This window comes from Cryptomeria japonica, chromosome 5 (genome assembly GCF_030272615.1).
Source record: "Cryptomeria japonica chromosome 5, Sugi_1.0, whole genome shotgun sequence".
Lineage (NCBI taxonomy): Eukaryota > Viridiplantae > Streptophyta > Pinopsida > Cupressales > Cupressaceae > Cryptomeria > Cryptomeria japonica.
Genome location: NC_081409.1, coordinates 551,853,690 through 551,925,778, shown reverse-complemented (window position 1 = coordinate 551,925,778; position 72,089 = coordinate 551,853,690).

The following is a 72,089-nucleotide window of genomic DNA, read 5'->3' as shown; positions in this document are numbered from 1 at the left end:
ATGAATGTTTTGTTAAGGCTAAAATCTACTATTCTGGTATAACACTGACTCCCCCCCCCCTCTAAGTGTTATTGGTTTCCAACACTATGAGTTCTTTAGAGATTATCTACAAACCTTTATTCATTATTACTCTATCATCCTCTATCATTTTTTAGAATATTTGCATACAAATCACTTAAAATATGTCATGTACCTTCTTAGTGGCGGTCTTCTCCAAGGATTCAAAATTGGTGTTTATATTACTTATCAACTGAAATAGTTTTTCAGAGGGGTTAAAGTTAGGATCTAGTGTTGTATCTAGCACTATTTTCTGCAAAAGATCAATAGACATTTGAATAAGCTTTTTGTCTTGATTTTCTGAATTGACCAGATCTTGATTGGCCTAAGCTTGTACTACTACTGCAAGCATCAACTTCTCAGCTAGTGACATTTGTCCAATATCAAGGGGGTCATCAAGATTGATTGATATTTGAGGTAGGGTCCTTGTCCCTTTGACTGGAGGAGTGTCAATGGCTGGAACACCAACAACTCTCTTCTCTTTATCTATCTCTACACCTTGCACCTTTGTCTTCTTTGGTTCCTTTTCCTCAGCATCGTTCCCTTTATCCTATGCACTAGTGTTACCACTTGGTGCAGTATCATCCTTTGGAATCTTAGGGACTTCTTCAATATTCTCTACCACTAGAGGATTCACACTGATCTCAACATCAAGGAATACATGGCCTTGATCTTTCGGATGTCCCTCTGTCTAAGTTTCATCCTTCTAATCACCAGAGACACCTTCCTTTACTTCTGGATGGGAAGTTTGAACTACATCACTATATAAAGGATTGTTCTTTATGATCCTTCTCCAGATTTCTTCAGTTTCTTTTCTTACTTCTTGAACCTTGCCAATCATTAATCTATTTACCCTATTTGTTCTTCTGAATTCCTTCTTATTTTCTTCTTCAATGAGCCTTTTGGATTCATCTTGGGAGATATAGGTGCTAAAATTGATCAATTCTCTCTCTTTCATTTATTTATCTATTTTACTAGTTGTCAACCTCCTCACATCAATAATATTATATAAATACTTATGGATGCTACGCTCCACTTCAATCAAAGTTTTACTAAAGTTTTGTAAGTACAAAACAATAGCTTCCTCAACTTTTCTTTGATCTTCCCGAACTAAATTTTCATAGTATGATCCAACGTTCTTCAAATTTCTACCAACAATTATCTCATCAATCAATTGATCTATTGTCATTGGAGGAACAAATGTATACTTACCTTGCAAATTACCAATTTCAAGATCATCATCAAGTTGTGTTCTGAGCTTCCTTCTCCTCTTGGGCCTTCCAATAAGGGTATATTCTGACTTAACCTGTGTGCTCTGCTTTGTACCACTAGATTGTGGTTTTGTCACCACCCTTACAAATTCTCCTTTCTTTTTGGCCTTTCCTGCTTCTTCATTTGATCCAGTCTCAAAAGCCACTGGGGATATAACAACATAGGTTCATTTGGGTTTCTCCTTTTTCTTCAAAACTCCCTTTCTGGATGAGCTTTGTCTTGTTGAAGGTATTACCAGAGTAGGGGTAGACTTGGTCTCCTTTGGTTTTTCTTTGGAGGGAACTGGTTCAGCCTTGGGCTTCTTGGATTCCTCCTTAGCTTCCATTTGAGCATGTTTCTCCCTTGCTTGCTTCATTGCCTCTCTAGTGAATCCCATCTACACAACCACTTCTTCAGCCATTTTAGATACTTTTTTCTTTCTTGCAGGCTTGGTGAACTTCTTGTGCGACTCCATGTCTTTCTCCTTAAAGGTACCAAACCTTGGTTCATTTAGATCCACCAGTTTTCTCAAAAGGTGTTGAACATAAAATTCAAGGGTCTGACCATCCACCTCATAACCCATTAGCAAGATCTAGACTGTCCTGGGCTCCACATCTTCCATGTGACATTTGTCTTTGTCCACCATGAAGCAGATAGTGTTCTCATATTTCTCAACAATCTCTTTGGGAATCCTTTTTCTATCTTTCATCCAACCTTGGAAAGTCTTAAATAAACTCCACAAGGTTGTTGTATTATTTTCTTTATTTCCCAATCTTTGCAAACCTTGTTTGATTTGGGTGGCCACCGGTAAATCAAATTCCCATTTCACTCTGCCTGTACTAGGAATTTGGTTAATGAAGTACAGTGCAAGACATACAACTAGAGAACCAAAATTAAATACATTCTTCTTATTAGATTTTATCTTTTCAAATTGCTTAGGAGCTCCTTAAGAAGGACTGAACAAATATCATATAGAATGTCTTCTTTCACCATCTTGTATGCTACATAAATGGTTGTTCCGAAGACTGAGTTCAGTCTACTAGGCTGGCATACCTTGTAGCCAATGATCATGGATGCAAATCTCACATCATGCTCCAAAATATCATCAATTATCGTAGATCTATTATCAAATTTCGCATCGGTTGCCTTTGTGATAATTGTGTTAGATACCTTCCATAGCCTATCTATCTAGATAAATTATTCATGCACATGAATTAGGATGTACCTCACCCATTCATCCTCTTCGAACATGGGGAAATGCAAAAACTATGTGAAACCCTTCTTCTGCAATTAAGCATACTCTAGTTTATGGTTCACATCCTTATCTCTGATATGCCTATTGTATAGTGCAAGGATTTTCTCACTACTAGTTTCTTCAATATTGCAGTGGATATAAACTCTTACATCATCAACATGCAAAACAATGTAGGGCAAGAATGAGAAGGCACCATTTGGATCATCTTCTATAGACTAATGGGTGCTTCTTAAATTGTGCCCTTTCTCTCTCGAAAACCTCTACTACCAATAGAGTATTGACAAAAGAAAAAGATTCCATTCTTAGAAATTTAGGGTTAAGAGCGTTCCTCTGTAAATACCTCTTGTTTCTGACAAATGCACAAGAGATTCTATCAGACCACCTCAAAGCTTTTGATCTCCTTGGAAACTAGTTTGCTTATCTCTACTTCTTCAACTCTTTTCTCGCAATGTGAGAAATGATTCACATCTTCCCTTTTTAACCTCACAAACCCTAATTTTAAGCTGATATAAATTCATTGATAAGGTTCAATTGGATGCCCTGTTCAACATCAATGAACTCACCAGATGATCTAGAGATCCAAATAATCATCTCTAAGCATTTTCAATCTACCATGATCGATCATAGATTTCTCCAAGGGGGTTCCACAAGATTTTGCATGAATATGCCACCCCCTAAGGCCAAATGCCTTAGTTATCAGATGATGATCTTGCACCAGATTCAGGTGCAGATCCACTGTCTGCCTTGGATTCATCTTTTCTGACCCACATCTTCTCATTCTTGTCTCGAATCTCCTCTACCTTTTCCTTGCCTTTATCATCAAATTTGTTCTTGTCTACCGGAGCACTCTTGTTCACATTTTTGTTTCTACAAAATTTTGCAATGTGACCAGGTTTGTTGCATGCACGACAAACAACATTTCTCTGCATAGTTCAAAAGTTCATCTAATTTGGTCTCATCTTGCACTAGTTAGAGATATGTCCAAACATCCCACAAGCATAACATGTCTTGTTTTGAAAATTATTCACTACTTCTCTGCACATATTTGACTTGTGACTAAAATTATTACATATGAAACACTGACCAGTAAAGGTAGTGTAGACACCCAAAATTGTCCAGTCTAATTAAATAAATATTTTATTTATTTAATTATCTAAGCTTAATTCTTCTATTAATTAAATAAATCTTTATTTATTTAATTAATTCATTTATCCTCTTCTAGCCTTATTTCTCATTTAAATAAATACATTGATTTATTTAAATTATCCTTTTCTTAAATTAAATAAATATCTTATTTATTTAATTTGATCCCACTTCTTCTATTAATTAAATAAATATTTATTTATTTAATTAATTCATTAACCTTTTCTACCCATGACACATGTCATTAATCTCTTAATTCATACACTACCTACCTCTTTCATTATTTTATTATTTCTTTTACTTACCCTGTAATCATAGCCGACCTCCTTTTACACCTCTAAATCTTATCCCTCCATTTCATATTGTGTCTTCTATTTAAGGAGATGCTTCCTTCATTATCAAACCCTAATGAATCATCTTAAGGACTTGACTACACTACGATCCTACTTGCAACCACATTTCATTCTTTGTTGAGCTCTTGTGCACATAAAATCTGAGAGCAAATATATCAAGCAAGATCAATGGAGATAGGAAGAATGGAGATCAAAACCCTATTGGACATGTGATGGTATAATCTTTGTGATTTCGTTTGATTTGCATTGTCTTAGGTAATCTTCATATGTTATGGTGGATCTTTGTTGTTGTTAGGCTAGGGTTTTGTGGTTGAATTCATTTAGCCTTTCAATATCGTTATTATTGTTATCCATTTTCACCATATACATTTTGGCATGCCCGGTGGGACTCTTGTCCCTTTTGCATTTAACATCTTTGTTGCAGATTTTGTGTTTTTGAAGTTGCAGATCTGATATTTTCGATAGCATTTTGATATTTTCGCGTCTGCGTACTTTCAGATCACGTTTTTGACTTTCTGGCGCATCTGCGACATCTAGAATCGCGTCTGTGTTATCGACAGTATTTTAATTTGTAGGTTCCAAGAATCGCGTTTGTGTTCTGAAGTTGCGTCTGCAGAGTTTTTAGATGCATCTGTGTCCAGAAACCGCGTCTAAGTTCTGGAGCCACGTCTATGTCGCACAGAACCGTGTCTGCATCAGGAAGTCGCATCTGTGTTGAGGGTAATCGCATCTGTGTGCACTGGTTTCAAATTTTGGGTTTATTGATTCGATTTTGGGTTTTGCATTTAAGGTTTTAGATCTGGTTTATTTTGCGCTAACATTTTCAGATCTAGCTAACGACATTGGTGCAGCTTGTCTTGAAAGAAAAATCGTTTGGTTGAAGGCCCCTATTTTCACAAAGTCTTTTGGGTTTAAAATTTACCTAACTTATGTGCTTGTAGGAAGGGGTGATCATTTGAAACAATCCAAACTACTAACAAATCTTTGTTGCAGGTCCTTGGCAAGGGTTTTTGGATTTTTATTGTGTGCCTTGTTTTCATAGACTAACAAACACTTCAATTGGTGCACTAAAATTGAATCATTGTCTTTTGTGTCTTGAGAAATAGGCTCTTTTTGTTTAATCTTTAGAGGGCCTATCTTCCCGTGTGATCATTAGGACTACTAGTGAGAAGAGAATGACCCAAGTGGTAGCGAGGAAAACCCACCTCTTCCGAACCACTATAAATAACTGTATTCATGGTGAAAACTATGAATTACGTGTGCTGATTAGTTCATACCGACACTTTGTCTGCCCATAAACCTGTTTGATCAAATTTATTTGATCAGTTGTAGGGTGTAACCCCTACCGGCTGGAAGCCTTTTGTATTTACAGAGCTGAAAGTGCCACATGTATGGCCACACGAGTGAATGCCCTTACTAGCACCTTTTTGTTTTAGAAGCCTAAATCCTTCTAGTTGTTGGGGTAGGAGGTCAGACCTCTAGTAGTGGCCCACACACACACGGTTCTCAGCAGAGATACAAAGTTTGCCACAGGGAGTTTTCGTGGGGACTGATGCTTGGCTGACCCGAGAAGTGAGTGCCGAGGGTGGAGCCAGTGAGGTCAAGCATCTAAGTATCCGCTCTGAATAGCGTAGCCTCAGGGGTAAAACCCCATGTGGGATCAACAACTATTGTCTTGGCCAGCCATAAGAATTGTGCTTGACTTATTTTAAACATTCAAAACATTCAAGACCAAACAGCAAAAACATTGTGTCTTTTGTGTCTTCAAGTGTATACAAAATATTTTTACATCAAACAACACACTTTTTATTGGAGTCATTTTGGAGTCTAGACACTTGCAAACATTGGGTCTTCATCAACACTATGTCCTCTTGTCACGACAAATAGTCAAACAATCAAATTTGGTCACAACAAAATGACTTCATAGATTCGAAAAAATCGCACAAATTTTGCAAAAATGCATCTGTGTCTGAGATAATAGCATCTGTGTTGTATAATTGTGTTTGTGAAGGGCAGCAACGCATTTGTGTTTCCAGAATTAACAGTGCACTTTGCAAAAATCTCAGAAATGCATCTGTGTTAAACAGAACCACGTCTGTGTCAGGAAATCGCGTCTGTGAAGTATACAGGCGCGTTTGTGTTCAGAATTAAAAAACTTTTATAGTCCAGCAAACAAACACAGTCAGTTTCAGAATTCTTGAGCTTCCTAGGTCATTTCTCCAGGTTTCATTTAGCATTCAACCTGTCTTTGGGTCTCACACAATCCATCATTGCTTCACATTTGTCTAAACTTGAGTTAAAAGGTCACTTGCTTGTCCTCATCATACTTTGTCAACACACTACATACAACAATATTTTGCTAAGTGGTCCCTCATCAAGGTCTCTTACCTTTGGGTCTCATTTGGTCTTACTTAGAGTTAAGGTCAACTTACCTCATCAAGAGAAACTATCCTCTCTTTGGAAGTCACACCTACTCTACTACATATATACTTGGTCTTACACTTAGGACATTACAAGTACAGTTCAGATTCATTTACATTCCATCCAACTCTTGGTCTTCCATACTTTTTCCATTTTCATCTAATCTTACACATCTTGGTCAATACCTAGTTCATGGTTGAAACCCGTCTTCAAAAATCTAGGAGAGAAACTAAAGAGGCTACCTGACATGGATGCCTATAGAAACATTCCAAATGTTGAGACCATGGACACTACAAACAATAATGATACACACAATGACAATATGGACAACTTTTCCGTACATTCAGTAGATGTGGAAGAATCCATTATGAATCCTCATTTCAATTGATTGGTTGAGGAAATAATGAGGAGGGATAGACAATACTTCTTACAAATGATGGCACAAAGTGGAGCCAAGATAATGGAACATAGACCTTTACCACAAACTCACTCCAACATGGATCAAAGGAGGCCTAATAGTGGAGGAAATAGAGGACCATATATGGTACCTGAATCACCATCATCTTTGCTTCAAAAACCAGAGGTCCCACATACACATGGTCAACCATATGATACTCACCTTCGTAGACCATTATGGAAGTCTTATGCAAAAAGATATGCTCAATCACATACCAATGCTAAGGATCAACCACCAAAGCAATTGGATATTCAAAGGCATGCTCAAAATTTGGACACAAGGAAACCCCGTGTCAAATTTGGGGGCAACACATTAGAACATGACATGCATGTAGAGTATGGTATACATGGACAAAATAGATATGGCATTCCTCAACATGAATCTATACCAAGTGGTCCATATACGCAGCATCACTATAGACCTCCTCCATATGAACATGTGTATGATCAATATCATCCATATATGCAACATGCTCCTCCTCCAATCGGTGCCTCAAGCATAGGTTATGGTCCAAGAAGTCGATCCCCACCTAAGATAAATTTGGAACAACAAATCAGGGACTTACAAAAGAAAATGGAGGACATAAATACACCAAAGCCAACATACACAATGAGAGACATATGTCCCTATCCATTTGACAAGAGCATTCCAATGCCTCCTTTTCCTACATACTTTGTGACACCTAAATTCGATAAGTATAGAGGGAAAGGGGATCCTAAGGCACACATAAGGCAGTTTTTCACAGCTTGCATTGAGGTAGCAGTAGAAGAGACATATTTGATGAGATTATTCCCACAAAGCCTAGGTGATCAAGCTATGGAATGGTTCTCCCAACTTCCACCTGGTATTAAGTCATGGGGTGATCTAGCAGAGGCATTTATTCAACATTTCTCCTACAATATAGAGACAGACATATCAGTCACTACTTTGTGCAACACCAAGCAAAAAGAGGGAGAGTCTTTTACATCATTTCTACAAAGATGGAGGAATCTAGCTAGCAGATGCTCTTGTGAAATTCCACAAAAACAAATGGTAGAGATGTTCACCCAGAATGTTAACAAAGACATTGGCTATGATCTAAGGAAAGCTTGTTTGTCCACCTTTAAGGATGTCATTGAAAAAGGCTTAGCGATAGAAAAGGTCCTAATTGAACAAGGAGTCATTAAGATATTCAAGGAAAACAAAGATGACTTTAAAGGAAAAGACAAGCCAAGATTTTGGAATAAAAACAAGAACACAGTCAATGATGGTGTTGTTGATGACAATACAGTGCGACCCAAATTCATTTTTTTGGGATCAAGCTCTACAAACAATCAAGTGAATACTCAAACAACTTCTAGATCATGAAGGAAGTACACTCCATTGGGAGAACCACTTGAGTCAGTTTTCAAGAAGCTAGTGGCAAACAAGGTAATCACAGTTCCAGATTTTCCTCCATATGAACCAAAGGTTAAACCAAATTGGTGGAATGATGATGAGTATTGTGAATTTCATAAGAGCAAGGGTCATAAGATAGGAAATTTCCATCGACTAAAGAACATCATACAAGATCTCATTGATAGAGGTGACATTGAGATTGAGGGACACTCATCCAATCAAGAACATGAGATGTTTAAGGAACCATTCCCAAAGCATGACAAGGGAAAAGCCAAAGCCACAGATGACCAAACCAACTATACCAAAGCATCTTATAACTATGATTCAACTATCAATCACATCTCAATGGATAATTATGTCTCTACCATTATCATCAAGGACAAAAACCCTGAGAATTCTAGTCGGAGACCCAAGATTGTCCTAAAAGGTGTTGGATCTTCTTCCGAACCTACCTCTGAATGTAATGTCACAACCCACCGAGGTAAATTAACTTTGCAAGGTGCTCTAGCTAAAAACACCACTCCCTCATCAACCAAACCTGAGTATGACCTTGTGGAACAGTTAGGGAAGACACTCGCGCTCATCTCCATCCTTGAGTTATTACGCATATCCCCCACACATAAAGCTATTCTTGACAAAACCTTGAGAGACGCTGTCGTTCCTACTGATCTAAATGTGGACCAATTTCAAGCCATGGTGGGATACCTTTCCATTCCACACTCTCTTACATTCACAGAAGCTGATGATGCCTCCGTAAGTCAGCCACATAATGCACCACTACACATTGAAGCCTTCATACACAAACATCGAATAAAATGAGTCCTGATAGATGGAGGAGCTGGTCTAAACATTTGTGCATTAAGCACAATTAAACAATTGGGATATTTTGATAAAGTTGTGAATTCTACAAATCAAATCACCATCAAGGCATATGATGATGAAGAGTGTTCATCCAAGGGCACAGTCACCTTACCTCTTAGAGTTGGGCCAGTTACGAAGGATGTGGTTTGTCAAGTCTTGGATCTAGATCTCACTTATAACATATTGCTAGGACGTCCTTGGATTCATGAAATGAGGGCAGTCCCATCTACATATCACCAATGCATTAACTTTCCTCACAATGGAGTGGAGGTAATAGTTAACGGTGATCCTAATCCGTTCATATACTGCAATAATCTTAGATCAAAAACTAAGACCATCATTCCCAGTAATCATGAAGCTATTCCTTCCTCGGCATACATTGATCCTGAGTCATTAAAACCTTCAACATCAAAACAAGGTGAGCTTAAAGGCAAATTCCAGGACAAGGGCATGGGGGGATACACTTTAAATCAGACCATGTACTTATGACAAGTCATGAGTTCCCCAAAAGAATATGGAAGACCACATCCTAATAAGCAAGTATCCATCATGGTACTCAAATGGGACCCTACTACCTTTCAAAGATGGGGTGAACTAGAAGAGGAAGATCTATACAAAATTCTTTACAAAGACATTGAAGATGACACACAAGATCACATCAGTCTACCATGTGAGAAATATGGCAAGGGCTTCAAGATTCTACAAAAATTCGGGTATGATGGAAAAAGCCCTCTTGGGTTACGAAAGGAAGGCATCGTGGAACCTTTACAACCTGAATTAACATTCAAAAAGGAACACTCGAAAGGACTTGGTTTCCTCACTTCCAAGGTCCACACTCAAAGGACAGAAGAAGCCTTACAAATCAAAGCTGCCAAAATTTAACAAGAGGATCGCTATTCCATAGACTCCAACGAATGGGAATGGGGTTCAGACAAATCTTCCAGTGACTACGAGCTCACTGAGATATTCAGAGAACTAGATGAACCCACAGAAGAAGAGGAATTTTATAAAAGATTCAAAGTTGGTCAAGAAACAACCCAAGAGGATTCCACATAGTCCTTGTCTCGAGGTTCTAGGTTGAAATCACATAGGATGAGAACACCTATCCCAGAATGCGCTACTAGTGATGATAATTTGGATTCGCTCACGATCAAGACTGATGAGGAGAGTGCCATCAATGACCTCAATAATTACCTTGACATACCCGAATATAACTTCATCTTCACTCTTAGCCCCGCTAACTTCGAAGACATTGGAGGCCTTCCCCTTGTTCACCAATAACTCATTGATTGGGATCATGAAGGACCTGCACAATTCAACACATTCCAAAATGATGAAGCTTTTATTGACTATCTTGGCATATGAGATGACCTTCCCCCGGGGACCATAAAGCAAGATACACTATAGAACTCAATAGCGTGGCATATTTTGGTGAGGGTGTCGGACCTTCCAGTCGCAAAAATGTGAAAATAAGAACAAACCAAGGGTCTTATGGTGAAAACCACATTGTGGTGTTGTCTGACCCCAAAAAAGTAAAAAGAAAGGACGTATCTAAGGATGAAAACCTCTTTGAGGCACCCGAAGATGGAAGGCTCAACATTCTCCCAGCACCATATGAGGAAAATTCATCCATGTTGGTAGAGGAGACTATCAAAACAAACATTGGTACTGGAGAGGTTCCACACAACATATTCCTTGCTCAATTGTTGATGGAGTCAGAAAGGTCAAAATTCATAAGTTTCTTCAAAGATCGACAAATCAACTTTGCATGGTCATATGCTGATATGCCTGGATTGGATCCAGATTTGGTAATGCATCATTTGATAGTTAAACCGGGGGCAAAACCAGTGAAATAGAAATTAAGAAAGATGCATCCACAAGTGGCATTACTAGTCAAAGCAAAGCTTGAGAAATTATTGAATGTCAGATTCATATTCCCAATTGATTATCCTGAATGGATCTCCAACTTAGTGCCTATCAGTAAACCAGATCGCAGCATCAGAATATGTATAGATTTCAGGGACATCAAAAAAGCTTGTCCAAAGGATGACTTCCCATTACCAAATATTCACTTGATTGTTGATCTCACAGTAGGTCATGAAATGTTATCGTTGATGGATGGATTTTCCGGTTATAATCAAATAAGGATCACACTCAAGGATCAACACAAAACATCATTCACTTGTCCTTGGGGAACTTTCTACTGGAATGTCATGCCCTTCGGGCTAAAAAATGCAGGTGCTACATATCAAAGAGCCGTGACTACTATCTTTCATGATCTCATGCACGTAACCATGGAAGATTATGTTGACAACCTCTTGGGCAAATCAATAGATAGAAATACACATTTGGACATACTTTTAGTCATCTTTGATTGGTTGGAAAAATACAAAGTAAGATTAAACCCCAAGAAATATGTCTTTGGAGTAACCTCCGGGAAGCTCCTAGGATTCATTGTATCCAAAAGAGGAATCGAAGCTGATCCAGCAAAAGTCAAGGCCATCTTGGAGATGCAACCACCAAGAAATATTAGTCAACTTCAGTCTTTACAAGGCAGACTCCAGTCCATACGAAGATTCATAGCGCAACTTGCAGATAAGTGTAATCCTTTTCAGCACTTGCTACATAAAAACATCAAATTCAAATGGGATGATAACTATCAACAGGCTTTCCAGACACTCAAAAATTATCTTTTGAATCCACCAGTTTTGATGCCACCAGTTCCAGATCAGCCTCTATTACTATACATATCAGCTACTCCAACAGCACTGGGAGCACTCTTAGCACAACAAATTGCTAAGGGCAAAGAAAAAGCAGTATACTATATCAGTCGCACATTGGTGGGATATGAGCTAAACTACACACCAATTGAGAATGCATGTCTCACTGTGATCTTTGCTTCACAGAAATTATGACATTACATTCTCACTCATAAGACTAAGTTGGTTGCAATGATAGATCCGTTGAAATACCTTCTCAATAAAGCAACACTTACTGGGCGACTAGATCCTGAGTGAATTCGACATCGAATATGTGGACAGAAAAATGATAAAAGGACAAGCCATCATAGATCAATTAGCAGATGCTCCCATGATAGATGATGTTCCTCTAAGTTCAGAATTTCCAGATGAATCCATTTTAACAATGTCACATGCGAAGTCATGGCAACTGTACTTCGATGGCTCATACACACAACATGGGGCAGGAGCTGGCATCCTCTTTACAACCCCTCAAGGAGACTCTATACCAAAATCATACCGCTTATCATTTCCTTGCACTAACAATATCGCAGAATATGAGGCATTAACAACTGGATTACGGATTGCAGTTCAGTGGAAGATCCAAGAAATTCATGTTTTTGGGGACTCTCAACTTGTCATCCATCAAGCAACTGATGATTACCAAACAAAAGATGAAAAATTAATGCCTTACAAACAAATGGTGGATGACCTGAAACAACACTTCACAAAGATAGATTTTGAGTAGATACCAAGAGAGCAAAATCACACCATAGATACCATGGCTACAATTGCTTCACTAATCGATCTACCTCCAAATGAGACCCGCTATGAGTTCTTGGTGGATAACCTTTTGGTTCCATCATATGAGATCATTCCTACTGAGATGATATGTGTCATCGGTCTTGAGTCCCAGTTATATGGTTCCATTTTCACATACCTTCGTGACAATACCCTACCTCCTGATCTATCAAATAACCAACGTCGCACTTTCATTCGCCAATCCTCTTGATATGTCATTTTAGCTGATATCCTATACCAGTGAGGTCTAGATGGCACTCTTCTTAGATGTTTAGAAAGCGACGAAGCTCAGATTGCGTTACGTGAAGTACATGAAGGGATATGTGGTTCACATGCTAGTGGTCCTACCTTGGCCAAGAAACTCATTAGGACTGGATATTACTGGCCCAATATGGAAAAAGACTCATATCAATTTGTCAAGAAATGTAAGCAATGTCAAATTCATGGAGACCTCATACATGCGCCAGCACAAGAACTTCAACCAATTGCATCTCCTTGGCCCTTTTGTCAGTGGGGACTCGATCTCATAGGCAAGATTCACCCTCCTTCTTCCAATGGTCATAAATTCATTATCACTGCCATAGAGTATTTCACAAAATGGATTGAAGTCATGCCTCTCACACAAGTCACTGGAAAACAGATTGCTATGTTCATTCTCAACTATATCATTTGCCGATACGGTATTCCTATTTCCATTATCACTGATAATGGGCGTCCCTTCAAAAATTAGGATGTTTGTGAACTCTGTGACCACTTCCATATTTCCCATCATTTCTCCATGCCATATTACCCCCAAGGTAATGGTCAAGCTGAGGCATCTAATAAGACAATCCTTAAAATCCTAAAAAAGACAGTCGATGATGCTGGCTGTAATTGGCATATCCAACTTAATCCTGCACTTTGGGCATACCGCACAATTGTCTACACCCCTACAGAAGATACACCCTATTCACTTGTTTACGGTGCTAAATCCATCTTGCCTATTGAGGTTGAGCTACCCTCTTTACGGGTCTCTTTGCAAAACATCATCAGTGATGAAGACTATAGGGTCTCCCTCTTACAAGAGCTTGAACTACTGGATGAATGAAGACAAACTGCTTTTAATCATCTCAAGGCTTACCAACAATGAATGAGTCACAGATACAATCACAAGGTTAAGCCTCGCACATTTGAGGTAGGTGACTTGGTTCTCAGAGAAAACCCCAAAACTCAGCAAGACAGAGAGAAGAAGGGCAAATTTGAACCAAATTGGCTTGGTCCTTACATCATTACAACAGCATATGGATTTGGGGCATATCAGCTCTCAACTACAGAAGGTGAACCTTTGGAGGATCCTATCAATAGCATGCACTTACACAGGTTCTACACATAGCTCTTTGGAATATCCTAATTCATAAAATACAAAAAAAATAAAAAATTTCAAAAATACAACAAAAAAATCATAAAACATAAAAATCGTTACTTAGTGAAAACCTGGCAAATAGGCACCTTGCGACACAAAAAACATTAAAAAATCAAAAAAAGTAAAGAGAAATAATTTTGTCCAATGGTGAAAACCACTTCGGTGGTGCCCTGGGAAAGTACCATGGTGAAAACTGGGTCACTAGTGCCATGCATAGAGACATTGCTCCTCCCTCCTTCAGGATTCATTTTCATCCTTCACTTTGCACACACTCACAACCTATTCATTCAAAATAAACTTACCCATTCCCATCATGGCTTGTTATTGATCTACCCAAGATTGGTTAGCCATTCATAATAAACCTCTCTTTTCACCTCCCTTTCCATCCATAATAAATCAGCTCCTATCTGTGGCTAAGGTAGATCTTACGTCTAGTGATGGGTGTGGAACTGAGAACATCACATGTTTTGAGGAGTACAGTTTCTTCCAGCTTTTCAGTCTATCCATGCACAATCTGCAATAAAGCAGCATTTGCATCATAGATCCATAATAAAGTTTCATCTTCTTTGCAATAAAGTATCAGTTTCATGGATTCAGTCAGTTTCAGATGAGACAGTAGCAACAATGGGCTTCAACAAATCAAATCTTTCAACAGACTCAGACAACATTATGGTTCAGTGCTATCTATCCTTTCTGTGAAAGTAAACACTGTGATCACAATCAAATAAGACTTATACAAGTGACAAGAGACACTAAACTTGAGGACTACAGTGGATGTTGGTGTCGAGTCTTGGTTTTCTTTTGATTTCATCTTTTTTGGTGACATGTCTTTTAGCTTTTCCGGGATGTCTCTGACTAGAGATTCTATCTCCAGGATGTCTTTGACTAGAAAGGCGAGGATGGGGTATCATCACCTATTTGTATTTGTTGTCTGAGGATTGTCTCTTAGTAATGCTATGACTTATCCAAGGATATGAGGACACTGTGAGTCTAGTGTGAACTGGGGCATTCCTTGTTTGTGACTGTCTTATCTCCATGCAAACAGGTACAATGACTTTCTAGGTCGAACATATGCCTCGATTGTCATAACCTACTTGCCATAATAAAGCTCAATGATGATAATGCATAAGAAGCTCATTTCATTTTCATATTTTCTATCTTCCATCCCCCTTTCTTGATTGACTTCCATCATCCTTCTAGAGTCCGCATAGCCTGCTATCACATGACTGAGTATAATGAAACACCAAAAATATTTGCATTTCATGTAGTTGCACCTGCATTACCACATATTAAGCATTTCATACATACATATAGATATCACAACTACATCACATCCTGCACACAACACTTGTTAGCACAATTTACATTTGCATTATCATATTCATCTGCATTACATACATTCACATTTGCATCATGCATACACATATAAAACATAAAAGAACAAAAATATTTCATTGCATCATGTACATATTTGCATCCATATCATAAGCATCACATAAGAACATCTCATCACATAGGTACACATGCATATAGCTGCCGCAAAGATGAATCATCTCATATATATATAAAGTGTCATGATACAATGATGTCAAAAATCATATGGCTACAATCACCCGAAGGTGTCTACATCATCATACAAAAAAATGTACAATACTGATACATAGGGAACCCTCTACGGCTATGATGAACTCCCTCCCTCGAAGCCGCCTGGCCTCGATGGAATCTGAGCCCCTGAAGGACCCGCCCCAGGATCATCCCTCTTGTCCCCTCTATCTAGTGGTGGTGGAGGACCCATAACCCCACCACTAGATGTCTATCTCCTCCGGCTCCCTCTCGTAGCTGTCGATGTCCGCGATGGTCTATGGAAGTTCCTTGCCCACTGATCCGCTAGCACTGTACCATAATAGAGATCCCACCAGTAGGCAATCTCCTACCCAGCCCACAGAACATAGGCATATCTAGCCCTTGTGTCCTCTGCTGCCTGCCTCCCAGCCCTCAGTGCTACCTTAGTCTCTGTGTAGCATTGAATGGCCTGATCTCGCTCCTGCTTAGTATCTCTGAGCCACCTCCTGAGCCTATCCCTCTCTCTCTCCAGCTCCTGGATCTCATCTGCCTATCCCTAGAAAATCTCCCTCAGCTCCGTCAGCTCATCCTCCTCTGCCTCAGCCCCCTATGGCTCTCCCTGTATGGGTGCCTGTGCCTATACTAGTGCCTGTACTAGTACCTGTCCCTATATTTGTCCCTGTACCTGCACCTATCTGGGACTCTGTGCTGTTGGCACCTATAGCGGTAATCCACCATGACCTCTCACCACCCGAGCCTTCCTGTCCTCTCCACCCTCCCTCCGTGGTGCAACCCTCCTCCTCCATCGGCCTCTGCCACCATCATCTCCATCATCATCCCCATCCCCACCACCATCTCCATCTAGTAGCTCCCCTGGATCCATCAAGCCTGGGAATGGATGTTCGGCCCAGTATGCTGTGTACTTGGCATCCATGTTGGCGTCCTCAATCTCTGGCCACATGTCCCAGGGTAGGGGCATCATCTCTACAAGCTGTGTAATAGCCTGATCATATGATAATAGGGGCCCAAACTGTGCCTGATCTCTGACAGTCCATGCATACATGCCTGAACCCTGTGGCATCCACTGGATCCTACCGAACTACTTGCCTACCCTATCTACTAGCTGCCTCTCCAGAACATAAGGAATCCGCCCAATCAGGTACCTACTCCGGAAGGTGTAGGGAAGCTCTACTGCATCATCCTCCCACTGCTCGCATCCCAGGTATGGCCTCCATATGACCATATCAATGTCATCAATCACTCGCCACCAGTGCTCTAACCTGCCAATCCATGGCTATGAAGTGATCATGTCATACAAGTGTATGAAACTACATCCATGACCTCTGCCCCTGAAGTGTATCAGTTTCGTCACTAACAGATGCTCATAGGCCCACACCTATAACAATGTGACCCCGCAGCCCAATCCCACTGACCCGTGGTACACGAACTGATGCAGCTCATAATAAAGGTGTGCTAGCACACACAGTCCCCAAGCATATCTGGTGTGCTATGTCACCAGTGTTTCCAATGCTCCTCCCCAGCCCATAGCCAACCCTCATGTCGCTCTATCAAGACACAAGAACCCACTAATCTCTCCTCCTACCACTGCTGGCAGTGCTAATCCTGTAGCTGTCATGGTGTCCCAAGCCACATGTCCAGCTCTCATCTCCAGTCTTGGGTCCTGGAACACTTGTCTTAGGGCCTCCCTGTATCCATCTCGATCATACGGAATTAGCTCCCCATTGATCAGTATCCTTAAGATCCTGTATACATCCTCTAGGGTGACTGTCATCTCACCCATCAACAAATGAAATGTACAAGTCTCAGAGTGCCATCTCTTCACCAGTGCAGTCAGCAGTCCCATGTTCACTCGAAACTTAGGCACATACAAAATATTTCTCAGACCCATAGCCTCGATCACAGCTCAGTCCTCAAATGTCATCTTAGGTCACAACCTCTAAGTCGATGGGAATCTCTCACGTGACTCCAACATAGGCAAATACTCCTGCAGTCAAGCAAATCAATCATGCCAGTCATCGTGGCATTCACTGTTCATCACAAAATGCTACTTTTTATCTAAATGCATATGGCTATCTATCCTAGTGACACTCACTGTTCATCACAAAGTGTTGCTTCTATCCTAGTGGTACTCCCTGTTCATCACAAAGTACTACGTGTTTGGTACTCCCTATTCATCACAAAGTGCTGCTCACATTTGCACTCACTGTTCATCACAAAGTGTTGCTCATATTTTAGTACTCCCTGTTCATCACAAAGTACTATATCTTGGTACTCACTGTTCATCACAAAGTTCCTTGATCTATCTTATCCTAGGGCCTCTGCTTGAGTGAATCCTCTTGAGTAGTTTCCTAATTGGCAGCGTATGTTCTATCATAGAATTGTCAATCTTAGCCCTATTTTCTATTTTAGTCTTCCCTAGAGGACCTTCTTGAGTGTATCTTCTCAGCAACTTATCCAATCGACAGCGTATGTTCATCACAGAACTACCAATTTGGCCTAGAAGACACAAATTCACATTTTTTGGACACAAACACGCTTTCCTAACATAAACACGCTTGAAGACTGCATAAACACGCCTGTTTTACACAGACGTGCCTATGCTCTGCACAGATGCGCCTGGGCGACATAGACGTTCCTTTTTGGCACAAACACACCTATACATCACAGACGCGGTCGCATTCATCACAGACGCGCCTCTTGATCATAGACGCGCCTGGCACTAACACAGACACGCTTGGACATTTTTTGACATTTTTGGACCCTAACCTAAAGTGCATTTATTGCTCTATCTACCATGCATTAATGACAACAATAAATGCATCAAAGTACGAGGTGGTTTTGTGATACTTACCGGCTCTCCTGCCTCTGCTGGCCTCTGGAATTGGCGAACGCGGTCGAATCTGTGAACAAAGGCCATCGCTGCTGACTGCTACTGCTCTTTTCTCTCTCTGCACTCTACTCTTGTGGATGTGTAGATGACAATGAGGATGTATTTCCCCCATGGTCTATCTTATAGACTACCCTAGCCCTGGCCTTCGTCTCCCGAGTCAGTCTTCATTATCTCGTGACTTTGTCACTTTATCTGGTCAACCCATTCTAGCCTTTCTCTCTTATTGAGAGATTGTCTGCAATATTTTCAGACATTTTTTTCATCCAATCTATCGAGGGGGCATATCATTCCCATCTTGGGGCAACTCTGTATCAGTTCATCTTATCTTCTTTGAAACAACGCAACAAGCCACATTGTCTCAAAGAGGGGCAAAATGTAGACACCCAAAATTGTCCAGTCTAATTAAATAAATATTTTATTTATTTAATTATCTAAGCTTAATTCTTCTATTAATTAAATAAATCTTTATTTATTTAATTAATTCATTTATCCTCTTCTAGCCTTATTTCTCATTTAAATAAATACATTGATTTATTTAAATTATCCTTTTCCTAAATTAAATAAATATCTTATTTATTTAATTTGATCCCACTTCTTCTATTAATTAAATAAATATTTATTTATTTAATTAGTTCATTAACCTTTTCTATCCATGACACATGTCATTCATCTCTTAATTCATACACTACCTACCTCTTTTATTATTTTATTATTTCTTTTACCTACCCTCTAATCATAGCCGACCTCCAATTACACCTCTCAATCTTATCCCTCCATTTCATATTTTGTCTTCTATTTAAGGAGATGCTTCCTTCATTATCAAACCCTAATGAATCATCTTAAGGACTTGACTACACTACAATCCTACTTGCAACCACATTCCGTTCTTTGTTGAGCTCTTGTGCACATAAAATCTGAGAAAAAATATATCAAGCAAGATCAATGGAGATAGGAAGAATGGAGATCAAAACCCTATTGGACATGTGATGGTATAATCTTTGTGGTTTTGTTTGATTTGCATTGTCTTAGGTAATCTTCATATGTTATGGTGGATCTTTGTTGTTGTTAGGCTAGGGTTTTGTAGTTGAATTCATTTAGCCTTTCAATATCGTTATTATTGTTATCCATTTTCACCATGTACAGGTAGGACCATTGTTCATATTATTCATTCCACTATTCATCCTACTTCTACATTTATTTGTCATATGACCAAATTTATTGCAAGTAAAACTGCAAGTAAATTTACATTAGAGGATAGTTTTGGGTTGAATGGTTAAGATGATTTATTATTTATCTATATGTTTCATTTGATGCCAACCTGCGAGGATGTGTTAGCATTTGCAGTTCATTAGAATAATTTGGAAAGAATATGTTGTGATATATTTGGGTCCTCTCTATCTCTTGGAGTGGACTAAAATGGATATTTTTGGTCCAGGTGGCCAAATTTATGTAATAATGTATATTTTGTTTGTGACCAACCTAATCAAGGGTTTTAATGAATAATCTTTTATATAAAGGAGTTTGGATGTGTGAGTGGTGGTATGGGATGTGTGTGAATTGACAAGAAGTGGACGTGAATGATTTGCAAGCAAATTTGATGTTGTATATGTGTGAAAGTCAGTTGTAATGAGGTTTGATGATGATATCTTTAGTCTGATAGTATTTTGAGATAGTGTTTGAAGTCAAATGTGTCTGTCATGATTTGGTCGCTTGACACAATGTATAAAGAAAAATTTCATGATTAATAGATCTTGTTCATTTCAATTCAGCTATTCTTTTTACTGCCAAAAGACAATCAGTCTCTTGGCAGCTTTTTGTATGTTGCTCTGCAATAGTGTATCTCAGTCCTGCAAGTCATTTGTATCTTTCCCTAAGGTTGTGCATCTTAGTCTTACAAGTCCTCTTACATGTAGTGAGTTTCAGAGGAAATTTTTTAATAAATTATATTTATATTATGAATATGATTCTCACCATGGTAAATTTCCCTACTTAAGGTTTTCCATGTAAATTTGGCATTCATGTATTTGTTGTACTTTGTGCTTTCATGATTTATTACTGTTGTTATTATATAGTTGTGGTTTAAAGTTTAAATATCATAAATTAAGTATTTTGAGGTCCAAACTAATTAAACCCCCCTCCCAATCCTTTGGTGTGTTCAATACATGGTTCATGACCTCATAGTTGACCAAGAGTAAACTCCATTAAACATATACTCATTAAATTACTTGTTTGTGTTTATTTTAAAACACCAATTGAAGTTTTCCTATGATATCATAATTAAGAATAAAATAGAAAGTGTGCATACTCATAAGTTGTGTATGATTCATACATCGGTCCACTAATATCTGCTCTACATGTATCATTATGCATTCATACATCATTCTCTATTTGGAGTGTTCATAATTTACAATACTCAATAATTATAATGCTTGAATTAAATTACTAATACTTTACAAATTTCAATGACAAGGAAAGAGGAAGATAGAAGTGAAGCTCTCCAAGGTGCTCACGAGCAAGGTCCACTGATCCACAATGATGGTGTCCAATGCCACCTGACCATATGGTACCCTCAGGTCCACCCCTCTATGCTTGTGGAGATAGTCACAAGGCCTAGATATTCAATTAAGGAAACAATAATATAATAGGTTTACACTCATGGTAAACATAGAGCATACATGACATACTCTATCACACAATATGCAAAGCAACAACATTAGAAAATGATACCAACCATGAATCCATGAAGGGTCTCTACTCAAGCTACTCAAATCATTAGGTACTAGAGTACAAGCAAGGGAGTGTCATCATATGTTATCAAAGGTATGGAACCACACAAAACCAAGCATCCTCTCATACAAATGAGGATGATGGTCATGCAAGATCTGACACCACATTTGTGGGCATACCAATCTAGGTAAGATCCAACACCTCATGTATGGGTATGCCTTCTTAATGCATTATTTATCTCATACTAAAACTCAAGAGATGATTGAGGAATCTAATTATCTCATTATGTGTTTACCCCATTGTTTAATTTATTTTATCATTTGTTAAGAGACTCCCCAACATGATTGCCAAGGTGCCACTTATAGGCTGGGGATACGTTGGGAGCCACTTTCTATACTTTTTCTAGGGAGTAATTCTAGGCTTATACATAAATGAAATAAATTCATAGATGCACATGCACTAATCATCAAAATAGCATCTCAATGCATCATATTCACATTGCATAGCATGATCATTACTCAAGGAGAAACCTCATGGTCTCCTAATCATGAAACAAATATCGAATTGATCTCAATACATTGATACACGTGAAATTTTTGTTTGGAATCTTATGGAGGCTTGAACTAATATCATAATTCATCATACCACAAGTCAATTGGACCTGTACACCAAGGCAAATAGGTGAAATGACTCAACAGACTCACAAAAAAGGTCAAAAACCCAAAAGAAAAATTAGAGTAGCCAATTATGTAATCCTAGAAACATGTGAGTAATTTAGATAGAAAATGAAAAAAATTAGTTGTAGATGCCTAATTCTATTGCCGGTTGCAAAAATTTGGAAGCAGTTTAGGGATTCTACTATGAGAAGCTGCCTAGGGCATCAAGTTTGACCAAAATAAAGTATGGGAGGCCAAATTGGGGACCAACCCATTTGAGAACTCCATAAAGACTTCCAAAAACACAAATACATCAACCAAACAAGATGCTGTAGGGAAATTAGGCTACATTTACCCAAGAACACCCCCAATTTACATCAAAATTTTAACACACAAAAAAATTAAATAATCAAACACTCATAGAAGTAAGACATGATCACATCATGATCAAAATACATCTCTTAAAGGATAACATGCATCCATAGAAGATTAAAATAAAAAAAGAAAAGAAAAATATGAAGTGAGAACCTACCTCAAAATAGAAGAACCACTCAAACTCAAATTACAAATCCCACACTCCACTAATGCTCGCAAGATTTAAACAACAAAAAAGCTTCCACTAACTAATTCAAGCAAATCCACACCCACAAATATCCATTCCAAAATCATCCAATCTCAACAATCATCATATGACCATAAAGAGGGTTTTTGAGAGAAAAGCAAGAAAAAATACACTAAGTGTCAAAAATGGGCTCAATTTACAAATTATAAGATCTCTTTTGGAAAAGAGATTAATAAAACAATTTTAAAAACCAAATTAAACTTTTAAAACCAAAAAACTCCCAAAAACCCCAAACTATAAAATCACTCAATAACATTAATTCAAATGCACATATATGATGCATTACTCACTAAGATATTACATTATAATTATAATTTTATACACCACAAATAAGAACATTGATGTGAAAACAATAAATAACTAATAGGGTAAATGCACAAAGTTGAGTCCCACTTAAGGGGAAGTGCATGCATTGGAAAATATGTCACCAAGAATGGGGCCCCATTATGCTTCAACCTCCTGAGTAAAAAAAAAAAGGTCCTATTACGAATGGGTCCCAGACCATAATGGGTCCTTGTTCTGTAAACATAGAAGGGCCCCATTTTCTAAAAGTATTTTTTTTTCATTTTAATTCTCTTCAATTTCATTTTTTCCCTCTCATTGTCAATCTGAAAAGGAAAACTAAAACATGGCCCCATATTTTCTAGCGACTTTCTAGCTCCCAACATCAAATTCCTACCATCCTAGGTATGCCATTTTCTACCTTCTTGATATTTTAAAGTTTTCTTGTGTTTTGTATTCCGTTTTTTCTATTATTTAAGGTTTTTTTTTATAAATTAGGGTTTCATGTTAACACGAAAAATTAGGGTTATCATTCAATAACATACATAACACTAAAATTAGGGTCATCATGATAACATGAATAACATACATAACATTAAAAATTAGGGTTATCACGATAATATACATAACACACATAAAACTAAAAGCATAAAAAATAATCATTTTCTAAATCAAAACCCACCTTGAAACCTTAAAGGATACTAGTTCCATAAGTTCTTGTGTTCTTATTCAAATTTTAATTTTTTTCTTGAATCTCTTAAACATTAATCTTTTCCCTAATAGATTTTAAAATGTAAGCTTGACCTAAAATAGTCTATATAAACACTTGAAAAAAACAATCTTGTATCTCTAGCTCATTGTGTCTTGCAAAATTCTTAGTAAGTTTTATCTTTAAGGTTTAATACTAAGTTTTTAGATATCTACCGTATACTTACCCTGATTCATGTATAAAACTTGAAAAGAATTTATTGTTAAATTAATATTTCAATTTTTATCTTCCTCTCCACTCTTAAATGTATATATTGTTTGAAATCCTCTTCTACAATCACTAGGGCTTTCCTTTTCAATATATCTCATACCAATCCTCTACTATTGTAGAGTTCTATATCCAAAACATCCTCGAAGTAAGTCACTTATCTCACTAGAAATTTTCATCTCCTCACCTCCAATGTACAAGAACAAATCACCATAGTTATAAATTATGCTGGAGTTACTTGGTATCTACAAATCCTTCCCTTTTTTAATTTCCCAAGTTCATTTAGGAAATATTGTAGTTTGATGCCAATCTCTCTATCATCATTATGTACCAAGGGAGTGGTTATTTCTATAATCCTAGAGCTAGAGGCATAAATGATAATGGATGGTAATATTGTAAGATTATTCTTTGTTGATCACCTACCAAATGTGGTATAAATAATATAAAAAAATAGTAGAATTATAATTTATAATGATTCTCATATTTTCAAACTTATATCAATCCATGTAGTAAAAAATAGGACAGTCAAGCCATCTTACAATGGTGTAAATAATTGTCTTGTCTCATCTAGTACTGTTTTTTATTCACATAACTTTTCTTATTCTTCTTTTTGTCTCTCTTCTTGTAGCTTCTATTTAGTCTCATCCATTGTTAGTCAAATGCACCATGCATATCTCTATATAAATTTACTTCTTGTTTTCTCTAATCAAACTTATCCTTGGAGGCCAAATAATCTTATAGAAGTACAACTCACTTTTTCTTGCATCCAATTCAACTTCTTCTCCTCATTATACACCTTAATTAGATTGGGCCCACTATTTCTTTATTTAATGCGACAACCTATCTATGTTCCATAGTAGAGGATAAGGGTTGTGTGGAATGAGAGGACAACCTATATGTTTGAAGTAGATTATGAGCTATGCTTATTAGTGATAGGTAGATTAATAGCTCAAAAAATGGTTGATGTATCTATAGGAGATAGAGGTTGCACTTGTCTATATGCTTTAATGGGGCTATTGGATAATGAGTTGAAACAAAAATTTGGAGGTAGAATAAACTAGTACCATACTTGAAGTATGTTATTTTTAAATTTAGGAAAATGTATAGTAGCAATAGTATATTGGCCATCCTTAAAAGAATCCTTAATTATGAAGGTGATCTTGTAATTTTTCTTTAGTGAAGGCTCTTCTTCCTATATCTCCCTTTCTTCATCCTTTATACTTAAATTTGTGAATGGGGGATATTGAGTTTTCCTCTTTTTACTTTATTTTTTATATTGTATTCTTTGGTTCCCCTTCCTTCTACTTTTCTAATTATTTGGCCTTTTTCTTTTATAGTTCATTGTTCTTTTGCATCCTAACACCTTTTTCATAGGACTACTTGGCTCCCTACCCTTTCTGGATGAGTTATTTGATGATGCACACAAAATAAAGACTAGACATGAATACACACAAACCGTTTTACCATTAAATTTAAAAAATATTTTTATCAATTTATATAGTTCCTATTAGCATTCTATGTAAGCATCATAGCTATCAAAATATCATAACATTTCATCTCTTTACATGGATCCATTTATTTATGAAAAAAACTAAATTATATAATGATGAGAAATAAGTATACTTATGTTATAATTCTTCAAAGATTATATGTATGTTTTTACTTATAAATATATATATTTTTTAAATCTAAATAGATTCTTGTTCATAATTTTGTATATAATTTATGTACATATTTATATATGTGCAGGTGCTATCTTTATCATGGATGTATTTGACATAGACGATTTGTTAGGTCAAAATCTCCCACCTCAAAATCCTCCACCTCCACCTCCACCTCCATCCCCTAGATCAAATGAGGCTCAATTGAGAGAACAAATAAATAAAAACCTTGAGATCATACAACAAAATATTAATGCTATCCTAAATGAGCTTGTTGCGCCCCCTCATCTTCTACAGTTTATAACTTCAATGCAAGTTATTGTAAACTTTGTTCGATTCGTTGATATAGAGTTAGATGAATTCCACCAATAGAGAGAAATTACGTCAATTTTATGCTGATGGATACACTTATAAGAAAATCAATAATCTCAAAATCACCAAAGCACATATAGCCCCATATTTCATTAACCCTCAAACAAAACTACCCATTCTTGCCACCCTAAAAATAATTTTAGTTAGGTGGTGTGAGCATCCACATATGTTTTCACATTTATGGGATAGGTGGTGAATGGTTTTTTATCATCCACCACATTGTATTTATGGGGTCCCTTTTTTATTTTTTGAAGAAATTATGTTGTGAGTTTGTATTGGGTATAAAACCCAATTATTTTGATATGAGGTCATTTCAGGGTGTTGGTCGTGGCATGCCACAACACAGATTAGGGGCACACATTGTTACACCCTTACCTGATCCACCCATTGTTCCTCCTATTTCTCTAGTCATTCTTTCACATGTGCAACATAGAGCATTGGTTTCCACCTTAGGTGCTTTGAGTGCCCTCTCGGGTAACCTTAGTAAGCAAGCTTCTCACATGGCAGCTACTCCATGGTTGATGCCACATATGTGTATGAGTTGCAATCAAATATGTGTAGCTCCTACTCTAGATCCTAAATCCACTTCAGATGTAGCTACAACTGCATTAGAGGATATCACATTATATGCTGATTTTCTTTGCTCGAATGATAAGACTTAAATTTTACTGATGAACTAGCTCTATTTTTACATGTACTAAACTATGCTTTGTACTTATTTATGGACTGTTGACGTGTTATAAAAAATTTTATGGACTATATGTTAGAATCAAGGAACACTAAGAGGGGGGGTGAATCAGTTTTCTATCAGTTTTCAAAAATTTTGACTCAATTTTAAACCACCAAAAGCACAAACATGAAATTGAAATGTAGAAATACAAAACAATCAACCACAAAATCATAACACCGGGATTTTTGCGTGGAAACCCAAATGGGAAAAACCATGGTGGGATTTGAACCCACAATATTATTCCACTATGGCCAGTAGAAAAACAATATTACATGAGGGGGAATTCACAAGCATTTAGGCACACTGCCTAGAACTGACTGCTCAATTACAATAAGGGCTACAACCCAAAAGGCTCACTACCTTACTGATCAATTACAGTGATGAAATACAATGAATGAACTCCAAAATATCATCTAACAATGCTTGGATGAGTTCTAGTTAAGTGGCAATTCTCTTACTGTATCTGTGTTGCAACTCTGCTCTATTCCCCATCTCACTCAGCTACCAGATCAAGAATGTGTATGTGAAACTATGCTACGAAGGATTCTCGATCACCACTCACTCACATACAATCATACCACACACCAAAAATATCTTCTACATCGGTCTTATATATTCACAATCACAAAATAATCATTTATCAAGTCGGCATGTTAATGTAACGTGTAATCATGAGTTGGATTGATCGGATCACCAAAAAAAAAATCAGATCACCAAATCGCTGATAAAATGATGTCTCTATGTCAGCCCAATCATCCCATGCATGATTCATAACACCACAATCACCATAAAGTTTCTGGACCAAAACTACTCTGCTCAACCTAAAATACCAGTTAACTGATTATCGGTTCACATCCACTTCCAGATATCAAGATCCGTGATTACCAGATAGAAATCTCAAGAAGAGTTTCCATCAATGAAAACCCTAAACCCCTAATAAAGCATTGATATCCACTAGATGAGGGTCAATTGTCAAGAATCTCCCCCTTTGGCATTGATGGCAACACTCGTGAAAAATGACTAAGTGTTGAAACCTGTACACCATATCAAAATTGCTAAGGCTCCCCCTTAGACAAAGAATTTTGAAACCTGTATCATGCTCTGTACATTACACTTTTCTGCTGTATATTTTTCACCTTTAATCTCCCCCTTTGACAACAATTCCAAAGATGGGGTGTTGTCCAAAACTTATATACAAAGATATCTACTAAATATTTTACAAGTATTTGAAGATATCGACAAAATGGTCTTCAAAAATCCTAAATGGTTATCCCACCTTGTCTTCAAATTGTCCAAAATTGTGATGAATGCGCTAAAAATATATGCATGAATCTTCACATCCTTCAGTTCAGGGGGAATAGGTTGTCCCATAGCCTTCAAGAAATCAACTTTATTACTCAACATGGTATCCACCTGGGGGGGCAATCAAAATCTAGAGTTCATTAACTCCTCTCAAAATTCTATCCTTATCCATATTAAGGCTCTAGATTTGATCATTGAGAGCCATTATATGTCCTTCTACACTGCTAGTTAGAGATACATTAGAGTCAAAAGACTATGAGATACCAGCAAGTTTACCCTAACAAATACTTATTTGCTTGTCTATATCTACTGTGAACTTTGGCAAAATAAGACATATATTTTACCACCTTGTGTCAATGCATCTGAAATAGTCAGTAGACCTTTATTCAATCTAACTTTGTCATCTTCTATCATTTTCTGGAATGTTGCATTATTACCTCCTTAAATCTATCTAATACTCGCTTAGTTGTAGACTTCTCCAAAGAATCAAAATTGGTATTTACATTATTAATCAATTGTAATAATTTACCGAAGGGGATAGAATTGGGATCTAGTTGCACACCCAGAACCACCTTTTGCAACACATCAACAGACATCAAAATAAGATTTTTGTCTTCGCTCTTTGATTTGACCAAATCCTGATTTGCCTAAGCTTCCACAACTGCTACAAGCATTAGCTTCTCAGCACTAGGAGACATTTGTCCAAGATCTAGAAGACCATCAATATTGATTGAGATTTGGGGTAGGGTCCTTGTGCCTTTGATTGGAGGAGTATCAATTGTCGGATCAACAACTCCCTTCCCTTTATCTACCTCTACATCTTACACTTTTGTCTTCTCAGGCTCCTTCACCTTATCACCATCCCCTTTATCCCGTGCATCGGTGTTACCACTTGGTGTAGTGTCATCCTTTTGAATCTCAAGAACTTCTCCAGTACTATCTACCACCAAAGGATTCACACTGATCTCAGCATCAAGTGATATATGGACTTGGGCTTCCGGATGTCCCTTGGTCTGAGTTTCATCTTTTTGATCAATGGAGACACCTTCCTTAATTTTTGGATGAGAAGTCTGAACTACATCACTGTATAAAGGATTGTTATTCATGATTCTTCTCTAGATAACCTCAATTTCCTTCCTCACTTCCTCAACCCTGCCAATAATTAATCCATTCACCCTATTTCTGCTTCTGAATTCCTTCTTATTTGCTTCCTCAATGAGATTTTTTGCTTCATCTTGGGAGATATAGGTGCAGACATTATTCAATTCCCTCTCTTTCATTTCCTTATCAATTTTACTAGAGGTCAGTCTTCTTGTACCAATAATATTGAATAGATCTTTAGGGATGCTCCACTCCAGCTCAATCAAAGTTTTACTAAAGTTATGCAAATACAAGATAACATCTTCCTCAACTTTTCTTTGATTTTCCTCATCTAGATTTTCATAATATGCTCCAATATTTTTCAAATTTCTATCAACAATTACCTCATCAAACAATTGATTTGTTGTCATTGGAGGAACAAATGTATATTTACCTTGCAGGTTGTCGGATTCAAGATCTTCATCTAGTTGAGTTCTAATCTGCCTTCCCCTCTTGGGTCTTTCGGTAAGGGTAGGTTCAAATTTATCTTTCTTGCTCTGCTCTGCACCACTGGATTGTGGTTTCCTCATAAGTTTGACAAACTATCCTTTCTTCTTAGCCTTTTCTACTTCTTCATCTAATTGAGTCTTAGATGCCACTGGCAATAAAACAACATAGGTTTGTTTAGGCTTCTCCTTTTGCTTCAAAACTCCCTTTTCAGATGAGATCTCTCTTGATGATGGTACTACTAGAGTAGGGGCAGAATTGGTCTCTTTTGGCTTGGATTTAGAGGGAACTTGTTTAGCCTTAGGCTTCTTGGATTCCTCCTTAGCCTCCATTTGAGCATGCTTCTCCCTTGCTTGCTTCATTGCCTCCCAGGTAAATCTCATCTCTACTGCCACTTCCTCAGCCCTCTTAGATACTTTTCTCTTCCTTGTAGGAGTTGTGAACTACTTGTGCAACTCAATTTCCTTTACCTTGAAGGTGCCAAACCTGGGTTCTTTGTGGTTCTTTGGTTTTCTTAGGAGGTATTGAGCATAAACTTCAAGTGTCTAACCATCCACCTCATAACCCATTGGTAAAATTTAGACTTTTCTGGGCTCCACGGCTTCCATATGACATTGGTATTTGTCAACAATGAAGCAAATATTCTTCTCATACTTCTCAACAATCTCTTTAGGGATCCTTCTCTATCTTTCATTTGGCCTTGGAAGGTCTTAAAGAAACTCCACAAGGCTTTTGTTTGATTTTCTCTATTACCTAATCTCTACAAACCCTGTTTGATTTGACTAGCCACTAGTAAATCAAATGCCCGTTGCACTATACCTGTACCAAGAATTTGGTTCATGAAGTACAGTGCCAAACAGAAAACCAGAGAACCAAACTTAAATACATTCTTCTTATCATATTTTATCTTTTTCAAGTTGCTGAGAAGCTCCTCAAGAAGGAATAAGCAAAGATCATAGTGCATGTCTTCCGTCACCATCTGGTATGCTGCATAAATGGCTATACTAGAGATAGAATTAAGTTTGCTAGACTGATAGACCTTATAGCCAATGATCATGGATGCAAATCTTACATCATGCTCCCATATATCATCAATAGTCATGGACCCATTATCAAACTGCACACCAATTTCCTTTGCCACCATTGTGTTTCCTACTTTCCTTAGATTAGGCTTGTCACTAGTTTGATGCAAACATGTGATTGCATGAATGGCCTACTTGGTGATTTCATATAGCTTGTCTAACCAGATGAATTCATCATGCACACAACATAGAATATATATGATCCATCCATCTCATCGATCACAGGGAAATACACGAATTGCATGAAACCCTTCCTCTATAATCGTGCATATTCTGGCTTAAGATTTCCATTCCTGCCCTGGAGTTGGTTGTAAAGTTATAGAAGCACTTCATTTTTGTTTTCCTCAATGTTGCAGTGGATATAAGCTCTTACATCGTCAACATGTAGAACATCGTAGGACATAAACGAGAAGGCACCGTTTGGATTGTCTTCTACAAACTTAAATGGGTGCTTCTTAAATAATGACCTTTCTCTCTCCAAAACCTCAACTACCAAAGGAGTATTAACAAAAGATTATGCCATTTCGAAAGATTTAGAGTTCACAATAAGCTTTTGAAAATACCTCTTGTGTCTGTCGGATGCACAAAAAATCTTGTCAAATTTTCTTTAAGCTCTTGAATCACCTTGATAACTTGTTCGCCTTTCTCTTCAATTTCAATTCTTTGCTCGCAATGTGAGAAATGATTCACATTTTCCCTTTTTAATTTTGTAAACCCTAATTTTAAGCTGACATAAATGCACTGATAAGGTTCAACCAAATGCCCTATTCAGCATCAATCAACTCACCGGATTCAAGGATAGACATGAAGAGTTTTGGATAATCATCTCCAAACATTTGCAATCTACCATGATCGATCACAGATCTCTCCAAGGGGGTTCCATGAGATTTTGCATGAAAATGCCATCCCCTAAGGCCAAATACTTTAATTACCGGATGAAGATCCTACATTGAATTCAGGTACAGATCCATTGTCCACCTTAGATTCATCTTTTCTAAGCCACATCTTCTCATGCTTGTCTCTGGTCTCCTCTACCTTTGCCTTGCCTTTATCATCATCTTTGTTCTTGTCTATCGGAGCACTTTTGTTCACATTTTTTCTTCTACAATATTTTGCAGTGTGACTGGTTTTATTGCATGCATGGAAAACAACATTCTACATAGGTCTAAAGTTAATTTTACTTGGCCTCATTCTGCATTAGTTAGTGTTCACGTGAAATTTGGAATCTACATCTGCAACACACACTCAATAGATCATTACATGCATGGTTAGTTGATCAAAATCAATAAATGTAAAACCATGACAAATAGAACTATTGCCTCCTAAAAGATGCGAGTATAGATATGCTCTCAGATTTGTCTAAGCAATACCAGTGACTTGACTACAACAAGACGAAGGATTTAATCTATATGAATGCAAGATTAACAAATCAAGCTAGATTAATCCAAAATGACATGAGATACATGATTGCATGCATGATTAATCTAAGATACTAATTATGCTAGATGATTCAAATAAAATTGCCTATAGTAATGATGGTAAAACTATGAATACAGGGGATCTTTATTACTCCAAAATGAGGGGTATTTATAGGAATTCCAAAGCCAAAGATGAGGTGGCAGGAATCAATGGTCCATATTTGATTGGAAGATATCAAGGGCTAAGATTGGGGAAGTTGGAGAAGAAGTTGGAGGAAGGGACACTTGTCATCTCTGTGGTGACAAGTGTCAAGGAACCTTTCTCATAAGAGGGCAAGTGTCCAAGGGAGGAGACATGTGGCAAAACTGCCATGTGTCTCAAGGGGAGAATATCCAACCCATAAGAGGTTAGGATAAAAGAGGTTAGGATGTGCAAGAGGATAGGGTTAGTTAAACCCAGGATTAGATAGAATGAGTTAGGTTAGAGGGTGGATAGGTTAAGTGGTTAGAAGTTAGGAGCCATGTGCTCATTTGAATTTAGAAATTCAAATATTAGGAAAAGATAATTAATTTCAACAAATCATGATTTGATTTGTTTTAAATAATTATTGGATTAGAAGAGTGAATTTAAAATGGGGGGAGGATTAATTAATTTAGATTAATTAATCAAAGGGGAATTATTCAAATAAACTTAATGAATAAATCCTTAGATTTATTTATAAGTAGATTGAATGGGATAATTAATCAAATTATTTGCAAATTTAATTAATTGGGAAGGGTTATTAATTAAATAACTACGTATTTAATTAATTATATTCAAACCATTTTTAGGTGTATACTGTATTTAGGGGTAAAATAAGTGTAAATATCATAATCAGATATCAAAGAGTGAATCAAAACTCTAATCTAATTAATATTACTCCTAAATTACAATGGAATAATGCAAAGCCATTTGAAATGAAAGAAACATCTATCTAAAACTCCCTCAATTGACATAGCAAGGCTTCCATTGGTCTTCTCCATTGTTGTTGGTGTAGGTGGCTCTCAGGTATCACACTTGATTTCCTGCATAAGATGGACAACAATTTTGAAGACTACGATTCTAGCTTGAATTGAGAAAATGAGGTTGAATTTATAGATTCTCAACACAAAGGGGGTGAGAAATAGAACTCAAGTGTTGATTGATTGATAACTAATTTAGGTTGATTAGTTAATAGAGTTGATTATTTTGTTAACTCAATAGTTTGAAGAGTGAACTAAATAGATTGGCTAGTAAACTCAATTGATTGATCAGTAGACTGAATTGACTAGCTAGTTGACTAGATTGATTAGGGAGATGACTAATTAGATGGATTAGTCAGAAAAAGGTGATTGAGAGTTAAAAAGGATGATTGATGAGTTAACTAAGTTAATTGATTTGATCAATCAGTTTTGATTTTAGCATGTGCTATAGGATTTTGAAATTGAATTTGATTCTCATTTTCAATTTGGATATGAATTTGGTCTTTCGAATGCTGAAATGCACATGAAGTTAATTGAAATTCAGATTTGGTGAAATGCAAATTTTGAGGAAATGAAATTAGATGAAATTAGGTGAAATTTGAATTTGGGAGAAATGAAATGAAAATAGGTAGAATTAATTGGAATTATAATTTGGGGATTTGGAGGAATTTAATTAATTAATTTAAAAAATTTAAATTAAATTATTTAAACAAGAAATTGAATTAATTAAAATAAAGATTATTTAACTAAGGAGAATGTCGCAATTAATTAAATAATTGAGATAGGGTTAATTAATTAGAATGATGCAGAAGTTTGGACAATTAATAATGATTTGAATTAATTATAATAATAGGTTAGTTTAATTAAAAAATTAAAGAATTACTTAATTAAATGGATGAATAATTAGTGTAAGATCAACGAGACATTTTTAGGTGTCTACATTTGCCCCTCTTTGACACAATGTTGGAATGATGTTGTTTCAAAGAAAACAAAAAAAGTTTGCCCCAGTATGCCCCGATGACACTTAGGGTATAAATATGCCCTCTCAAAAAAAGTTGTCAAAAAATTATGGAATGGAGACCATTTTATCAAAAATATGGTAGTTATCGATAATGTGCAATTTGGTAAGGTTTCGATCTTGTTTGGTATTTCTACAACTACGTTGAACTTGGAGGGGTCCACAACCATTCGGGGGATGAAAAAACCTTCTTTTGAGCTATAAATTGAAAATTGGTATTGATTTGAGCTCATTTGCACTCTTTTGCTTTGTAAGAAGTCCTTAAAGATATTAGTGCTTTCGGCATCCTTGGAGTGAGATGGAGGGTGACAGAGCAAGGCTGCATTTGTCCGAGCGAGTGCGGTTGTATCAGAGACCTCCTAGCACTAGTGGCATGGTGAGTTGTCATGATTTTTTTCTTGTTTTTATCTGGTTTTTCCAATTTTTTCATCAATGTTTGATAGGTCCAATTTTATGCATTTCGCAATTGCATGTCAATTTTTTCGCATTTGATATTAATGATTCACATTTGCTTTTAATGCTTCGCAATTGATTTTTTAGCTCGCACTTGAAGTTATTGATTCACATTTGTTGAAATCAGTTCGCACTTGAAAATTTTGATTCACAATTGACAATACTAATTCACACTTTCTTAATTTAATTCGTACTTGTGAATATTATCTTGCAGTTGTTTTAAGCATTTCGCAATTGAAACTTTAAAGTTATAGTTGATAATGATAGGCATTTATTCATGCATCCTGATGATGCAAATGATGTAAGTAGATCAATTTTCTTTTCAAATACAGGAGTGTTGTCCAGTATTTCTTGCTAGATAGACAAGGTTACATGGTCTTGATTGACATCATGAGTTGGACACAGAGAATATCGCTTTGTTGGGACAGGTTGGATTGTATCACATAGCGCATTTTCCCGAGGTTACGGCTAGCAGAGCCATGATTACTACTTTGATTGAGTGGTGACATTCAGAGACATGTTATTTTCATCTACCAATAGGTGAGGCATCCATCACACTTGAGGATGTGTGGTGTATCTTACACATTTTGATATTTGGTACATGAGTTACTTTCGATTATCATGATGGTGTATCTGCTTTGTGTACATTGTTTGAGTGTTCAGAGGAGGATCTCCATATTCGTGGTCCGTTATGAGATTCATTGGGATGATTTTGATTATGATGATCTCACCATTGTTCTTGCTTGCACTATTGTTGGATTATTGATCCCTGATAGATGTACCCATGGTTTCCCTATTGGATGGGGACAAGTCTGATTATTGATAGATGGGTGTTTTCTTGGGGTCCCTGTCTTCTTGCCACTTTATATCATCAGATGCATGGGATTATTTACTTGCGACATAAATCAATTGGATGTGGCATTACTTTGATCTAGATATGGGCTTGGGAGAACATAGCTATCTTTTGTCCTGTGTTACATGTTGATTTAGAGCTAGATCAACCATATGCTTATGGGTACACTATTGGTGTAAGACAAAGGGCATCGAGCAACATTTTGTATTGGCGTCATCAGATTGATATCTTACAGTATTTCTCATGGAGACCTTATCTCACTTATGCTGGTTGGGCTGATGATGCCCAACATCTTCCTTTTTGTCGACAGTAGAGATATCTTCTTGGTCGAGACGTGGGTGATCATAGGGTTATTGATATGCATCTTCCTAGCCGTGTACTCTGACAATTTGGGGAGATACAGGGTATTCTGGATGTGACAATTTATTTTGCTCTCACTACTTGAGAGGTTGGTGATTGGGGTGCTTGTGTCTAGCCTCATGTTGCTATTATTGAGTTTGATGCTCTTTCTCTTGTTCAGTGGGGATGGCGAGTTGGTGTTGCAGATCCAGGGACCACAACACAATATAGTGTATGGTGGATACAACACATGCCCATACCTTTGATAGATCTGATAGTTCTGATTACTGCTCAGTAGATTAGACATGGTAGGGGTCCTAGGGGGAGAGGGAGAGATGGGGGGAGAGATGGAGGGAGAGATGGAGTTTTGATAGATCTGATAGCAATGGTTGTAGAGTAGGTAGAGAGTGGAGAGGAGGATGTGGATATTAGGGGAGAGACTACATCTATGACCATTTTTTATAGGAGTGATACTGAGGGCGATGAGTCAACATCAGGCTCATTGAGTAGTGATGGGATGAGGGTGGGGACAGTTGACATGATGTTGAGATTCCCTTGGCTACAAAGTTAGGAGGTGCAGATAGAAGAGATGAGGAGGGATTGATATATTGGGTTAGGAGTTTAGAGGACTTGGTCGCTACTTTGTGGCAGTGGTGGATGGAGGATAGAGATCAGTATCGGTGGGTGATGGAGGAGTTGATTATAGAGAGGGATTAGATAGCCACTGAGAGAGATCAATTATAGAGGGAGAGGGATGAGGTAGTTAGGAGAGCTCATATCACCATGGATGCATATGATCAGTTATTTGGGCCAGTGACAGAGGCACAGAGCCAGGCAAATAGATATTTTACTGCTGCACATGAGGCTATTTACTATAGGCAAGCTTATGAGAGAGTCATTCTTGAGGGTCAGAGGGAGCCTAGTTTTAGTGCTTTCATGGGGAGAAGATCGATTTGTTCTACCTCTCGATAGACTAGCAGTGGAGGATTGATGGGTCCACCTAGGGCACTGTCGGGATAGACTGGAGTTAGGAGAGATGCACCTACTAATAGAGGTAGCATAGGTTGAGAGTTTTGTTATTGATGTTGTATCATAGATACGATTTATTTTGACACCTTTCTATTAGATATATGATATGCATTCTTGATGAGCTATTTGATGATGAACTTCATGGTCTGATGTTTCTTTGTTGTTTTTTATGCTTATGTGATGGTGATTGCAATATGAATGTGATACCATGCAGTGATGTGATGTATCTTTATTTTGCGATGTATAATGGTTGATGAAATTCTTATTATAATGCAATGGACTAATATTATGAAGTGACTTATATGAAAATGCAATGCGATGATGTTTTTTTGTTTTTTTTGTGTCAAAATAGGTGTTGAAAATCATGAATTTGGAAGAATTGTTAGTTGCTAGACATAGAATGATATGAAATGATAAATCAATTGAATCAACCTTTATTTATTCAAGATATAGATATGATAAGAACAATTTGAATGATAGGATTTTGATGAGAAAGTCTTCATTTCTTTATTCATAGTGCAATATATTACCATCATTGAGCCTTATTATTTAACAATGGAGCTTATTACACTAGGGTATGAGGAACCAAGATGTATAGATATCTCATTGCAAATAAATAAACACATAGCAAACAAGGAATGAAGCCTCCATTCTGGGAATTACGCTAGGGGTTGAGGTATGTGTGGCATTCACAAGGTGAATGCTCCTATAACAGATACCCACAGGAGCAACTACCCCAAAACTTCATTGGTTCAAACCACAAACAAAAAACAAAGAAAAAGATCATTCCCATCACGACTCCTCTAGTCACTTTTTGGACATCCTTGAATAGCAAAAAGCAATGATCTTTGCCAATTTGATAAAAAGAGTCAACCAAAATAGACAAAACTCAGCAATTGGACTGACTCTACCTTTGCTTTGATATGTTTGATGTGATTTTGATGTCTAGTTTCAGAATTTTTGGACCCCGTTTAAGACTGACCTATCTGGTTTCGAGTGTACTGATTCTATTTAAGACAAGATGTTGATCACGTTGATAGTTTGATAGTGATTCAATAGATTAGACAGTTGATCAACTTGATTACAGACGTGTTGACAAGATAGTTATATCATTTGTTTAACTTCATGTGAAGTGTTTGCTAGATATCTGTTAGGGTATTGGATTCTTACAAGACAATTTATAGCAAGTTTTTGATGTTTTTCAATTTTTAGTTTTTTTTCGAAAAGATTTTCGATGTTTAGGGTTTTTTCAAGACTTTTTCTTAATGTTTTTTTTCTTTTTTCAGGATTGTATTTGAATGTTTTTGTTGTGATTTTGATATTTGAATGTTTTGGATTTTTTCAGGACTTTATCTGATTTTTAGAATTTTTTCAGGACTTTTTCTTAATGTTTAGGGTTTTTTTCAAACTTTATCTGATTTTTAGAATTTTTTTAGGACTTTATCTAATTTTTTAGAATTTTTCCAGGACTTCTTCTGATATTTAGATTTTTTTCAAGACTTTTTCTGATTTTTAGAATTTTCCAGTTATGCCCCTAGGTATGCAACCCTATATGATGATATGCAAATGTAGTATCCAAGATGAAGATGCAGTTCCTATTCGAACAAGGATGATTGTGTGTTTCCTTCAGTTTCACATGTACGAATTGAATTGAAGGTGTGAAAGGTTTCAAAGATAGGAGTTCAATCCATTCTCAAAAAATCTTAGACCATCCAACCTAACACACTATGTAACCAAGATTTATGAATGGAGGTGCAGAAAACTTCTCCATCAATTTTTGAAAATTTGATCTTCGTTTGCCCATGTGTGTGCATTTGGATTCATTATAGCTCTTATAACCATCAAAGACCCTTGGAATCATATGTGGCTATCTATGTGAGTTATTCTGACTTCATAAGCATCCTGGATAGAGTCTCGCTGCCAACAAGTTTTTAGGGCTTTGGCAAGTTTATGCACTGTAATCTCTTAAATATTGCTCCATTGCCAATAGATGTCCATAGCCCTAATGGAGTTACTTTCATGTTCCCATAGTCAAGCTTTTTATTGTCACACTTGTATGCATGATATTTCAGTAATATATGATTTTTTTGTATTTTACCTTGAGATAGATATTTTCATAGTATTTTTTAATTTATTTTCTTGCCTTGAATTGTAAGTAATGAAACCTACTTGAGTATGACAATTGCAGCGGCACTGAAGAAAAATATTGAATTTTTCACTGGCCACATGACCAACTAGGTATCTGGAATGACTTACAAATTGATAGTGAAACCTCTACCCAACCAAGGATAAAGCTTAATAACAAGGTGGCTTTGAAGATGAATGACTAAAGGCCTCTTAAAGAATTCATGAACAAGTATCTAGGAAATGAGACAACCTTTGTTCTTTTCAATGTAGACAGGTGAATGACTTAGACAATCTCCTTGATTTATTGATGCAACTATATGAGAAAGAAATAATGGTATGCAACTATATGTTGTGCAATGGTGATATGCAAGCAACTACGATGTACTCTGAAATGAAGATATGTAATGTAATATAGTAAAGAAATATGCAAATGCAGTACTAAAAATAGAAATGAACCCTCGCTTAGATGTAATATAGTTTTAGGTGCATGCTATTAATAGGATCAGGGAGTGGATCTCCCTCCATTGTTTGCAAATTATAAGCATCGTTTCTAATTAATTTTGTTATGACAAAAGGACCTAACCAATTAGGCTCAAATTTTCCTAGTTTTCATGTTCAACAAGGTTCCTTTGATTTTCTTTAAGAATGATGTCTCCCATTTCGAAGAAATGTGGGTTAAATCTTGTGTTGTATCTTCTTCTCATTATGTTTTGATATCCTTATAAATTATTCAGAGCATTTTGTCATTGTTTGTCTAGGAATTCTAGTTCTTGCAAACGTGCTACTCTATAGTCTTCTTCTGAGATAATGTTTTTCAGAGAGACCCTTAGCGATGGAAATTCTACCTCGATAGGCAAAATAGATTCTGAACCATAAACCAAAGAGAATGGTGTGGTACCTGTTGTTGTATAGACATTAGTTTGATAGACCTTGAGAGACGGATTCAATTGGAGATGCCAATCTCGTCCACTATCATTGACAACTTTCTTTAAAAAATTTAAAAGTTTTGTTTGTTTCTCAGTTTGACCATTGCTTTGGGGATAGTAGGGTGTCTCAAAATGTTGTTGGATAGGAAGTTATTCGCAAAGTTCACTCACTTCTTGGTTTTTGAAGAGTCGTCTGTTATCAGTTACAATGCACATGGGTACTCCATATCTGCAAATAATATAATTCAAAATGAATTTACCTATTTGCTTTCATATTGTGAAGGTCATCGGGATTGCTTCAACCCATTTTGTGAAGTATTCTGTAGCTCTGAGGATAAACTTATTTCCATTGGAGGAGGTAGGGTTTATTTTCCCTACAAGATCTAATCCCCACTATGAAAATGACCATGGTGATGTTATTGGCTAAAGATCTTGAGGAGGTGCATGTATCAAGTTCTCGTGCTTTTGGCATTGCTTGCATCTTTGGACGTACTTGTAAGCGTCCTTTTCCATTATAGGACAATAATAAGTTGTTCACAATAGTGTTTTTGTTAGAGAAGGTCTAGAAGAATGTGCCCCACATATGCCATCATGAACTTCTTTCAGGGTGATTTGCGCCTCCTCAACATTAAGGCATCTAAGTAAGGTTCCATCTACACTTTTTCTGTACAAAGTGTTAGAAATAATTGAATGTTTTGATGATTGTCAAATGAGTTCCTTCCTTTGATTTCATGAAATATTAGGATGCATATATTGATCATGAAGGTATGCATATATATCTATGTACCATGGGGACTCAGGTTCTATTATCATACATACATATTCACTGGATGGTATTTCATAATCTAGAGAAATGAGTTGTTTGAATTGAAATTCAAAGTGAGTTCCATCATTTGGCATATCCAAGAGAGAACCTACCATTGCCATTGCATTTGCTTCCTTGTTTTGTGCCCTTGGTATCTATTCAAATGTTACATTGGTGAAGTGTTGCTTGTATTCTTCCACCAATTGTTTGTACGATGTTATCTTATCATCTTTTTTATTGTAATCATCATTGACTTGATTATTAATAAGTTGTGAGTCTCCAAAGACTTGTAGGTCCATGATCTTCCATGGTAGTGCAGTGCGCAGTCCTGCCATCAAGGCTTCATATTCAAAAATGTTATTGGTGCAAGGGAAGTTGATCCTGAATGATTTGGGAATTGAATCTCCTTGAGGAGTTATGAACAAAATTCCTACTCCTGCTCCATTATTTTTGTGTGAACCATCAAAGAATAATTTCCAGTTTGTTTGTGTCGATAGTGCAAATACTGATTCATCTAGAAAATCTATCAACATTGGATGATTTTCTTGTAGGGGTGCTTTTGCAAGTTGATTTGCTATGATTTGTCCTTTTATGGATTTTCTATTTACATATTCAATGTCGAATTTAGTAGGTATCATAACCCACTTTGCAAGTCTTCTAGTTAGTGCCTCTCTATTCATCAGGTACTTTAGTGGATCAAATTCTGAAATGAGTTGGACTTTATGACTCAACATATAGGGTCTCAGTTTTTGTGATGCAAAAACTACTCCAAGACATGCTCTTTCTATTGGTGTGTAGTTGAGTTCATATCCAATGAGTGTTCTACTGATGTAGTAGACAACTCTTTCATTTCCTTGTTCATCATGTTGTGCTAGGAGAGCACCTAAAGAGGAGTTTGTTGCAGCTATATACAAGAGTAATGGTTTCCCATGCACGGGTGGAACCAAGATTGGTGAGGACAAAAGATATTATTTTAGTTTCTTGAATGCCTCTTGGAATTGTTGTGTCCATTTGAATATGAGACCTTTCTTTAAAAGATGTTGAAATGGTTTACACTTTTCTACCAATTATGGACTGTAATCTACCTTGTAGACTTTTGAGTTGCTTGAGTGTAGTAGGTGATGGCATGTCTAAAATAGCTTTCACTTTCTCTAGATCTATCTCAATGCCGCGATTGGATACAATGAAGCCCAAGAGTTTGCTGAACGTTACTCTAAAGACACATTTTTTTGGATTCAGTCTTACATTGTATTGCTCAAGTCTATCAAAGATCTTAGCCGATATGTCTAGATAACTATCCCTTGTGTTGGATTTTGCTAGCAAGTCATCTACATAGTCCTCCATGATTGTGTGTATCATGTCATAGAATATGGTGGTCATTTTCCTTTGATAAGTGGCACTTGCATTTTTAAGGCTGAACGAAATCATATTCCAACAATATGTTCCCCATGGACAAGTGAATGCTATTTTAGGTTGGTCTTCTAGTGCAATTTTGATTTGATTATAACCAGAAAAACCATCCATGAGTGATAGCATTTCATTTCTAGCTGTCAAGTCCACTATCATGTCTATGTTAGGGAGTGGAAAGTCACCTTTTCGGCAAGCCTTGTTGAGATCTCTGAAGTCAGTGCAGATTCTGATACCTCTAGTATGCTTGGATATTGTGACTAGATTTGAAATCCATTCAACATAGTCTATGGTTCTAATGAAACCCACATCTAACAATTTTTGTAGCTCAATTTTGACTAACAAGGCTATGTGAGGGTGCATCTTCCCGAGCTTCTGCTTATATGGTTTTACTCATGGAAGCAATGAAAAATGATGTAAGACCAATTCGGGATCTAATCTAGACACATCTACATAAGACCATTTAAAATTGATTGGTCTTTGCTTAAAGAATTGGATAAATTTCTCTTTTTCTATTGGATTTAGGGACTTTGCTAGGTGAATGTTATGAACTTTCTCAGCATCACCGATGTTGATTTCCTCAATTTCTTCTACCAATAATGTTGACTATTCTATATCAATAGGTAGAGCATCCATTATGTTATGAGGAATGTGTTCTTCTTCATTATCATTGTCTTGATTAGGAGAGGAGCTTGCTTCTCTGAAATATGCAAATTTATCTAGATCTATTGCAAAGACAACCTTGTGATCATCATAAGGAAGTCCATCCCTTATACCTAATAATTCATCTATGGCTTCATCATTTTGAAACTAGTCTAATTGTGGCTTTCCTTTTTGCCCCCAGTCAGTCAAATATGGATGTATAAGGGGTAAGTCTTCATTCCCTATTGTCGTAGAAGATCTTGATACCATGCATACTTGGTTATGACCTGATATGTCCTCATCATAAATTGGTGGTGGGTTGTCTTCATTATCAAATGAGAATTCATAGTCATGAGAATCTGTGACACTTTACATGTATGTGCCACTTTCTGATTCTATGTCACTCATCTTCTCTTGTTCTTGTAACTAAGTTTATTGCAGATTAGTGGATCTTCTTTGTATTGTGGATACCTTTCTTAAGCCCGGTATTAGTCTTTGTAGTCTTTCTTCATATGACTCAAACGGAGGAGCTGGAGTTGTTTCCATTGGAAAAAGTATTGACAACAACCAAGGATTTGGTTTATTTGTTGGTGTTAAGCCTATATCTGCTATCATATTTGCTTGTGCAGATGTTTAAGGTATTGTACTGCTAGATGACTTTGTGCTAGTTTCTTCTAGACGCTGCCTCATGTCTTCCCCATTTGATTCCATAATAGGAGATGTTGGTGCTCTCCTTTTCTGAGATGAAGAGGAAAATACTCTTGTTGATGATTGATTCTGAGGTATGTATTCTGAGGGTAACCTAGGCTTGTTCAGTGTATCTAATGTATGTTGCCCAAATTTTGGTATTTGTGGTACATGTTTATATCTCAAACCTTGATTCTTTGGGTTTTTATGTTGCAAAACAGGTTCTAATATTCCTTTCTTTTGTAGTCCCAATCTTGTGGTGTCATCATACCCATGTTTTTGTAACATCTTGAAGCCATTGCCATATTGATGTAGAGGTAACATGGGTATTGTCATGTCATCTTCTTCTCTATATATCCAGTGATTGATATCTTCACTTAGACATTCTTCTTGTAAGTCTCCCCACCTAATGAAAGAGCATGAATCTGAGTACTTCACTATCTCTTTTCCCTTATCTTACTTCATTGTTGTGTTCTGAGGCTTCCCAAAAGACCTGGGAGAAAAAAGATGATTGTTTGCCATTTGAGGTACTCGAAATAGAATATTCTCCACAACCAACTTCCTTAGTCTACAAAGAAGATGTGGTTGGTGTATAGTTCTCTATTTCTTTGATTGATAATGATTCCATTTGTAAGTCAAGTGGGGCTTTCTGATTATTTGGTACTTGATTGTCTTTACTTGCCTTGAAATAATTACAGTGTTGAAAAGGGTCTGGTGTTGGCATTTTTGATGATTATGTTGTGATTGTCATTGATGGACTCACACTTGCATTGAGATAACTTTTATATGTATGAGTTATGCTCAACCGGCAATTGTTCCCAATTGGTATGATGCATTATAGTCCTTAGACTATTGGTGTTTTGTAGAAAGTGTTTACCGATCTGAAGCGGTATGTTGACCCAAAGAAATTCGAGGATCTCAAGTTGTACAAAGGATCAAAGTAGAAGAACACATATTTCCCAGTCTTCATTTTGTCAAGCCAACAACCAGTATTTTGCTCAAACCGGTATTTTGTATGAACCAGTAATACTCTGTGATGAGTTACCAACTGGCATTTTGTGATGAGTTACCATCCACTGATTGTTTGATGGTGTCAATACTTTAACGGTGCTTTTTGTGTCATGTTACAGAATATGTCTAGATGCATTGAACCTAGGAAATTGTATTGTAATCCTATTGGACAGACATGAAATAAGATTCCTTTATAAGGACATCATGTCTAGGGTTTTAGGTTGTTGCTAGGGTTCAAGGTGGTTGATGAGTTAGAGAGAGTGTGAATGTGTAGAAGACTAAAGTAATGCTAGAATGCATTAGGAATGAGCTATCAAGGATCTAACCAAGCAATCTGTGCTATTAGCTAGATCACTCACTTGTTGATTACTCACATCTTCGACAAGTTTGAAGCCCTTAACTGGGTAGGCCCAAAATCCTTTTGTAAATCCTCTAACAAGGTGGTTCACATCTATGGATCTAAAATCCTCTAACAAGGTAGTCTTTAATTGGACTTATCTCCTAACAGAGATTGAGATTCCTAACAGGATTTGTTCTGGTAAAGAACATTGTATGACCTTAACTGGTCTAGTTCCTATTCTGCAGATAGTTACTTGTGAGTTCCATCTCACCGTGGTTTTCCTCATTTGGGTTTCCACATCAAAATCTCTTGTGTTATGGTGTTTGTGCTTCTATGGGTGAATACATTATTTTCTATTTGGTTTGCATATGTGCTAACTGGTTTGTCTGCTAAACTATTTTACCACTGTTAGTCTAGAAAAGTGTTTAAGTACATTGATTTTTGGCATACTAATTCACCCCCCCCTCTTAGTATTCATCAATTGGTATCAGATCCTACCTTTCTATAAGTTTAACTACTTGGAAAGAGATATAGGGGAATACACATTGAGGGAACTTACTTATCAGCTCACTCAATCTGGGCAAGCCTATGATGATCTTATGGTCAAATATAAGGCATCTCAAGCAAAAAGGAGAGAACATGCTGAAAAGTTGATGGAGCTATCTGAAAATAGTTCTTTTGATGAAGTGGACATGGAAGCCCTAATCCAAGAAGTAGAAAAGCTGAATGAATCCAATTCCAACCTAAGAAAGGATTTGGAAGGACTAACTATCCGAATGTGCCAAGAGCTTGAGAACTGAAGGACAGCTGAAGATCTGGTAAAAGATAAAGATCATGAAATCTCCAAGTTGAAGCAAAAGCTCAGTGCCCTAATTGCTCAATTCCATGCAAGCAAAGTGGAAAAGGAAGACATGCAAGGAGAACTGAACATGACCATCTCTGAGAATGCAAACCTAATGGAAACAAATGCTACTATTTTCAAAGAACTCTCCGAGTCAAAGGAAATACTTGCTAATTTCAACAAGAGTACTGTTAAGCTAGAGAAAAAGCTTGAATCTACCAAACCTGTCAAGAATACAGATGGACTTGGTTATTTTGGTCATGAGGAAGGTGGGACCTTTGGTACAAATGTTGGAGCATCGAAGAAACAACCGGCATCAAAGGATAAAGGTAAGCAAAAGTTTAAACCTATTTGCTTTAACTATCTTAAAGAAGGACATACTGCCAATGTGTGTAGGAGTAAGGCTTACAATAATTTTTCTTATTTTCTAAATGATAAGCCTAGATCCTATAGATTCAATGGTAATTGTTATGCATGCAACAAGTTTGGGAATAGAGCATCTGAATGCAAGTCTATTATGAACAACGCTAGAAGATATCCTCAAAGGACTTAAGGAGTTGGTATGGAACCTTTTGTGAACCAGAATCACAACTGGTTTAATACCTTTAATCATTAGTCAGGAAGTGGTGGCTATCAAGCAGCAACCGGATGGAGAGCAAACTGTTTGATCTATCATGGTCATGGTCACATTGCTGCAACATGCAGAAGGAAGAATGGTAACATGAATAATGGACCTTGGAGAGCACCTGGAATGGTCTGCTATCATTGCAACAAACCAAGTCACATTGCCAGATTCTGCAGAACAAGAAAGAACATATCGGATGACATACCAGTCACTCCAAAATGAAAGATTGATATTGACATTATTCAAGCGAATATGAACAAAACCTGGAAGAAGAAACCAACAGTGTTGCAAGAAGAACTGGTTTCTGCACCAAGTGTGGAAATAACGGAACCGGTAGACTAAGCATCAGAAAACCTTAGGGGGAGCAAATGGTGAAACACTACGAACCCCCAGTTTACACCAGTAAAAGACCTTAACCGGTATGTGATACCTGTCATTTGGTAGAAGACCAGAAATGGTAATAGGAAAATTAGGGTTTACACCCTAATGGTGGAGCATTTATTACGGTAGGTGAGGAATATGTTTAAAAGAAATTTTCAAATCATTTCTCACTATCATTTTTCGAGCGAAGAAGTTTTTCAAGTGCAGAGCGAAGAAAAAGTGATTTGTGTTGCGATTCAAAGAAATCTTGAAACCCTAAACAAGATTCAGAAGCAAATATCAAATGGTCAAGAGAAGAACTCAAAGTGATGATTCAGCAACTGATGAAGTGGAAGGTGAAGTGGAATTTGCAAGCCCTAAATTCTCAATTTCTGAAAGGTATTTCTCGATTTTTATGTTTTATCACGACTTCCGCATCTCATGATGGTTCTAGTGCAACTGTCGATTCTATGGATTTCATACAATGAAAGTCAAAATATAATGCCTTGTCTCAAGTACCAGCTGGTGTGATAGTGGAAGAAGGCATTTTTGATTATATAGACTAGAAAATCGAAGACCTAGGGTCTCTTGTGATCCATTCTCAGCTAGGTCTATTCTGTGGGAAGGATAAAAAGATCAAACTGGAGTATAGCATTTTGGAGAAGAAGAAACTTCACAATGCGGTTTACTTCCTAGAGGATTTCATAGATGACCACATTAGCATCATTCTAAGCAGAGTTCATGGTGACAAGATGTACCTAGAGCAGATGCATGATATCACACCACAAGCTATTCATGCTGTCACTAGTTTCTACAATATAGGGGAAGTGCTAGCCCTAAGGAAGGTCAGCAAGATGGAAATATCCAAGCCCACCGGTTCAGTGAGTGACTCACATTGCATGATCATCAACTCAATCAAGGATGATTTGGTCAAGTATGCCTACATGGTGATAGCCTACTGGATGTTCTTTGCCAATAGAATTAATTATGTCTCCATGGCAGTGGTAAATGCCGCTTACTGGATGATCAAAGAAGATGCATCATTTGATCTGTGCACCTCTATGCAAAGACAACTTATGTTGAATCTTAAGTCAATCAAATAGGATAATGCACTAAGATTCAAGTTTGGACAACTACTGGTAGGGTTATTCTTCTACTTCCAAAGTTATTTCCCAGGAGTTGGAGATATTTAGTGGTCTGCCGACCAACCGGTTACCAAGCAGATCAAAGAGAGCCTACAAGTAGTTGGAACCGATTACCCTGATCTTCTGAACAAATATTTTGATGAGTTTAGAAGCAAAATCAGCCTAAGGATGATGATATCCAGTGACATTGTCAAGAAATATGAAGAAGATATCTGCTTTATCATCAAAGTGGATGAATGCATAATGGAGGTTGTTGAGCCTAGACAAGAAGAAGTAGAGCCTATGGGCTATGAGGTGATGTATGATATGCTGGATGGGTATGCTTCTACCCTAATCGCCTCACCCCTTGATCCTAAGGCAAAGAGAACTGACACCTATCTAGAAAGGGTTGTGCCGGTTGAAGAACCTCCTGAAAAGAAAGGAAAGGTAATGCCTTTAGCATCGGTACCAGTTACTATAGCCAGTCCCAAAGTGACCAAGCGATCACCTGCAAAGAAGAAACTGGAAGTGACACCTACCAAAGTCTTCGAGAGGAAGAGGAAGACAAGGAATAACTCACCGGACTCGGAAGAAACTGTGTCTGAAGAAAAACCCAAGAAGATAAGACAAAGAATGAACCAACATCATCTGCACTGGTAAATAGTGACATTTCTTCCTACAAACCTTTGACACATTGTCAAAGAACTATCAAAAATATTAGGAGAAAAGTGCTGAATGATTTGATTGATTGTTTTGATGATTTCAATGATGATGAAAAGGAAGCAGTTGAACAAGAAATCATTAATTATTTATGTGCTAATGATCGGTCGCCTTCAGAAATTAGATCTGAGACACTCAATTTTTTGTATAATTCTTTAGACAATAAATGGTGCAATGCCATAGAAAAGGAATAGGAAATGAGAGAGAAAATTTTTGCTCAATATTTTCCTGATGTATCAAATTTAGAACTTTTCAAAGTTATGAATAAATGCAAAGGCCTCTTCTTCATGAGAAGAAGAAGACTCATGTTACTAGAAGGAAAGGATCAAGAAGTGATCAAGAACACACACACTCTTGCTCAAGAAGCTCTTAAGATGCATCAAGTGGCTAAAGCCAATAGGAAGGCTAAGAAAGAACCGACAATAACAAAACCGGATGAAGTGTTTGATAATGAAGGAAACCCGGTTACTAAACCTACAAACACTATTGATGTCGATGCTCTTGATGTAGAGGATGTTGCTCAGGATACACCATTAGAAGCAACAGGACAAGAGAAGCAGGAAGAACAAGTAAATAAGGAGAAGAAAGCAGAGGAGGACAAAGAAGAGGAGAAGAGAAAGGAAGCAGAGAAGGAAAAGAAGAAGGATGAAGAGGAGAAAAGAAAGAAGGAAGAGGAAAAGAATAAGGATGAAGAGGAGAAAATAAAGAAGGAAGAGGAAAAGAAGAAGGATGAAAAGGAGAAAAGAAAGAAGGAAGAGGAAAAGAAGAAGGATGAAGAGGAGAAGAGGAAGAAGGAAGAGGAGAAGAAGAAGAATGAAGAAGAAAATAAGTGGAAAGATGAAGAAAAGAAAAAGGAAGAGGACAAGAAGCAGCAGGAAGAGGAGTAGAGGAAAAAGGATGAAGAAGAAGAGAAGCAGAGGAAAGAAGAGAAAAGGAAAATAGAAGAAGAGGAAAAGAAAAAGACAGAAGAGGAAAAGTTAAGAGCTACAGAGAAAGAAGAAGCGGCAAAAAGCACTTAGATGGAGACTCCAAAGGTAACCAGTAGTCAAGCCAAATCGACTAACCTCGCCAGTCCTATTGACCTCCAATCTACCAATGAAATGGAGCTGCTACAAAGCATTAAGGTTGCTCAAGAATGCCTTGAAGTGTTAAGGAGGAAGAAGGAGCAAGATGTGATCCAAGCCACGGTGGACACTCTTACCAGTTTGTTACCCGACACAAACCTCCCCAATTCATCATTGGCACAATTGAAGCTCCTATGCACTGTAGTGGATGATCAGGTGCAGAGCCTAGAAGAGGCAGCAGAGGCAAATGCCAAGAAAGAGCATCAAAAGGCTCTCAACATTGCCCTAGTAAAGAAGCTAAATGAGCTCCGGTCTAATCTGCAAAAAGCACAAAAAGACATAAGGAGTGCTCTGGATGAGGGGAATCTACTACTGAGTAAAATTTGCCAACCCCATCTCTTCTGTGATAATGTGCTTGTACAGAAGAAAAAGCTACAAACTGACTTGCAATTATATATGAGCATCTTCAAGCCACCGTATGACTCTTTTACAACTTATGGGCAAACCGTTCACCGGTTTCATATCCAGTCTGCCAAAATAGAGTTGGAAATCAGCAACTAGACTTGAGATTTGCAGGAACTCCTATTTCTACTCCCATGCTTGCAGATACTTCAGAAATGTTATCTCAATCTAGATGCCTTAACGGTGACTCAAGAGATGAGCACAATTGATGCCATGGAAGAGCAGGTCTCCCAAATGTAGACAAAGAAAGAAGTGGCTACCTCCCTACTTGAGTCCTGGTCCTTATCTATGAAACAATTTTTCCAAGACTTGAAATCAATTTTTGACAAGCTTTACTCCTTATTGTCATAAACTCTTATTCTTTTAATACTAATGAAACAGGGGTTGGTCTGTAATATTTTGTTGTCATTGTTGGCAAAGGGGGACAAGTATAAATTTTGAATGTTTTGATGTATACTTTCATGTTATTTCTATTAAGAAGTAGTATACACTGTATTTTCTACAAAAGAGATAGTGTATATGCTTAGGGGGAGTAATTTTGATTATGGCATATTTTAGTTGTAAAACACTTAGATTTCAAAATTTCCTAAGTGTTGCCATCAATGCCAAAGGGGGAGATTGTTGGCATTTTTTATGATTATGTTGTGATTGTCATTGATGGACTCACACTTGCATTGAGCTCACTTTTATATGTATGAGTTATGCTCAACCGACAATTATTCCCAACTGGTATGATGCATTATGGTCCTTAGACTTGGTGTTTTGCAAAAAGTGTTTACCGATCAGAAGCGGTATGTTGACCCCAAGAGGTTCGAGGATCTCAAGCAGTATGAAGGATAAAAGCAGTAGAACACATATTTCCTAGTCTTCATTTTGTCAAACCGAAAACCGGTATTTTGCTTAAACCGGTATTTTGTATGAACCGATAATACTCTGTGATGAGTTACCAACTGGAATTTTGTGATGAGTTACCAACCAGAATTTTGTGATGAGTTACCATCCACCGATTGTTTGACGGTGCCGACACTTTAACAATGCTTTTTATGTCTTGTCATAGAATATGTCTAGATGCATTGAACTTAGGAAATTGTATTGTAATCCTATTGGACCGACATGAAATAAGATTCCTTTATAAGGACATCATGTCTAGGGTTTTAGGTTGTTGCTAGGGTTCAAGGTGGTTGATGAGTTAGAGAGAGTGTGAATGTGTAGAAGACTAAAGTAATGCTGGAATGCATTAGGAATGAGCTATCAAGGATCTAACCAAGCAATTTGTGCTATTAGCCAGATCACTCACTTGTTGATTACTCACATCTTCGACAAGTCTGAAGCCCTTAATCGGGTAGGCCCAAAAGCCTTTTGTAAATACTCTAACAAGGTGGTTCACATCTATGGATCTAAAATCCTCTAACAAGGTAGTCTTTAATTGAACTTATCTCCTAACAGAGATTGAGATTCCTAACAGGATCTGTTCTGGTAAAGAACATTGTATGACCTTAACTGGTATGGTTCCTATTCTGCAGATAGTTACTTGTGAGTTCCATCTCACCATGGTTTTTCCCATTTGGGTTTCCACGTCAAAATATCTTGTGTTATGGTGTTTGTGCTTCTGTGGGTGAATGCATTATTTTCTATTTGGTTTGCATATGTGCTAACCGGTTTGTCTGCTAAACTATTTTACTGGTTTACTGTTAGTCTAGCAAAGTGTTTAAGTACATTGATTTTTGGCATACTAATTCACCCCCCCTCTTAGTATTCATCATCTGGGTCACCATGGACAGTGATCGCTATGCCATTGTATGGGAACTTCACACACTGGTGAAAAGTTGATGGTACTTCTTGCATGGTATGTATCCATTGGCGACCTAATAGCATATTGTATCCCAATTCTCTGTCTAGGACTTGAAAGGTGATGTCTATTGTAATTGGTCCCACTTATATTGGTAAAGTCACCACACCCTTAGAAGGGCATTCCTCATCATCATAGGCTTTGATATTGATTCTCTTGGTAGAATCAATATAATGTTTGGAATATCCCAAAGCTTTCATCAAATGTAGTGTGCATATGTTAAGGCCTACACCACCATCTATAAGCACTATTTGAACCTTCTTTCGGTGAACCAAATCTTCTAAGTGCAAGGGATCATTATGCATGGGTCATTTTGTAGGTACATCCTATTCAGTGAATGTGACCTTTGAAGCTACCAAGTTTCCAACCATGGTTTGGAATGTGTTCTCATCAATATCTCTAGAAATAACTAAATCTTGTAAGGCTTTGTCCAAGATCACCTTATGAGCTGGTGAGATGCGTAGTAACTCAAATAGTGAAATTTGGGCTGAAGCTCACTTCAACTGATCCACCATATTGTAGTTGCTATTTGTTGAAGGGGGATTTTAAGGTACCCCTTGTAATGTGACCTTTTATCTTCTAGTGATGAAAGCATAGTCTCTGTTTGTGGGATTTTGTGATTGTAGCCATCACTTCATCTCCTACACTTAGTGTGTTTATGGCATAGTCAAATGCAATATTGGTATAGTTGGCAGTATTGTTTTGTGCATTGGAACTAGAAGCCTTTCCTTTATCATGTTTGACGAAAGGGTCCTAAAAAATGGTATGATCTATCTTTAGTGCCTTACTGGTATGCACAGTAATGTCACCTTGATCAATGAGATCTTGGATGAGGTTTTTCAATTTGTAGCAACTTGTTGTATTGTGATCCTCATTGCGGTGATACTCACAGAAATCATTTTTATTCTATGAAGCGAGCTTGAATGGACCTGGTTCATATGGTCTAGCTTCTAGTAAAGTTATGACATTTCTCTGTATCAATTTTTTTGAGTACTGATTCAATAGGTTCACCAAGAGGTGTAAAGCTTCTTCTAGGTATGTTTTCCCTTGGTGGTCTTGGATTGCTTGAATATAGTGCATTGGTGTTGCTTATCTAAAACTAGTTCTTACTGCCAATATTAGTTGGTCCTTGTAGAGATACTCCTAGTTGAGCTCTGTTTACAACACGTGCATCAACAACTCCATCATTTGTGACATTTCTATTTCTAGGCCAAAATTTTGGCCTTTCATTGTTTTTACTGTGGTCGGTCCACTATCCTTGTGGTGTTTCAATATGCCTTTTTCTAACAGGCCTCTCTCACACTTGATGCCTTTTTATGTTATGTCTTTAAAATTGTTCAGAAAATGCATTTGCAATGGATACTTAATTGGAGGCACAATATTTTCATTGAAAATGTCTACTTGCTCAACTTTAGGGATGTGACTAAGACATCTGCAGTATAGGCAACTCCAGCTTTGCAAGAACATGGTGAAAGTTTCACCTTCTTTTTGCTTTGTTGCACATAAATCCATTAAGGTAATCAAATTATCTATGTTGAATGCAAAGTTGGATATGAATAACTCAGCCAATTCTCCCCATGAAGTAATTTTGGGTGGAAGGTGTGAAAACCATTCCAATTTTGTCCCTCTGAGACTTTTGGAAAATAGCCTCATTAAGTATGTATCATCATGGGCTACTTCAATACATGCTATGAAGAATTCTCCGACATGATCTCAAGGATCACCTTTCCCTCTATACTTGTCGAACCTTCGAGTTTCAAAATGCGAGGGAAATGGTGGCATGCATAACTTTCTATCAAAAGGATATGGATGAAGGTCCTCTATTGTGTGGCTCTTTTTATCATTAACTGCTTGGATACTAGCCATTTGCTTTTGAATATTCTCCATTTGTTGAGTCAGGATCTCTATTTGGGTCAATGGTGCACTGACTTGATAAGTATTTCCCACAAAAGGGATAGTGTTGGAGTATCTTGGAGCTTGCTGAAATATGGACTGACCATGTAATTGTGTACCATGAATCCCATTGGGTGGTGTAAAGTATGCAAATTGTGGACTGACATTTGGCTGAGCTAAGCTAGTTGTCCTTTGATTCATATTTCGGTTACTGTAGGTGGAACCAATTGAAACTGAGGGTTGATTTATATTTGCCAAGGTAGCATTGTGAGCCATTGTATCGTGCATTGTCACGATGGGCGTTGTCAGAGATGTAACATTGGTACTTGTTGATGCTACTATTGACTGTGCTGAGGTTGTAGCCATATGGGTACTTTGAGATATACGTTGTGTTGATGTAGCAAGTGTTGCTTGAGTCTATGTAACAATAGCTACTTGAGGAAAATTTTGATTCAATGTCTCTCATCGCAGCAATATTGCTGAAATGTCTACCCTGGAGGTAACTTGGCCCCATTTTGGACTAATTGTGAAAGATATCTGTCTCTATCATTATTGATGAGAGCGTTGAGAATCATAAGTGCCGCAGGATCTTGTTGGGTTGATTCCAATTCTTCTTTTGTCAAATTATGTTGTATTTCATCAATGGAAGGCATCTTGTTTATTCATAAGGTTGCGGGTCTCCGACCCTATGCCTGTTGTTGTGTGGATAGATCCATTTGGTGTTTTTCCTTTTGAGCATGCGTTAATGGCAAGAATGTTGTTCCAAAGTGATCTTGGCTCTCTAAGATGTAGATGCAAGACTTAATTAAATGTAGCTAAGTATGCTTCTATGACTTCCTAAAGACTAAAGTGCAGATAATGCAATCTATGAATGATGATTTTCTATCAAGGATTCTGAAATTCGAACACAAGATTTTTCAGCATATTGCCGAAAAGCTTCTAATTCTGCCTCTCATTCGATTTGATTTTTGAGGTCTATGTCTATTTGTACTGACTTCTGAATTTCATCATCTATGACAGCATGGACTATGTCATATTGGTCTTGACCAACTATCAATTCCTCAGTAAGGATATTCAAACCGTCAATTATGGGAATTTATCATTTCCTTTTAGACTCATATGTTGAAGACTACAATGTAGACTATGCAGACCCTAGGAATGATTGACACTTTGCCTTTTTGAAGACTATTAACAAGGATTCAAAAATGTTGCTATGGTCTTTTTTACTAATTGTCTAATGGCTTCTTTCTGAGCTTCTCTTTGTATCTTTTTCCTTAATTTCTCATCAAGATGAATAGACTTCCAGATTTCATCATCTATGACGGCCTCAACCGTGTCATACTAGGAATGATTGACTCTTACTTCCCCAGTGAGGTTATCCAAACCATCAATTATTGCTAATTGGTCATTTTTTGGCCCAAGATTGGGTTGTTCGAATGAAAATTCACCATCTCCTCTAATACCCATGGACTTAGGTATGGTTCCTATACTCTAATGTAACACTAAATTTTAAATGAGTGAATGGAAACTTGATGAAATGACTTGTAAAAGGACTTTGTGTGATGATTATAATGGGACTTCTGCATGAATTGAATGCCAAGGACCTAAGACCACTTGAAAGTAACATGTATATCATCTTTGAATTTGTGCAAAGGTTTGGGTCTGATGTCAATGCTGATGTTGACACTTAACTTTTTTGAGGTTTGTTTGATCTTGTTGAACACTAAAACTTTGCTAAGGTTTTGATTGATCTTGTTGAACACTGAAACTTGACTTTATTTGTTTCCTACAATGTTTGAATTTGACAAATTGTAGCAAAGGACACAATAGTCACACCAAAAAAATAAAACCATAAAAAGAACAATTGTTTAACCAATTTTTTGAAATTCTCATGAATGTTGGGATCTTTCTCAAGATCTCATTTTGTTTTTGATATATTTGGGGCAATTCGATATCACATCAAATAGACTCTCCTAAGGTCAAAAGGTCACAAGTATTACCACATCCCACATCTTGATACTCTGTCAGCTCAAATAGCCCTGTCACACCCTAGGGTGCACCCTTTTTTTTGCCTTTTTCCAAAAATTATACCAAAGAAGATTGCTCCTCAATTGGCCCGTTATCCTGGGAGATATATGGTGAGTGTCTTCGGGGCGGATTCTTCCCCACCCTTGCACTGTGATAAAACAAGTGTCTAGTTACTAACTCAATCAAGGTTATAATTTCTATTGTGTTTAGACAAGGTTCCGTTCAAGTGGTCATAATCAACAGCATTTTACACTCCATTGAGGGAGGTCTCCTAGTCTGTAGAGGTTATGCTCTACATATTTTAACGTATCGTATAGGCACTGAGGGAGGCCTAACATCATTGTGATAGCATGTAACACTCATCACATATGATTTTCATCACATACATATTTATTTATAGTGGCTTGGATTACTTGGCTTTAGTCATTGCCACTTAGGTCATTCCCCTCTCATCAGCCTTAATGGCACCCTAAGGGAAACTTGGGAGGGTAGGCCTTCTAAAGGATTTAATTGCAAGAAATAAATGAAAGCATGAAAGAAGAGAGACTGGCTTTTTGATCACCCATTGAAGGGGAGAGCATAATACCTATTCCTTTGAAGACACAAAAAACAAGGGCTCTATTTAACCTTTTATCGCAATGATTTTCTAATCTATTTTGAGATGTTGCTCTAAAAAAGTATGGGGTTCAATTTTAACTTTCATCGCAATTGTAAAAAAGAAGACAAGTTTGTTTGTGGTTTATTTTATTAGCAACAAATAGAAGTGTTTCTAAGCTACCCCTACATAAAATGATGTTAGTAAGAACATGGTGGGCTATCCAGCCTCATTTTCCAATTACAGAGCTCTGTCTTTTTATAGAAAGAAATTTTTTTTGATAAAAATCATAACCGAAAAAAAAAAAATCTAACAATTGCAACTTACCTACTGAGCAACTATGAATTGATGTTAGATCAATTATGAATTGATATACCATCAATTGTGAATTATTGTTTAAGAAATTACAATGTGATGACTGATCAATTGTGAATTGATATAAGATCAATTTCTCATCAATAAAAATAAATAAGAAACAACAGAAAAAGATAGAAGATAGAAGGATTATTCTGCAATGATATTATCCCACACCACTCAAGCCATCACATCAATGTCATCGTAGGATTTGTACTTGGCTAAGAAACAGTGGATATTTCTCTGATATTGAGCAATCTCCTTTTTTTCTTTGATTTAATGAAGCTCCCTTTCTTCCTTTAAGAGCCTTTGATACATCCTTTGTTGTCTCCTATGTTGTTTTGCCTTCCTTGCACCTGAAATTTGGAATCTCACCTTTACTGCCATTGAATTAGATACATTTTATATGCAAAAATTAAAATTTCCAGAATTTAATGAATTTTTTGAGTTAGGTACGTAAGACTAGATAATGACAAAATGACATGAGACAAATTAATTTTGCACATTCCCAAGGCAATTACGAATTGTTTTTGCAATTGCGGTGCATAACTGATCAATTGCAATGTAATATTATCAAAAGCAAATTTCTACTTAAGCAATTGTGGTATCAGGATCTCCTTTTGAGTACGGACCTGCAAAATCAATTTAAATAGAAAATTGAAGTTAGCATGTTTTCACGTTGGGTTCACCAATTGTATTCAGGGGTGAAATAAGTGTAAATAGCATAATCATATATCAAAGAGCGAATCACAACTCTAATCTAATAAATATTACTCCTAAATTACAATGGAATGATGCAAAATCAATTGAAATGAAAGAAAGATCTATCTAAAACTCCCTCAATTGACATAGAAAGGCTTCCATTTTTCTTCTCCATTGTTGTTGGTGTAGGTGGCTCTCACATATTGCACTTGATTTCCTGCATAAGATGGACAACAATTTTGAAGACTATGATTCTAGCTTGAACTGAGAAAATCAAGTTGAATGTATAGATTTTCAACACAAAGGGGGTGAGAAATAGAACTCAAGTGTCGATTGATAGATAACTAATTTAGATTGATCAGTTAATAGAATTGATCGATTTGTTAACTCAATATAATTGGAGAGTGAACTAAATAGATTGGCTAGTAAACTCAATTGATTGATTAGTAGACTAAATTGACTAGATAGTTGACTGGATTGATTAGGGAGATGACTGATTAGATGGATTAGTCAGAAAAAGGTGATTGAGAGTTAAAAAGGATGATTGATGAGTTAAATGATTTAATAACTGATTTGATCATTCAGTTCTGATTTTAGCATCTGCTGTAGGATTTTGAAATTGAATTTGATTCTCATTTTCAATTTAGATTTGAATTTGGTCATTCGAATGTTGAAATGCACATGAAATTAATTGAAATTCAGATTTGGTGAAATGTGAATTTCGAGGAAATGAAATTAGATGAAATTAGGTGAAATTCGAATTTGTGAGAAATGAAATGAAATTAGATGGAATTAATTGGAATTATAATTTGGGGATTTGGAGGAATTTAATTAATTAATTTAAATAATTTAAATGAAATTATTTAAACTTAGGAAATTGAATTAATTAAATAATAAAGATTATTTAACTAAGGAAAATATCACAATTAATTAAATAATTAATATTTAATTAATAATTGAGATAGGGTTAATTAATTAAAATGATGTAGAAGTTTGGACAATTAATAATGATTTGAATTGGTTAGAAGAATAGGTTAGTATAATTAAATAATTACTTAATTAAATAGATGAATAATTAGTGTAAGATCGATGAGACGTTTTTAGGTGTCTACAAATACATTTTGCCCCTCTTTGAAGTGGTGTGTGATGACGCGTTGGTTCAAAGAAAAATCTTGATTTAATGTGGATATGATTTCGATATGATGCCCTAGACGCTGATTGATAGATTACGATACGAGGATGCCCCCTTGGGAGATCAATTGAGAGAATTGACGAATGAATTGTTTGGATTTGGGCAAAATTGATTTCTTAATAAAATTTACTTGATTCCTACAACTTTGGTTGTTGAAAGTGTTAGTTCGTTGATTACTTTGAAGTTTTTCTTGAATTGATAATTGATAGAGTTTGATTGACCTCATGATCAATAAGGGTCAATGATATAAACTCAAGATTTGGTGATATGATAGGATGAGCTTGATTGACTTCATGATTGATGAGCATCAATTATGTAAACTCAAGATTGAAAATACTAGATGTGTGACCTCAAGATGAATAAGAAGCACTGATGGGTGCTCAAAGAGATTGATGGAAATCTCCAGTGATCAGATAGGATAGCAGATCAAATGATCAAAGAGATTGATTGGATAAAGAACTGACATTTTGTTGATATCCCATTGTAGGAAGATTTAGATGTGCTGATGTTGGTGCATTCGGGTGAGTAGCATGAGATTTGTTTAGGCTGACAACATCTAGAGTAATTTTTAGTCATCGTCCTAGTGGACATTGATATGAGAGATTGATCATTGATCTGATTTTGTATACACCATTGATAAGACATTGATGATGCCTACGATATATTCTAACATTTTTGTGAAATCATTGTACATTGGACCTTGATTATTTCTAATGATATGATATGTAGTCGATCCTATTTGCCTTATATGGTCTATGAGATTATGGATGCATTCTACTTGCTATATTATTATGGACCCTAGATGATGGATGCATGCCTCTTATATAATGATACAAGATGATGCTATATGTACTATGCGAATATGCATGGTGATGCATGTGCAATGAAATATTTCCTATTTGTATAATGTTTTTTTTTACTTTTCCCATGCATGTTGATATGAGATGGATGCACCCAAATTTTGCAGCAGAAGGGCAAATTAACTAGCAAGCAAGTTGGAAAGATCAACAGTGATCAAGAAAGATTTGACGGTCGTCACTATACCGCGATAGGAAGATGCCCACTGAATACTCCCCATGACTTGGCGACAAAGCACATGCAGAAAAGGTGAACTGCTCGGAATGAATACACTAGCGATTGGCGAGGTGGCAGACAAGTGGTGCCTAGATGGTGGCCAGCAAGATGCACAAACAAACCAGAGAGTGACCTATCAAACAGACCTTGGCATCAATGGATCTCTAAAAGGATTCACCAAAAGCATTGGTTCCATCGAATTAAGGTACATCAAAGAAATCAGAACCAGTCCCACCAATAAAATAAAAGGGTATCAATGAAACTAAGGTATCAATGAGACATGTGAGTAGTTCGTCGAGGGAGGAAGTTTGGCCGAAAGAATAATATCAAACGAACCAAGGCGGGCCCAATTCCAGTGGCAGGTCCAAGTGGCAAGACAGGCGGATCTCATGAGCGAACCAGTGGCTGACACGCGATGACACTGTGGCATAAGAGAGAGTCGCTCAGAGAGGAAAAAGGTCAAGCTAATCAAGGAAGATCAATGGTGATTAAGAAAGATCTGATGGTTGTCACTATGTCGCAATGGGAAGATGATTGTTGAATACTCATTGTGACTTGGTGACAAAGCACGTGCAGAAAAGGTGAGCAGCTCAAGTGTTAAGGGTCGCGCAAGTCTGAGAAGATCTAACAGTCATCGCTATAACGCGAGATGAAGATGCTCGATCTAGTTATCCCCTATGGCATAGCAACTGATGAGGTGGCAGTTTAGGTGGAGCCCAGGTGGTGGCCATTCTAACATGTGGCAAGGGTCTACAGATGGTTAAAGTAGTTAAAAAGTGAACAGGTTTTTGAAGATCTAGCGGCTATCGTTATACCGCAATGCAAAGGTGCCTGAATGTTAATCCTCGCGACATAGCAACAAGTTGTTTGCAGTCCCAGTGGTTGAATGTTAATCTATCATGTGCTGGCAGTTAATGCAAGCAGTTATTAAGCTTGAGAGAATGTTTGCATGAGTTTTTCCTCATGATTTCGAGGTGATAAGGCTAGATTTTGAGCACCACATGGGTCAACCTTTAGTTGACTAAGAGTTTGAACTAAATTACACACTTTTTTGCATGTTTTGAAGTCTATTTTGGTGGCTTTTATTTCTACTTGAGGATCAATTTTCAGAAAAGATATTTTCAGTAGGAGTTCATCTTCAATCATTCTAGAGTCATCTTTCCTCTACCTTTTTGGAAGGTTTTTGTATAAAGTGAAGAAGTTTTATCTTTTTTCACTAGTTCTTGATCATTCTCTTGCTTGTTTTAGCAAAGAATACATTCTTGTAGCTCATGTGCAGTTTTATGACAAAATACTGAATAAAATTATCAACTTATGCCTTATATTTTTGGAGTTCATTTTCTTATTCATGATTGAGAGCTAGTTTATTGTGTTATTGTCTAGATAACCTTTAATTTTTCTGTCTCATTTGTAATTCACATGTTGTGCATTGTGATAAATTGATTCATTTGGTTGATTGTGAAAATTTTTTCTTTCCTTTCAATTTTTTGAAGTTTAAATCCTTTGCATGAAATATTTATGTGCTATGAACCAGAAGTCTATTTGTGTAGATTGATGTTTTTAGGAGTGTATTTTTGTTATTTTGAGATATCATATTGATGCTTCACCTTAGTTTAGCATTCACAAAGTCATTCTATTTTCATTTTAGTTTTCCTATCCCTTTTCTTGGTAAAGATTTTAGAGTTATTCATAGGGAACCAGCCCTTCATCTGGAGGTTAATTCTCACTATAGGAAACCCATAGGCCTGAGAATTATCCCATGTGTCACAAAGTTGCTTGAGCTTTTAGCTTGTGCATTACGGGTGCAATTTGAGTGACAACAGCTTTTGGCATGCCCAATGGGACCCTGAACTAATCCTCCGTTTAGGAGGAGACTTATTTCCTACTGTTGATTTGGGTATTGAACAATAGTTTTTAGCCTTTCAAAGGTTTTCAGCACAAATACCTAGCGCCTCTATGATCCTATTTCAAGATCAGATATTATCATAATTCAAAAGATGTACCAGTAGCACCAACACTAATTTAGATGGCTCAAAATCCCCAAGGAATCAGCCATTTGTGTCATTTGATCAGGGTACTCCCTTGATTTTAACATAATATGGTGATATACCTTCGGTTGCACGGAAGAACTTAACTTATTTCACTGGTGAAGATGAAATAGTGGCGATAGATCATATCAAAGACATTGCATCATTGTGTGTAGTTCACCATATCACACGGGAGAATGTCACCATTAGATTGTTTGCCATGTCATTTAAGGGAAAGGCACTGCAGTGGTTTAGACACCTACCTGTAGCTTCTATCAAAACTTGGGATCAATTAGGAGCTACCTTGAATGAACGCTTTGAGAATAGGTCAAACATTATGTTATTAATAAAACAACTATCTACAATAAAGAGAGCACAACATAAGCTCATGTCTGATTTCAATGATAGATTCCAAAGAATGTGGAGCAGGATTCTAGTATCGGTAAGACCCACCAATGACCATGCTTTCTTATATTATTTGAGATCTCTTAATAGCAATATATCTGTAATGATTCAATCTATGGGAGGTTTTACCTTGCCAGATGCTTTTAATATAGCTATTAGAGCGGAGAATAGTTTAATTTTGGTTGGAAAGCTACCTCCTAGAGCACTTATGCCAATTATTCCAGAGATGCAACCAAATATGCTATTACCAGTCCCAATTACAGCTACTATTTCAACCTTAGAGTATCAAGAAACACCTCAAGCTTTTGCTTTATCAACCCCTTCTCAAGAAATCTAGGAGTTAAAAGATATGTTACAAACTTATAGAGGGAAGTTAGTCCTTTGCCAACCTGAGATTCATAATCACTACACTTACCCCAAAGAAATCGAAGGTCAAAGCCATTAGGGGCATCATGATTGCACAGTTTCTAAATATTCAGTGCAGGATATATATGAGAAAAAAGGTCCACAAGTTGAGGAAAATATTCCTATTTGTGTATACATGAATTGGCAAGAATATGATGAAGATCTACCACAAGGAGAAAATATCATGGTTTCTGGACAGCAGGGTGATCATGTCGAAGAGGGTGAGTTGGCTTATCAGATTCATCTTTGTGAGCGGGAGATGGAGGATGGAAGAAGACAATATGAAGAGCATCTTGTGAGGGTGATGGCAACAAAGAATCAACAAATGAAGACTTTGTTGATTCAATTTCAAAAAGACCAGATTCTTTCAATGCCTAGTTTTAGCCAAGCACCTCCAGCCATGGTATCTTCACCTATGAAGGAAAAGGTAACACATGCAGATAATATTCAATATGAGCAGGTAGATCTATTGTTTGATGTAGAAATGATTAGCAATCTAGAACAACAAACCCAAGAGCAAGGAATGATTCATGTCGATCTATTTGCTGAGCTTCCTTTATTTGTTGATGATGATCAAGATATGTGTGAGCTAACCTCTACAACATAAGATAAGACTGGAATAATTCATCAAGGACAGCTAGGTGTTACACAGAAGGCTACACTATCAAGAGGTTGTCCTATTAGGTACTTATCCAGAGAAAAGGATAGTAGAACATTGCAAACCATGATTGCAATTAAACATGAAGGTTCAAAGACCAAATATCCTCATCATGAACTTATAAAAGGGGTTTGCATCCCAATCATCTCTTCATTTACAAAAGAAAGTGAGAAAGACCAACTGAAAGAGGTAGGAACTCTATTTTTCATCTTTCAAGAAGTTAAACAACTTTCTCTAAGGCATATCTTTAGCCTAATTTTTCTTGTAGCTTCCCAAACTCATGCACAACATGGCATATTGTCAAGAAAGGGAAATTATTTTCAGAACTAGTTAATGGTTTCATTTGATCCAATGCTATTCCCGGTTAGCTTAGGGAAGATAGATTTTTTTTTTTCAGTTGTTTTCAATAAGTGCATTTATCGCACATGTTTCAGTTCAGCTTTAGTCTAGTTTGTTACAAATAAGCAGTTGTTGCACAAATTGCAGGCATTTTTGTGAGCCTTGTTTTGTTTTCTATTTTTGTTTTTTTGTTGTTCCATATCTTCAGTTGAGTTACAAGAGGTGAAGAGGCATGACTCTGTGCCCAATGGATGCAACAAAGGCTACTGGTCTATAGTGTTTTGCAGGCAAACACTCCACAAAGGTTGCCAAAAATGTTACCAAATTTTTGCACATGCTAAATTTGGTGGCCTAATGAGGCCTTGCTTTCATTCATATTGAAAAATGTCAAGCAAATCAGCAAATATTAGGTCAAATCATCAGCAAGAAATCGGATATGCACTTTTTTTTTTAACTTGTTTGCTTCATGTGTAGATTCAAGAAAAGTAAAATACAACATGTGGGTTAAAATGTGGCTCCCAAGAGGGTTGAGCCCAGCATGCTGATGGAGATGGGTGTTACAAAGATAAATAGATCACAGAGATATTCATGCTCCATTGCACTTTCAAGAATGGCATGGCTATTAAAACATTCAGGCAAATTAATTTGGCAAGTGTATCACCAAATCCCCTGCGTGCTGATGGAAGGTAAAAGAAACTTCAAAACAAATTCAATCGGCCTGTGTAAGGCACTTTTTTACCTAGGCGCCAAGTTGGGTTTACAAAAGAAATGAACTTTAAAGGGAAAGCATTTATCCCACATTGGCCACGTGGAGGAAATTCATCACATTTAAAGGCAAAGCCACATATATCCTTAGTGTCAAAGCTTTCAAGATTTTGACAAGGAGCAACTCAGCATTGGTGGGTCCCCCGCATGTGCGTACATCTCAAGGCACCTAAATTTTGCAGCAGAAGGGCAAATTAACTAGTGAGCAAGTCGTAAAAGATCAACAGTGATCAAGAAAGATCTGACGGTCTTCGTTATACCACGATGGGAAGATGCCCGTCGAATACTCCCCGCGACTTGGTGACAAAGCACGTGCAGAAAAGGTTAAGTGCTCGAAATGAATACCCTAGCAATTGGCAAGGTGGCAGACAAGTGGCGCTTAGATGGTGGCCAACTAGATGCGCAAACAAACCAAAGAGTGACCTATCGAATAGACCTTGGCATCAATGGATCTCTAAAAGGATTCACCGAAAGCATCGGTTCCATCAAAATAAGGTACATCAAAGAAATCAGAACCAGTCCCATCGATAAAATAAAAGGGTATAGATGAAACTAAGGTATCAATGAGACATGTGAGTAGTTTGCTGAGGGAGGAAGTTTGGCCCAAAGAATAATATCGAATGAACCAAGGTGGGCCCAAGTCTAGTGGCAGATTCAAGTGGTGAGATAGATGGATCTCATGAGAAAACCAATGGCTAACGCATAGTGACATCATGGCATAAGAGAGAGCCGCTTAGAGAAGAAAAAGGTTGAGCTGATCAAGGAAGATCAACGGTGATCAAGAAAGATTTGACGGTTGTCGCTATGTCGCAATGGGAAGATGATTGATGAATACTCACCATGACTTGGCGACAAAGCACATGTGGAAAAGGTGAGCGGCTTAGATGTTAAGGGTTGTGCAAGTCCAAGAAGATGTAATGGCCATCGCTATACCGTGAGATGAAGATGCTCGATAGTTATCCCCTACGACATAGCGACTAGTAAGGTGGCAGTTTAGGTGGAGCCCAAGTGGTGGCCATAGACAAGTCAAATTCTAACACGTGGCAAGGGTCTATAGATGAGTGACTCAAAAGTGGACCCCTTTTGAAGGTTAAAGTAGTTAAAAAGTGAATAGGTTCCTGAAGATCTAGTGGTTGTCACTATACCGCAATGAAAAGGTGTCTGAATGTTAATCCTCGCGACATAGCGACAAGCCGTCAATAATCCCGGTGGTTGAATGTTAATTTGTCATGTGCTGGTAGTTAATGCAGATGGTTATTAAGCTTGAGAGAAAGTTTGCATGAGTTTTTTCTCATGATTTTGAGGTGATAAGGCTTGATTTTGAGCATCACATGGGTCAACCTTTAGTTGACTAAGAGTTTGAACTAAATTACACACTTTTTTGCATGTTTTGAAGCCTATTTTGGTGGCTTTTATTTCTACTCGAGGATCAGTTTTTAGAAAAGATATTTTTAGTAGGAGTTCATCTTCAGTCATTCTAGAGTCATCTTTCATCTACCTTTTTGGAAGGTTTTTGTATAAAGTGAAGAGTTTTTATCTTTTTTCACTAGTTCTTGATCATTCTCTTGTTGGTTTTAGTAGAGAATACATTCTTGTAGCTCATGTGCAGTTTTATGACAGAATATTGAACAAAATTATCAGCTTATGCCTTATATTTTTGGAGTTCATTTTCTTATTCATGATTGAGAGCTAGTTTATTGTGTTATTGTCTAGATAACCTTTAAATTTTTTGTCTCATTTGTAAGTCACAAGTTGTGCATTGTGATAAATTGATTCATTTGGTTGATTGTGAAAGTTTTTTTCTTTCCTTTCAATTTCTTGAAGTTTAAATCCTTTGCATGAAATATTAATGTTCTATGAACCAAAAGTTTATTTGTGTAGATTGGTATTTTTCAGAGTGTATTTCTGTCATTTTGAGATATCATATTGATGTTTCACCTTAGTTTAGAATTTGTAAAGTCATTCTATTTTTAGTTTTAGTTTTCCTATCCCTTTTCTTGGTAAAGATTTTAGAGTTATTCACAAAGAACCAACCCTTCATCTGGAGGTTAATTCTCACTATAGGCAACCCACAGGCCTGAGAATTATCCCATGTGTCACCAAGTTGCTTGAGATTTCAGCTTGTGCATTACGGGTGCAATTTGAGTGACAACAGGAACATAAAGTAATTGAAAATCAAAAGTTAAATCTCATACAAGATCACAAGACACCTTCACCAAGACAAAAAGACATCTATTCCCTAGATAGACAGTTTACACCTTTGGGGCAATCTATTGAGTCAACTTTGGAAGAGCTTCTTAAGAACAATCTAATCATATTGCCTAAAAAGACCACATGGGGATGCGAAATTTTGAGTAAATATTGTACATACCATAGGCATAACAAACATAAGACTTAAATGTGTATGGAATTAAAACATAAAATTCAAGGCCTCCTTGATGATGGTGTTATTGAACTTGAAGATTCTAAAAAATTACCTAAGGAGAAACTAGATGTCATTACCAAGCATTATCAAAATTATGAACCTATGTCTAGCGATGGCACACATGAAGCCTACATCTCTTCCATGATGTCACCATATCCTAAGGATTCTCAACAATAATTCATATCATATCCCTCAAATAATGAACCTAACGATAAAACTTTTCATGTTGACCCTCAAGGGCTATCTCAAGGGCCATCCCATCCAATGGTTGAAAAGGATCTTACCTCACTAGAATCCCATGAGGATCCCATTATACCTTTCCATTTCTTCCAAGATGATCCCCTTCCATCTCAAGAGAAAAGCATCCTTCCAAAGCAAGATCATGATGCCTCTTCCACCTTTTCAAATGATCATATTCAAAATGAGCAATCAAACACCCTTCCTATTCTATCCAATGGTCCTCTTCCACGTCAAGATCAAATTATCCCTTCATCTCCTTGTCATAATCCTCCACATTCACCTCAAGGACCCATCATGCCTATAAATCCCTCTCATGATCCTAAAGTAAAAATATTTATAAACGCAAAGGGGTAGACCTTCACAAGAAAGAACCCCTCCATGTTAAAGACAATATTAAGGGTCATGGCCTCAGGGATATTCCTCAAGATGGTGCTATTCCTACTAAACCAAAATCCAGGTACACGCCTTTCCCTTCATCTCTTCCATATATTTTAGGACCCTATATTCCTCCATCCCTTATGCAGGATCTACAAAGGTGTAAAGCTTCGCGTACCTTCCATCCATATAGAAAGACACAAAGGTTCACTGAGCAAAAGAAAGAAAAATCAAAAACTATATGGGTTCCTAAGGCACTTGTAGAAGCAATGCATTCCAAGAAGCTGCAAAAGCATGAAAAGTCAAAAATCATGTGGATCCCTAAGTGTCTCCTTGAAGCATAACTATCTAAATAAAAATCCAAATCAACAGCCAAGATTGTTGTTCCTCCATCCAAACCTTCCAAATCTATTCTTCCATCACCTCCTTCATCTATTTTGGATCCTTATGTCCCCAAATCCCTGATTGTTCCTCCATCCAAATCTCAAAATCTTAGTTCCACTTTTCCTCCATCAATCCACCATCCCTCAAGATGTGTGCCAATGGTGATACCAAAAATGTTTCCATTTTCTCATGCACCAAACTTTCAACATCTGGTCCACTATCCAATACCTCCTTTTCATCCTTCCATACCCCTTATCCAATCCTTTGCATAAGACTTTACCCTAGTTTCATCACAAAATCCAAAAAAAATTAAGGAAATCAACATTGGAGATGCTGGACATGTACACTTAGTTGAGTCCTTCCTGAAAATACATCTTTATGCTAGACCAATGAACTACCTACACAAAACTCCCTAACCCTATGAACAAAATGCATGTTCAACGATATCATATCTAAGGGTTGGGTTAGTTTAGCATTTGCTTTCTACACTGCATATCATTTTCTTAAAAGCACTGCATCATGTATAGTTTCTTTTTCAAATGCATCTCATTCATACAATTTCTGCATTTGCATATAGCAACATCAATAAAACAAGGCAACTATCCACGTTTATCATTTATTTGCATTCAAGACAAAAAAGGGTTGTCTCCTTTCTTAGATATTCAAACATGAAGTCCTTGAGGTCATAAGGTCATTCGTTTTTAACATTACCCTGTGACAACGCTTTACAGTGATTTCACTATTTGAGACTTGTTAACCCAAAATCTATCAATTGCTATATCTCAAACACATTAAAAAATCTCTAATTCATTCTAGACACCTAGTTGATCATATGACTAGTGAAAAATCTAAAATTCTACTTCAACGTTGTTGTAATTATCACACCCAAGTAGGTTTCATTACTTACAAGTCAAGGCAAGCAAAAAAAAAAGTGATATCCCAAATATTCATCTCAAGGCAAAAGAGCAATGATATATAACTGAAATATCACGCATACAAGTGTGACAAAAATCTTGACTATGGGACCATGCGAGTAACTCCATCAGGGCTATGAACGCCTACTAGCAATGGAGCAATATTTGAGAAATTACAGTCTATAACCTCGTCAGAGCTCTAAAAGCTTACTGGCAATGAGGCTCTATTCAGGATGCTTTTGAAGTTAGGATAATCTACGTAGCTAGTCATATAGGATGCTAAGGATCTTTTGTGAACACAAGAGTAGGAATTAACTCATTTGCACTCGCATGGGTAAAAGAAGATCAAAGTTTCAAGAATCTATGGGGAATTTTTCCGCATCTCCATTTGTAAATCCTAGTCACTAAGTGTGTTATTTTGGATTTTCCAAGGGACTTTAAGGATCGATTGACCACTTATCTATGAAATGTTTTGTATGACCAATTCAATTGGTGTATTACGAAATGTTGAACAAACACGGTCATCCTTGTTCGAATAGGAAATGCATCTTCATCATGCATATTGCATTAACATAGGTCATATCAAAAAATCATTGTCTCCATATGAATTATATAGATCATCATGTCATATAGGTCTGCATACTGGGGCGTAGCTGAGAAAATCCTAAAAATCATAAAATGTCCTGAACATAATCTTGAAAATAAATAAAAAATAAAAAATAAAAATAAAAAACTAAAAAAATCAAAGCAAGAAAGCATAGACTATCCTTCAAACCAAATCAACCATAGACAAAATCTCAAAGTCTACAATCAAACTTATCGTGTGTCTTGTTAATCAATCTATCAAACTCTATCAAACATCAACATGTCTTATACTGGGAAGGGTACACTCGAAACCAAACAGACCAGTCTTATACAGGGTACTTACTCTTTGAAACCAAACATTCCTATCAATGATCATCAAATAAAAATAATGACATAGGTCAGTATGGCTATTGGATTTTGTCCAAGTTAGTCTTATCTCTTGTACTGAAGTGTTGCATCTATGCTTTCACTTGTACATATCTTTTAGTCACTTTTGTGACATCTTGGTTCTTGTAGAACCCTCGTGGCTTGAAACTGATCAATGTCCTAGTCTTAGGGTAATCGACTGAGCATTTTACGTGTCCTGGGCAGTATCAACCAAGTCATCTTTCTATCAATGATATTTGGTCATCCAATCTGAGTCAGTCACTTGTCTCCTAACTACTGAAGAGTTTTATCACTAAGTAAACAAGCAAAACAACATTACTACAAAAAATCACTAAACGGTTTGAGATATGCATGAAATTTTCTTTATGTGTTGTCTTTTATATTAGTTTTCGATTATTATTCCCTCTGAGTAACTCAAGGAAGTCTATCTTGACTAAGAGGAGCAAGGATTGGGGGAGTAATATTTTCTTTGTTTTCTGCTTGTAGGAATGATTCCAATGATCTGGAAACATCTAATCAGCTGGGTGTCTGTGATAAGTGCCTTCACATTAAGGTGAAATCACCACACATACCTCAACTCCACTTATTTATATGCTACAGGTAGGTTGACATCATTTCTTTGTCTATTTTGAGGGAATTTCTTTAAATGTGCAATCTGGATGCATGCATACTCTGTCCAAGGATATGAACCAAAAAAGGGTCATTGCGGACAAGATAATTAATATTGCACATGAAAAGAATGGAACTCTATTTTGCTTGCTATGTTTGTAAATGCTCAGTGATGAAAATTAAGCATTCCAAATCCAGTGATTAGGTTTTAGGTTGAATTAATTCTACATTTTATGCATTATGAGTGATTTCTACATAATAACAATGATCTTTTTATCTTTTGAATGAGAGTTTGAAGTATAATCATTTCTCAGCTAAGTGGTCTCTTTTTCATCATTTCTTCAATCGAGTACTTGTGTATTGAGATGTTAGCTGCATACATAAGCATCTTATATATATTCATACATTTCATTATACACATTTATTTGCATATGAAAAGAAACCAAAAAAAAAAAAATCCATATTCATCTGCATTATATACATCCATACTAAACAAATATGCATACATATAGAATAAAGCATATAGAAAAATATCTCATAATTAGTCAACACAAGTACGATGAAATCAAATCAAGATCTCGTATATATCAAAAATATCTTAGAGTACAAATGTTATCAACTGTCATATACAATCTCTCATTGAAGCAAGAATCGTATAGGCTACAAAAAATGGGGTATATAACAAAATCTAGGAGCTATAAAAAAAATCTAGCTCTCTGCCTCTCCCTCATCGCCAAGTGGTGGAGGAGGTGGAGTCTGTTGACCAGCATCCTTCCTAGGTGCCTGAGCTCCCTCAGATCGAGCCATATTCTGAGATATGGGACAACCTTCTGCACTACAGAAACTACTACACTATAAGCTGCAACATAATATGTTGCCCAACTCGTCTGGTGCAAAAATTCTCACTGGAGATTATCTCACTCTACCCTGACCTCCGCCATTTGTCAGTCTCACTCTGCAAACTGTGTCTGAGCCATTGTCAACTGTGACTGCAAACCTTCTAATAGGGCTCTCATTGACCTTAGTGGGTCTGCTACCCCCTGCTCTCTCATAGGCTCTCCACCTCCATCTTGACCTTGCTCATCCCTCTGTTGTCACACCTATCTAGGAGTTGCTTTCTCCTCCTCTCCTCCACCCTCAACAACCCTAGCACCAACATCCCCACCGTAATCTCTCAGGCTCACTCAGTAGTCTCTCCAGCATCCTGGCCCACCCACATAGAAACCCCTACTGTCCCATGTCATCTCTGGCACTCAAATCGATGCTCTTGGATCAGAATGACCATTTTTCTTCACAGAAGGCTTTTCAAATTTCAAACTTGGAGAGGTTAAAATGAATTGAAAATGACACTTGGACCCCTTATATAGCCAAAACCCTAATTTTCAACTTGCTTCGATGGACATGAAAACTGTAGCCTAAGCAAATTCGCCTGTCCTGATTCCATTTTCAGGATTGAAATCAAAATACGAGATCATTCTCCTAGTCAATTTTGCACAACCTAGAACACTTAGTGCTTTCATCAAATGCTCATTCTTTTCTTCAATTTGCGCTCAATTTCTCATTATTCAACGCTAAATCTTTAAATATTCCTTTGAATCGCTCTTCGTGCTCAAGTTATTATCATCACCAAAAATTGCCTAACATTATCATGTACCCTCACTATCTTTCGATTTATCTCTCGAGGGGGCATAGTCATGACCTCACATCTTCAATGTCGTGAAAATTTTCAAATCTTCATCAAAAGTCGAGCAAAAATCTTTTCAACTAAAGAAAATCAAACAAATTCTTATCGCTAGGGGCATCTCAGCTTCATCACTTCATATGAAGTTGAGATTTCTCAATCATCTGAATCAAATCAATCTCTAGGGGCATATCAATTTCATCGCTTCAATTCAAGCTGATATTGTCTTCATCTGAATCAGTCTCTTAATGTTAATTAGTTTCACCGTATTTCATCAAGCTGATTATTCATTTAAACTCAATCAAAAGTTTAAAGAGTATCTTTGATTGCACGCTCAATCTAAGCAGGTGTTCAGTTTCATCG